The sequence below is a fragment of the Somniosus microcephalus genome, chromosome 1 (assembly GCF_052327205.1).
Source record: "Somniosus microcephalus isolate GS21.2 chromosome 1, FLI_Smic_1.0, whole genome shotgun sequence".
NCBI lineage: Eukaryota > Metazoa > Chordata > Chondrichthyes > Squaliformes > Somniosidae > Somniosus > Somniosus microcephalus.
The window spans coordinates 431,081,435-431,153,523 of record NC_140987.1 but is presented as its reverse complement, the minus strand read 5'-3'; positions in this window follow the sequence as shown (position 1 = coordinate 431,153,523).

The following is a 72,089-nucleotide window of genomic DNA, read 5'->3' as shown; positions in this document are numbered from 1 at the left end:
AGAGTAACCATGCCATTAAAAGGGTACTTAGACTGGAATGGACAAGCCTTAACTTTTTGTAGTGAGTTTAGTCTGTATCTATGATGTCAATAGAGGAACTGAAGGGCTTTCAATACATTTGACTGGAGAGCCAGATGGCAAAATTCAATTTTTGCACAATTTATGGAGCAGTGGCGCATCTCGGACAACAACTTCTGAATTTTCACGTTTAACTGCGCATGTGCGTTCACCATAAGTTGCTGTCCGATTTGCGCATATGTAACGATGAGTGCTGTTAGCCTCACAGTTATTTACACAGCAGAATCCAGCCCATTGGAAAAGTTGATTGACATGTGTAGACTTTCAATATATTACTAATAGATCTCCCGTGGCATTGCCTGAGTCAGAGGATTCGCTGTTTTAGAACAATAAGAGTGTTTAAGATAAATGGGGATAACATCTGGGGCACTAATTTACAGTGACTGAATAAGTAAAATTCCATTTTTATTTAAATGTATTCTGTGCTTTGGGAATTGAATATAACAACTCTGTCCATTATTCTGTGAAAACTGTGAATGAGTGGCCTCTATATATTTTCTTTTACATATTATGTATTTAATTTTTATTCCTAACCATTTTTAATATTAAGAATACACAGTCCCATGTTTAATGCTGAGAATACACAAGATGCACAAATTGGAGTTAGATATCTGATTCTTAGCAGTGCTGGGGAGGGGAATAGTTTTTTTATGCATTTGGGGGCAATCTTGCACTTTGGTAGCAATGGAAGCAGATCCGGGCTTTGGTAGCATTGCTGAATGGGCTTCAGCAGAACTGCTGGCATTTGGCAGCATGTGGAGAGGGAAGCTGGGTTTTGGCAGCATGTGGAGAGGGAAGCTGGGTTTTGGCAGCATGTGGAGAGGGAAGCTGGGTTTTGGCAGCATGTGGAGAGGGAAGCTGGGTTTTGGCAGCATGTGGAGAGGGAAGCTGGGTTTTGGCAGCATGTGGAGAGGGAAGCTGGGTTTTGGCAGCATGTGGAGAGGGAAGCTGGGTTTTGGCAGCGTGTGGAGAGGGAAGCTGGGTTTTGGCAGCGTGTGGAGAGGGAAGCTGGGTTTTGGCAGCATGTGGAGAGGGAAGCTGGGTTCTGGCAGAGTGTGGAGAGTAATGCTGGGTTTTGGCAGCATGTGGAGAGGGAAGCTGGGTTTTGGCAGCATGTGGAGAGGGAAGCTGGGTTTTGGCAGCATGTGGAGAGGGAAGCTGGGTTTTGGCAGCATGTGGAGAGGGAAGCTGGGTTTCTGGCAGCATGTGGAGAGGGAAGCTGGGTTTTGGCAGCATGTGGAGAGGGAAGCTGGGTTTTGGCAGCATGTGGAGAGGGAAGCTGGGTTTTGGCAGCATGTGGAGAGGGAAGCTGGGTTTTGGCAGCGTGTGGAGAGGGAAGCTGGGTTTTGGCAGCGTGTGGAGAGGGAAGCTGGGTTTTGGCAGCGTGTGGAGAGGGAAGCTGGGTTTTGGCAGCGTGTGGAGGGGGAAGCTGGGTTTTGGCAGCATGTGGAGAGGGAAGCTGGGTTTTGGCAGCGTGTGGAGAGGGAAGCTGGGTTTTGGCAGCATGTGGAGAGGGAAGCTGGGTTTTGGCAGCATGTGGAGAGGGAAGCTGGGTTTTGGCAGCATGTGGAGAGGCAAGCTGGGTTTTGGCAGCATGTGGAGGGGGAAGCTGGGTTTTGGCAGCATGTGGAGAGGGAAGCTGGGTTTTGGCAGCATGTGGAGAGGGAAGCTGTGTTTTGGCAGCATGTGGAGAGGGAAGCTGGGTTTTGGCAGCATGTGGAGAGGGAAGCTGGGTTTTGGCAGCATGTGGAGGGGGAAGCTGGGTTTTGGCAGCATGTGGAGAGGGAAGCTGGGTTTTGGCAGCATGTGGAGAGGGAAGCTGGGTTTTGGCAGCGTGTGGAGAGGGAAGCTGGGTTTTGGCAGCGTGTGGAGAGGGAAGCTGGGTTTTGGCAGCGTGTGGAGAGGGAAGCTGGGTTTTGGCAGCATGTGGAGAGGGAAGCTGGGTTTTGGCAGCGTGTGGAGAGGGAAGCTGGGTTTTGGCAGCATGTGGAAGGTGGAGCAGCAGTTTGCCACAGATGGGGATTAACTGAGATTTGGGTAACTGGTGGATTCCTGGTATCTGTCAGCAGTGAGAAGAGGGCAGGGCTGGGTGGAGAGACAGAATCCTACAAGCACTGGCTTGTGACTGCCTAAGGCAATTCTGTAAACATTGAATTTGATAATTTGTGATTGATTCTGAACATAGATCTCTGTGTCTGTCTTTTTCTTTATCTGTACATGTCGTTTGCACTCTCTCTCTATCACACACACACACACACACATATACACCATCAATGAAGGACATGATAATTAGACCTTTCAAAATGCAACTTGTGGACACAGAGGTTACAACACAGAAACAGACCATTCGGCCCAACTAGTTTGTGTCAGCAGTCGCACCTCCACACAAGCAAATAGTGAAAATAATGAATCATATTTATCCACCCTGTTCCCATATCCCTTCGGTCACATTTCCTTCATGCACATATCCAATCTAATCTTGAATGTTGGCATAGTTTCTGCCTCAACCAGCAACCCTAAAAATGAATTCCACAGCCCCACAACTCTCTGTGAAGAAGTTTATTCTGTCCTCAATTCTAAAGCTATTGCATTTAATATTGGCCCAGAAATTCGGGTCGGGGGCTTCCCGCGGGTGCAAGCCCCCGACCTGCACTTACCTAGCGCGCCGGCCGTTGAGCTGTGGGCCCGCGTGAGATTCCGATCCTGGGCCTGCTCCAACTGCAGGCGCGCAGTGCTTGCGTATCCCAGGGGCGCAGTTAGTTCGATGCCTCCCCTGGGATCACATGGGCCATGGGCAGGGAATGCTTCATTCATAAGTTTGACAGGAAGAGCTGTCAAACCTATAAATACTATAAGCCCCAAAACATCACAAAAACTTCAAATAAATTTTTTTTTATCACATTTTTAAAATAACAAGAAATTACATGAAATAACTATTTTAATCAATAATTTAAATTTTTGAAAAAATTAATTACATTTTCTAACGGGGCTAAAAATAAACTTACCTTTCTTTAAAGCATTTAAATATAATAAACCTGTGGAAAAAATGTTTTAATTTTAATTAATTCGCCACTTACCTTGTTAAAAGCAGGCCTTGCGCCTGCTTTTTAAAAGTGTAACTGCTGGAGACTTACCCTCCCGGAAAAACCTGGGAAAAAAACGTAAGTTCGATGCGCACGCGCTGCCTCTCCGGCGCACGCGTTCCACCTCTCAACCCCTTCTTTCAGGGGAACGGAAGTTCCGGTTTCCCGCGCTTGCGCAGTGCATGCACAAAACCGGCACTTTCGTTGGGCCTACGCGTGAGTACCCCGTGCGTACTCATGCGTTGGGACCCGAATTTCTGGGCCAATGTATCTACAGCCCCTTGTCTTCACCCCATAATTACTGGAAGCAGTCTGCTTCTCTACCTTGTCCCGTCCTTTCATAATTTTAAACAATTATATTATATTGCCCTGTAATCTGCAAAATTCTAATGATAAAGACTCAATTTTTCCAAGTCTTTTTGTTTGTATTTCCTCCTATCAGGCAACATCCTAGTGAATCTGTGTTCTATCCTCTCCGAAGCCTCATTATTCTTCCAACAGTGTGGAGCCCAATACTACACACAGTACTCTAACTGGGGTCTTAAGGTTTTATGTAGGCTCATCATTACCGTTTGGCTTTTATATTCTCTGCCTCTTGAGATAAATCTAGAATTCTAGAACTAGCTTTTTTCACAGCCTTTAACGTTCTGTAAACCTGTACCCTCAAGTCTCTCTGCTCTTTCACCGCACTGAGCCTACTTCCAATCAGAGTATAATTACTGCTGTTACTTTTGAACAAAATACATCACCTCCCACTTACCGACATTGAATTCCATCTGCCACTTTTTAACCCCGTCCCCCACAAAATAAATAAAGGAAGACACTGTGGGGTATACATTTGGCAGTCTGTTTTTCACTCCACTAGATTTACTTTTGAAAAGAAAAGCGGGCGGAAGGTAAAACGGGTTTCTGTTTTGCACCACTACCGAAGACAAATCTCTACCCACTGTGGCTGGCATCTGCTAGCAGTTAGAATCTTTACATTTGCTAATGGCCAACACAACACAGGTGATAATCAGATGAGCCAATTAGATGTTGTTTGCTTCAAAATTCAAATACTATTTTAAATGATCTCCATTACATTGAGGGAAGATACTGCTGCTCTGTGCGTATAATGCGTTGTGTGAAGTTTAAAGACCATAAACCAAAAGCAGATGTTTACTCCATAGCCTCTTCTTTCTCTTTCTCACACACACACATACACACAGCTTCTCTTTAAAAAAAATACTCAACATAAATTATATTTTGAAATTTATTCTCCCAATTTTCTTCAAATAATTTTTTAAAAACTTTTAAACGGAACATACTCAAACCGTGCACTCCACATTTAGCACGTGGAGTCACAGTAAATATTGGGGTGAATTTTCTCATGGTGATTTGCAGCACTGTTACACCAATGGAAAAGATTTGGCGCTGCCGCTGGTCAGGAAAAGTATTTACATGAGGATTTCCTGGGTTAGCTCGTTTGCATACCCATTATCGTAGTGATTGCCATAAATCCTGCACAAAATTAGTATAATTTGTTGGCGTGCATGAAAATTAGGGTGCAACCTTTAAAAAGACAGTTCTGGCTGAACACTTCAGCTGCAGACTGGGGACAACCAGCTTAGGAAGGGTCATCGACCTGAAACGTTAACTCTGTTTCTCTCTCCACAGATGCTGCCTGACCTGCTGAGTATTTCCAGCATTTTCTGTTTTTATTTCAGATTTCCAGCATCCGCAGTATTTTGCTTTAGGAAGTAGTGCTTGGCTCCCTCACTTGACTCAGATAACTTCACTGCATGTCTCATCAATCATTTTCTCATACTTTTCTGTAATGTCTACAGCAGGATCTGCTTGAACAAGCAGCCAAAGAAGGCAGCAGGGCATGGCACCCATGCATTGAAGACAGACCTAGAATTTTACAGACTTGGATCTCCAAGATCTCCTGGAGCAAATAGAGCCAATGAGACACTGACTGCTGGATGCCCATGCCAGCAAACCTGCCAGGAATCTTGCCTGAAAGAAGGTAGCATTGGCACGGAATGCCAAGTCTCTCACCCCCAGGACTGTAGACTGTTCCGCAAGAAGTTCAATGATCTCACGAAGGCAGGCAAGACAACACACCAGACACACTCCCTTTTCTTCCTTGCCCACCCTGGGTACCAGCACACATTTCACCCTCTTAAAGCAGCACACTGGGTAAGTGTCAGCCATGGCTCGTTGGGTAGCACTCTCACCTCTGAGTCAGAAGGTTGTGGGTTCAAGTTCCACTCCAGAGACTTGAGCTCAAAACTCTAGGCTGACACTCCAGTGCAGTGCTGAGGGAGTGCTGCACTGTTGGAGGTGCCGTCTTTCAGATGAGACGTTAAACCGAGGCCCCGTCTGCTCTCTCAGGTGGATGTAAAAGATTCCATGGCACTATTTCGAAGAAGAGCAGGGGAGTTATTCCCAGGTGTCCTGACCAATATTTATCCCTCAATTAACATCACTAAAACAGATTATCTGGCCATTATCACATTACTGTGTGTGGGACCTTGCTGTGCGCAAAATTGGCTGCTGCGTTTCCTACATTACAACAGTGACTACACTTCAAAAAGTACTTCATTGGCTGTAAAGCACTTTGAGACGTCCTGAGGTCATGAAAGGTTCTATATAAATCTAAGTTTTTTTTTCTTTTTTACTTACATGCACCCCTTCCTACACTTTAACAGTCTGATGCTCCCACATCTTACTTCACCTGTCCCATGCTACTTGGCACACATTGCTCAACTGCCAGCCTTCCCATCATTTATCCAATTTCCTTGCAGGAGAAATTGGCGCACAATGCCCATGAGAGGCAGTCCACTTAAGGGAGCAATCCCAGCTTAAAATAACTCCTGCCCTATGTAGAGAAGCCCATGGAGCTCGTTGGGAGGCACTTTGCTCTTGTTGTGGGATATTGCTGGTGCCAGGTTAGTGACTGAACACCTACACTGTTACCCTGGCGTCACTGTGAAGTCCATGTAGACACAAGTTTATACTCCCATCTCAGTCTCCTTAATCCCTAGGGTTTAATGCTCACTAATTGTAGCTTCTACCCTCCTACGCTGCAGATACACCACAGCAATGGATGCACAGGGGGAGGAAGACCAGCAAAGACACAACTACCTCCTTGTCAGCTATCATGATGATGATGAGGAGTTACACGAGCAGGATGGTGATGAAGGGGGAGATAAAGGTGGACTGCACAGACCTCCTGCTTTGTGTTCCTCAGCCCAAACCCCCTCCAACTCATCCCCTGTGCCGTATACTTCTTCATTCCCACACACCAGTTCAGATACTTTCAAGTGGGGGCAATTAGATACTGTTTTCGGGCATTTCACGGAGGAGTGGGAAGCGGGTGAAGATGTGCCTGCTCCTTAGCTTCACAGCGGAGGCTGAGGAGAAAACTGCCTGTGGCTTCAGAGCCATGGGACCCAGAACTCATGGGTACTCACCTGAAGCTTTTTCTTTGTTGCAGGAAACAATGGCATATGGCAGCTTAATTAGAATCCGCAGTAAACTTCTACCCAAGAAGTAACCACTTGGGCCTTCACCTCCACGGAAGCACAGACTGGTGGCTATAGGAGAGAGAATAGAGAGCAGCCTGCATGGTGGTCTCCAGACCATGGCAGCTGTGATGCATAATGCTGTCTCCCGGGTGTTTCAGGATCTTATAACTGCCATTAGATCAGCCATTTTGTTGATCAGTGGGGCCAGAGATCCAGAGCTCATGGAATGGCTGGAGACCACTTGCTTGATATTGCTGTCTCTCAGAGCAGCAGCTTATGCCAGGCCTCCAGCCTTCCATCTCAGAGCACCATGCCAGTGGAGCAGGGGAGGCAACACTAGGCTGTCCAGGAACAAGCTCCAGAGATGCAGTCAAACAGTGACTCCCTACCAGGAGCAGGCCGCCATGGGAAGAGGGCTACTTTAGTCCTATGACCGTTTTATAGAGCACGAGCAGCCAACCACCTCTCGCGATACAGGCTCTCAGGTTTAGCATAGGAGAAGAACTGGAATGGGTAACTCAAAGTTATATGTAGCTGTCCAAGGGAAGCCTGGTGTTAGAAAAGAGTAGGCTGGCTTCTGTGTACTTTGGACTTCATTGTAGTAAAATACAATATGCTTTGACATTGCATTTTGTTACTTATGGAAATTAGAGTCATACAAGAAAGGGTGCACTTATTTGGTGTTGACCTATTGACTCAGGCGCTGACTATTGGCATGCTCAAATAGGGATAAAGAGGGCTGATGTGGTAAGATGTGTAGTTCTGGTGTCAAAGGTAGGCTGTTACACAGAAGAGAAGACTTTAGTGATGAGATGGGCTGTGCTGCCCCTTGCAGCAGTCACTAAGGAATTCTCTGAGTGCAGGTCATCGTAATGGTCTCCTCCATGTAGCTTGGCTCCAACGTGGCCAGGGCCTCCTTGCCAGCAATGTTAAGGTCCTGCCCTTTTTGAATGGCAGAATTATGGAGGGCACAACAGACTACAACTATTTGTGACACATGGGCCCCGATTTTCTGCCAGCTGTCGGGCGGCTTTTCAGGCGGCCGGGGGCCGAAAATCGCCGAAAAAGCGGGTCGCGACCCCCCCCCCCCCGATTCCCCGCCCCGTCCGACTTTCGGACCGCCGTTTCTCCGCGACCCGCTTCAGTCCCGCCCGCCGCTGGCGGGACTGGCCATCGGAACACTAATGAGCAATTATTACCTTGTTTAAGTCGATTTTCAGGGGCCGCTGCGATTTTGGGGCTTTCCCCACATCAAACATGCCTGCGGGGAACCCCGCTGATGAAACCTGGCGTGAAGCTTGCTTGCTGTCAGCTGCAGGTCATTCGGAAAAGCTGCGATTTAAAGGGCCAGCACTTGTATGTTGAAGGACCTTGTTGCTGCAGGCTTGGGGCTACTTCTTCAAGGCTTAGGCACAGCTGTGGAAGGTTGGAGCCTCACACACTTCTCCAATGTGATCTCCTGGGAAGCCCCTCTCGCCACCCTCACTCAGCGCTTCCTCAGCGGAGGCATCTACGAGAAGCATGGGACGCCTTTTTTTCCTTCCCTTCTTGCCATTAGAGGATCTCCAGCAGCAGAGGCGGCAGCAGCAGAACCAGGAACAGCATGATGAGCACCAGGAGCACCAGGCTGCTGCTCACTCACCTGAAGCTGCACAGGCCAGAATGGGCCAGCGCTTGGAAGTGGCTTGAGAGCACCTTGCTGTGCTTTAGGGGGCCATGGGGACCCGTTTCTGCACTGGCAGTCCATAATCCCAGTTGAGATCAATTAACTCTGTGCAGACTATGGATTGAGTTTGGAATGTTCCTGGTTTTTATAGTTCAACTGATTACTGCCTAATCCACTGACCCAAGGGGGAGCCCACACTGATTGTATGTAATTATAAATTCTATAATGTTAGCCTGGATGAATCTTAATATTCTGTAATTTCTGAATATTGTACACGAGGATTAATGAAACATGGAATACTGTACTTTTATCTTCACTATTCTGGATTAATAAAAATGACAATTTTAAGTATTGCACAACATATTCTGCATTCGTACTGGTGTCTTCATAAGGATGCAAATTGGGCTATTTTTCACTTTCCTAGCCCTGCAATACTTAGGTTATTTGTAACTCCTGAGTGACAGCCCAGTTAGCTGAGCTAGAAATAAAGATTGAATCTGGGCTCTTCCTGGCCCATATGACTGAGCATCACAATATGTGGCGCGTTTAGCCATTGCTTACCAGGAATCCCGAGTAAAACTATTTTCATTTGCCATTTTCTTTTCATTTGCCAGTTGTTTCCCCTCTTCTCCTTTCCTGAAGACATTCACTCCTTGCTGGTGTACGGATCGATGAGTGCCCTTCAATCCCTTGTCTCGGTGACCATTCTTCATGTGTGAACCTTGACTGTGAGTGTTGACAGACTATTTAAGTAGGGAACATCGTAGCAAAGCAAGAAAAAAACTGTTGTGTGCATCTGCTGCCTCAGCTGAGATCAGCATAGGCTGGAGCTTGAATCTAAGAATTTTCTGTTCCATTTGGCTCAGCTACTCCCTGGATAAACTTGCTGAGTAATTGAAAGAATGTGATATTAAACCTATTTTTGATATTGGGATGTAAATATCAAAAATAGGTTTAATATTACATTCTTTCAATTACATAAATTTTATGAGTTGGAATTCAGTGTTGGATTAAGCAGGTGTACATTAGCAGAGTATGATTTTATTTTCTGGATTATTTGAAGGCCAACAAAAATAATATTTGTACTTTTTTGGCACTAAGACTTTTTAAATTAAGGATATAACCTTGGAAAGTCTATTTTAACTTTGGATATATTTATTATAAAAATAAATCTTGCATTATTTTCCCCTAAGACATAGTAATCTTTTTATTGTGCAGGATTACTCTAGAAATTGCAAAATAGATTATTGCATTATTATATTCTTTTAATTAGCAATCCTAGCTTGCCTACACTAATTAGAAGAATTGAATTCAGGTATGGGTGAGACTGGATGGCCTGATGCCTTAAAGATAAAGGTAACTTGGGGGGTAAGTCTTTGTGTGTTTGCATAAAGCAAATATCTGCCAGAGGTTGTAGAAGGAAAGAAAAAGTCCATGCTTGGTTTTGGAACATACTGACACTAACACCAATAATAAAGGGCGGATGCATTGCCTTATCTTTGCGTTTGTAACTTGCTTCTGCCCGTCGCCATTTTACCTCCCGGGTTTTGGGAGAAGTCGGAGGTGCTTGCCGCAATTAGCAAAGGCCTCACAAATACGCAAAAGTTGGGGTCCTATGACACAGTTAGAACCATGACGTCATCTTAATTTTGGATTGCACGAGTTGTACGGAGTGTCAGAGTCTCCTGTAAAACCTGTCAGCAAACAGGAGCGGGCCAGAAGAGGCCCAGAAAAGATAGTAAAATGATTTATTTCTTGGTTCCTTGTGGACTGGGAGGAATAATTGTTCTCCAAGCCCTACAAGGAAATTTTGGACTTCCCCTGTCCTGGGCTTCCCAAAATTTGAGGATGATATGAAGATTTGTGCAGGTGTTAGGACTGAGGAAGAGACTGAACAACTGCAAGTAGATTGCAATGTGTTGGAATGGGCGCGCCTTTTGCAAATAGCATTTAACTTAGAGAAGTGCAGTGTTATGCATGTGGGCAGGACCAACGCTCAGCATACTTACACCGTAGAAGGAACATAGCTGAAGCCTGTGGTGAAAGAAAATGATCTGGGTATCATAGTTCATAACTCTCTAAAGATTTGTGACCAATGGTGTGAAACTGTAGCTAAAGCAAATAGGGTTCTACATTGCAAACACAGGACTATCCATTACAAAACAAAATCCTGCGTTATGGCCAATGCTTTATGGGGCTCAAATATACTGGTATTTCTAACCTTGTAATTACAACAAATCTGCTTGTGTTATATTAATGTCGACCATATATGTTAGAACAGATTTAGGAACAGCTTCTGTCCCAGGGCTGTCATCCTACTGAACTCCACAAATAAACTCTAAAGCCTGCGCATCTGCCAATGCACTTTATTATGGTTATGTTTATGTTAATGTATTACAAGCCAAATGTATGTTGAATGTTTAAATGTCTTAATCCAAATGTACACTCTCGGGAGCCGCAAGCCTACATTTCGTTGTACTGCACTCGTGCACTAACAATGACAATAAAAGTTGATTTGATTTGATTTGATTTGAAATGGGGCCACTGCCACATGTAGTTCTGCTGAAGCTGCCAGATTTTTGGGGCACAGAATATCAAAATTTTGTATTTTTTCTGATCTGTTTTATATACCAACCTCAACAGCTGATATGCCAGCCCTGCCATAGCAGGGATACCAAGATTTAAAGATGAGCTCCAATTGTTTGTAAACAATTTGTTTAATGTGCTGAGTGAAGCAGATAAATGTCCGTCTGTTCAGCAATTTGTGAATCAGTGGCTAACTATAAGCCCCTTGGCAGTTAGTTTGCCTGTGAATGTGCCATTAAATCATAAAACTGCAGCAGGGAGATGACCAACCCAGGCTTTTTGTTTTCATTCAAATTTACTTTTCTTGCTTGATCGAGAGAGGTTTATTTCAGTTCTGCATAAAGCTATGAATGTTAAATTGGACCAGTTTCTTTTTATTTCATTTACAAAAAGATGAATAGAACAATAATCAAAGTAACTAAACTACATTGCAAAAGTTTTCTGAATTCAGTTTATTTTATAGATTATTTTATTTTACAGTTTTGGAATGCACTGCCTGAAAAGGTGGTGGAAGCAGATTCGATAGTAACATTCAAAAGGGAATTGGATATATAGCTGAAAAGAAAATTGCAGGACTATGGGGAAAGAGCAGGGGTGTGGGTCGAATTGAATCGCTCTTTCAAAGAGCTGGCACAGGCACAATGGGCCGAATGGCCTCCTTTTGTGCTGTATGATTCTATGAGATTCTTTTGTATGTGATGAAAATGTTACAGTTTGATAAATACAGTAGCACCAATAATGTAATAGTTATTGGCCAATCCCTTTAATTACCGTGTAGGTGGGTTAGCTACTTCCTGCTGAGTAATGCAGCTTTTGTCTCAGTCATTAGTCAGATGGGGAGTTGCATGTATGTACTGAAAAATCTGAACTCACATATTCAGGTATGGGCTCATCGATCTCAGGATGACACGCAGCAGACAACACCTGTGTTCTGTCTGGATTTTATTTTGTAAAATCAAGTTAACAATTTGCTATTAAATATAGATTAATGGATATCCAGGAGTGATTATAAGGCTTTAATCTAATCCAGCAGTTCAGAGGGTACCATACACACACGAGTCTACACCCTTCAGATTTTTATTACAAAAGCAAAATACTGCGGATGCTGGAAATCTGAAATAAAAACAGAAAATGTTAGAAATACTCAGCAGGTCAGGCAGCATCTGTGGAGAGAGAAACAGAGTTAATGGGCGCGATTTTCCCAATGGAGGCGGGTTTCGGTTTGGGTGGGTTCCAAACCCGCCTCCACTGAGAGGTGGGAAAAATTTGCGATTTTCCCCTAATTGGCCAGTTGATTTCAGAGGTGTGGGTTCCCCTGGGCCAATTAGTGTTTTGGGACTGAAGTCGCTTCTGCTGACATCACTTATCCAGCTTCATTTAAGGGCTGCTTGCTGCCTTGGCTCATTCCACTGGTTTTTGGTCGATGCTGCACCACCTCCAAGCTGTTATCTCCTTCAACAGTGGCCAACTCCAAGGCAAGGGCCTCCCCGAGGTTCTCCGATGAGGCGCTGGGAATGCTGGTTGAGGGGGCGAGAGCCTGCAGGGAGGTGCTCTTCCCCTCATCTGGGAGGAAGAGGCCTCTCAAAGAAACCAAGGCTGTGTGGGTACAGCTGGCAAGGGATATCATCTCCAGATCAGTGTGCAGCAGAACATGGCTGCAGTGCCATAAAAGGTTCAATGACCTTGTAAGATCAGGCAAAGTGAGTATACCTTCAGCTTGACCCTCATTCTGCTCCCCCTCTCCCCTCATCACCAGCACTCTGCATTGTCAGCCTCCTCCTCCACATCCCACTTTACCCTTACAACCCTTGCACCCTTCACCATCCCTCTCATTCTATGAACCCAATCACTTCACTATTCGACTATGCTGCCCTCACACTCCCTTTCAATGTAATGCAATGACAACGACTAACAACGCACAGCGAAGGCACTTGGACATGGAACCTCACTCCATCTTTGTCTCCTTCTAAGCATCTATGCTCTGGATTCTCTACACTCACTCCATCATTCTCACTCCAACTCCACTTGTCTCCCTCACTGCAGGAAAAGAGAGCCCACAATAGAAGGGAAAGGGCGAAGACAGGAGGAGGGCCACCTTCCATAGCCATTCTCACTCAGGCTGAAGAGGTGGCCCTGGACATCGCTGGCGCAGAGGTGGAGGTGGAAGTGGGAGATGGACAGACGGGAGAGGCAGAGCAAGCTGGTGACAGAATAGTTTTGCCTCTCATTTACACTGCTTGAGTGACTGAAATGGCTGCTGGTGTACATTATTAGAATGCCACTATTGCATGTGCATGCCACACTTCAGTCAAATGTCTAACCCATGCCTTTACTCCCCCACAGGACCATCCACAGAGCCCCACCCCACTGTCGATGAGGAAGAGGCTGAGCAGCAAGACTCCTCAGGGGAACCTGCAACCTCTGAGGATGCAGCACCAGCGCAGATACGCACATCTCGGTGGGACCTTCGGGACATAGAGTAGTGTTGTCACCTGGTGTATCACAGCTCACAGGTAAGCATCAGCAGGTGGTGGAGACAGGGACAGCAGTGGAGAGTCCTCGGCGAAGGTCGCAGGACTCTCCTAGCTCTGCTCCGCTGCATGTGAACCCTGTGCCTCTGGGTCCATCCAGAAGGAGAGTGGTGCTGGAACTCCAGGAGCAGGTGCAGGAGTCTCTGATAGGTTTTGTCTCCAGGGTCACTACGAGTGTGGAGAGGATGGAGGAGTCCAACTCTAACATGAGCAGTGCCGTTGGGGAGGCAATGGCGCATATACGCAGCACCACGGAAAGGATGGCAACCTCCGTGGAAAGGCTGGCTACGGCCATGGAGGAAATAAGTCGCTAGAGTCAGGAAAACATGGTGACTGTTCAGAATAGACTGACATCTCTGGAGGAGCGATGAGCAGCTATTGAGTAGAGAAACCAGAGCTTCATGGAAGTCCTTTTGAGTAGGACTACCAGTGCAGATACGGGTCCCCATGGCCCCCCTGATGTGCAGCAAGGTGCTCTCAAGCCACTTGCAAGCGTTGAGTTGGACCTGACCCATGAGAGGGAAGTGGGGGCTCCTCTCCAAGTGCTCACACTTCCATGCCACTGTGTAGCCCTCGGTCAGAGCCCCACCAGAGTCTGCACCCAACTGAGATGGGCATCTCAGCCCCTGCACTGCCGCAGGATGAGCAGACATTTGGTGAGCCCTCACAGGCTCGGAAGTCTAGAGGACGCCCGCCGAAGCAGGAGCAGCATCAAAGTGAGCAAGGGGCTTCCACTTCTGCTGAAGCCACAGGGGGAGCACCACGTAGGAGCATGCGTAAGAGAAAAATAAAGCCCCATTAGTCACAGGGGTAGGCACTTGGGTGATTGTTTCTGTTTATTGACAAAATGCCATCCCTGTTTGAATGCATAAAAATGAGGTGATTGCAAACTGTTGGTGTGATGGCATCTGTTATTTCACCTCAGGCAGCTCCACATTGCAGGCTCCGCAACACTTGCATGGTCAGATTGGTGGCCAGGGTGAAAGGAGGCCAGAGAGTCATGTCCATTGTCTATCATGTGTTAAGATGGTGCCAAGGACATGTGTCGAAATGGGCAACCTATGCAAATCTGGCCAGGATGAGTGCATCCCTTGCATCACGTGCAGCCATGTGCTCGCATGCTGCCGCTGCTGCTGGTCGATACGCTGCCGCTCGGTCCTCCTCCTGCTTCTCCTCCTCCTCATCTGAGGAGACTATGAACTGAGCCGCTTGCTCATCAGGAAGCTTCAAGCCATGACGCTGTGCCATGTTGTGCAGTGCACAGCAGACCATGACCATTCTGGAGACCCTGGCTGCTGAATACTGCAGGGCTCCACCTGATCTGTCAAGGCATTGGAATCGCATCTTCAGCAAGCCAATGGTATGCTCGATGATGGACCTGGTCGAAATGTGGCTGGCGTTGTAGTGCTCTTCAGCCTCATTAGCTGGCCTCCTGATCGGCATCATTAGCCACTCCTTCAGGGGCTAGCCCTTGTCACCAAGGAGCCATCTGTTAAGTTGGTTTGGCAGATTGAAGAGCGGAGGAACACTAGAGTTCCGCAGGATGAAAGAGTCATGGCAACTACCACAGAACTTGGTGCAAACATGTAAAATCTCTTTCTTGTGATTACACACCAGCTGTACGTTGAGGGAGTGGAAGCCCTTGTGGTTGACAAAGATAGCTGGGTTCTGATGGGGGTGCCCTAAGGGCCACATGTGTGCAGTCTATGATGCCCTGCACCATTGGCAAGCCTGCCATATTTGCAAAGCCAACTGAACGCGCGGTTACACTTGCTTGATCCCTTGAGAAGTGGATGTAATTGTGGGCCTTTGCAAAAAGGGCATCGGTAACCTGCGTGATGCAACTGTGGGCGGCCGACTGGGAGATGTTGCTGATGTCTGCTGATGATCCCTGGAAGGAGCCTGAGGCAATAAAGTTGAGCGCAGTGGTGACTTTGACAGCCACTGGTAAGGGGTGTCCACCCACTCCTCTGGGCTCCAGGTGTTGGTGCAGCAGTGCGCAGATGTCTCCGACAACCTCTCGCAAAAGTCTCAACCTCCTTTGGCACTGCCGCTCAGTCATGTTGAGGTAGCTCAACCTCTGTCTTTAAACCCTGAGAGGGGGGTATCTTCTGCGGCGACGTGCCTCCATGCGCTGGCGCCTTCTGCCCGCTGCAGCATCAGGTGGGTGAGCAGGAGGCTGCCTAAGAAGAAGGGGATCCTACTGCTGTTGCTGCTGAGCTGCCTGGTTCTGCTGCTGCCATGGCTGCTCCTCATCTGAATCTGAGGTCCATGGTGAAAGGAAATAAATAGTTCCCATGCTGCTGGCAGATACCTCCGTTAGGGAAGTGCTCAGTCCAAGCGGTGAGAGGGTCTTCCAAGGAGGTCCCACAGTTGAGAGATAGAAGCTGCAGCACCTCTGACTTCGGTAGGCCTGCTAAAAGTGCTGAAATACCTTTGGAACAAAAGTTCTGCCACCTGCAACTGATCCCTGATGAAAGCTTCATTTTAATGGTGGAGCTGCAGCTGTGAGGAGGCCACCCACTTGTCAACCTGCCAGGATTAGCTGGCGTGGTTTAGGAGGGTCGTGCAACACGCTGAAAATATGGTAAAATAACGAGGGCCTGTCAAAATAGGATTATAGAGGTCCTTAACTACTATTTAAGGGTCTTAACTACCTCTCTTGACTGATGGAGGCGGGACCGAATCACACCTATCAAAACCACCTCCAGCAAAATTGCGCAGAGGCGGGTTGGAGGCGGGTTCTGAACCCACCCTTAGTTTTTGCCATTTTGCCAACTGTCACGCCTCCTCGGGGCTGGGAAAATCGCCCCCTACATTTCAGGTCGATGACATTTCGTCAGAACTAGAAAAAGTTAGAGATGCAACAGGTTTTAAGCAAGTACAGGGGCTGGGAAAGGCAGGAGGAGAGGAAAGAACAAAAGGGAAGGTCTGTGATAGGGTGGAAGGCAGGAGAGATTAAATGACAAATCACAGACTTTCCCTTTTGTTCCTTCCCTGGTGCTCGAACTACTTTATGGGACCTAGCCCTTATTTGCATGTTTTTCAAGGCCCTAATGAGCTGAGTGCAGCACATGTATGTATGCTGTCAGGACCACAGATACTTCCAGGCTACATTATTACATGTGCCATGTGCAGCAAGTGTCGAACAGGCCTCAGAACCCCATGAGCACAGAGCATTACATTATCAGCCCTTACGTTGACAAGAACTTGCTAAGAAGGAATTTTGATTTTTTTAAAATTTTTAAAGAGTTAGATTAGTTCATATCACATTAATTTGTTTATTGTACAGTATTGCTGTCATGTAAAGTCATTTTGCTTCAATATAGGGGCCAATTTATCTCTGCCTATTGCCCTGTGTGTGCCCATTTCCCAGGCGAAAGTTAGAGCAAAAAGGAGCCTTGTATGTGTTTGATGTGCATTTCCGGTCATAGCTTTGGCCGGGCTGAGGACATTGCACCTGCAACACATGTTGAACATTAAACTGCATATCAAAGGGAAAGTGCCGTCAGGTGGATTTTAATCCATCTTGCCCGGCATAAACCAGGCGGGTGGGCAGTTAAAAACAAGGGGGTTAATTACCCGCTCGTAGCTCAACCCTTTCCCATCGTGTATTTCCAGCATTTTCTGTTTTTATTTTAGTTATTTACCATTTACAATTTTGCCTTGTTATTTTATTCATACATAGAGTAAAGCTATCACTGGACACCACTAATAGACCATCTTCACTCCAATCTTGGAAAAGTACCCCATTCCTATTTGAACCAATGTGACTTCTCTATTTCCTACATGAGCCAAGCTTGTAGCATCTCCAGTAGACTTGTAGGCTTTTTGCTCTGGGGTTGTGCTGGCAACTGACACTAAAAGTATATGTATTGGACTCAGTGCCATTCTGGATTTCTGTGTCCTGGCAGAGTCAAGACCACTTGAAAGCAATAGCTTCATACTGACCTGGTTGACACTGAAGGTGAGGTTTTGTCCACTCTGGACTAAAGAGTCAGTGAAATATTTGTATTCATTCATGAGATGTGGACATCTCTGGCAAGGCCAGCATTTATTACTCATCCCTAGTTGCCCTGATAGATACAACTGAGTGGCTTGCTACGCCACTTCAGAGGGCAGTTAAGAGTCAACTATATTGGTGTGGGACTGGAGTCATATATAGGCCTTCCTGAAAGGACATTAGTGAACCTGTTGGGCTTTTACGACAATCCAACAGCTTCATGGTCACATTTACTGATATAATTTATTTTTTAGTTCCAGATTTAAAAAAAAAACTGAATTCAAATTCTCAAACTGACATGGTGGATTGGAACTCACATTCTCTGGATTAGTAGTCCAGTAACTACTATACCCAAGAAAAGATTAAGAAAAAGGAATGGATAATCATAAATGAGAAGGCAGAACCATGAAACCTGTAGTGAAGAGAGAGGGGATTAAATTGGTTAGCCCCCAAAAACGGGCGCGGGGATCGCAATGTGCATCCCACTTCTCCCTCATCCCACAATCTCTTCTGACTGTGAAGCTGCTGATGATGTAAGCATGCACTTCTTACTTTCTCCTCACCCCACAATCCTACCCTTGTCCATTTTTCCTTTCAGATACCCAAGAACTGCAACCTGCCCAGGCAGTGGAGGAAGAGCAAGAAGACAGTGAAGATGAAGACACACCATCACTTGATTACACAGTCGCAACCATCGGCTCAGATATTGACACTGCGTGTAATTTAGAGGATAGGATAGAGGCGGGATCTGCACGTGGTGAGACACCGGGCACAAGTGCGCTGCAGCCAGGGCAGGGGGAAAACCTAGCGCAGGTGCCAGCTCGCCAGAGGGTGAGGTGGCACACTAGTCCCGCTACAGAGGTCTCAGATGATGACTTTAATGGGCCAGGCTACAGAACAAGGCTGATGGTTGTACACACCCAAATGCTTGGTGCACTGGAAAGCCTGCGTTCAATGTCAAGGAGCATGGAGGGATCCGGCACCAACTTGGCTTTGCGCAGAGCTTGGAGCCCATTTTTTCCAACATGGAATGGGTGGCCACCTCCAACAATACACCTGTGGAGCCAACCATGATGCAGTGTCTGATGGCCAATGTCTCAGTTTCCAGTGCAGCACAAGCAGCATCCACCCAATGTCTGAGTGCTGCAGTGGAAACTCAGACTGCTATCATGCAATCTCAACTTTCTGCCATGGACGTTCAGACTGCTACCATCATGGCTCTGGATACTAGTGTGCAAAGAGGCTTCGAGGGGATCACAGTACTCCTGCAATCTGTTGTTCCTGCTGAGAGCCCATCTCCCCCTCCTCTTCCTCCTCCCTCTTCTAGCAGCTTGTCCTGCTCTACGTGACCTCTGCTCATTCTCCCAGTCATGTTCAATCCCAAGAGAAAGTCCTACTAGGCCATCCATGTCTGGATCAACTGGTTTGTGCGTAAGTCTTTAAGTCACCAAAAAAGTACTTCAGCACCAGCCAGACCACATCCTGTAGACTATTGAAACTTTTAATAAGTATGGAAAAGCACCTAAAACGCGTAGAATTGCAGCAACAACCAGAAGAAATAATCCAGCAACTAATGTGTAAGTAGCTGATAACCCCTTTAAATAGTGCTAGTGGGGAGTTCTTCATGACGTTGAATGCGTGTTCAGCTGTGGGAGGTTAAGAGAGGACGTAGGCTGGAGCGTGGAAATGGCAGCACTGGTGTCCAATCAGCTGACGTCATGATCTGCCTGCTCTGCATGTTGTCAGTGGATGTTAGGTGCGCGCACGCTAACCCCTTTAACAGTCCGACGCACTTCGCGTCAGTAGTGTGCGCACCCTGGACGCCATTTTGGAACCTTAAGGGACCTTGTAGTGCCCCAAAAACGGGTGATACCAAGCCCAATTTTGTCCACAGAGAGTTTGATGGGTCCTTTTTTAGTTTAATTAAAAATGAGTCTAACAAATGTAGGGACTTGTTTTATAGAAAAACAGTTGGCCAGGGGTCTGAGGGCAATAGTATGTGGATGAATTTTCATCTTTAGTTCTTATTGGCCAGGCCACCAATATGTCACAAGTAACTTCCACCCCTTCCCTTTCCTGACTCCCACTGAATGTCAAAACCGTTTTAATATTACCTATATTTACTGCTTCTAAAATAAAGCAATAATTAACATGCTTTCTGGAATCCTCTTTCCAGTTCCTGGTTATAGCAACTTAAGTCAGGTGTTTAACACGTTCATTTGAATGGCCAACCTGCCCAAACATGTCCATCCTTGACCCAGACGTGTGGGCAGTCTGACCTACACTGCCCCTGTCTAAATTACTGGCATAGATTGTCGGCATATTACAAGAAAAATCAGCTTTTTTCCCTGAAATTGGAGTTGCCGGTATCAATCAATCAAATTGGTTGGATGGTAGTTGTAAAGGCTGTTGGAATTAATCAATCAGATGTTATTTTCTTCCGCTGTTAGTTGCGCATGAACTTAAGGCAGAAATGTTTTCAGATGAATTGATGGTTTCTGAGAGTTGCAATTACAGGTGTGTTTATTTAGTGTTTGTCCTTAAAAAAAGTAATCTATATATATAAATGGATCGATCTGTCTGTCTGTCTGTCTATCTGTCTGTCTGTCTGTCCTCGGGTGTGCTTCTGTCCGGCTATGCGCTCGAAAGTTATAGAGCGTACCTACGCGTGCGTTACGTCAAAAGAAAGCTTACCGTTCCAAAACGGTCGTAAGCGTATTTACGTTTCAGCCAGACAAAAATCGCGCCTGCGGTATCCAAAAATCGTTCAACATTCCACTCATTAGCATCTCATCATCCGCTCATTAGCGATAGAGTGACCTTGAGGTCGACCAATCGTACGCCGGGTTCCTGGCGCGTGCGGCCGGGCACTCCTACAGTCGAGTGACGGGACAATTGACCAATCCTACGCTTTGGCGATCTGACGGTCGACCAATCGGTGCGTGTGTGGGCGGGCCTTATCGTTCTGAACCGAGGTGAGTTGCCGCCATCTTGATTCCAAACTTTTCCTTTCTTTTTCCCGCTTTCTGCGTCTTTAAAAAAAACGTTGCTTTTAAAACACATATTGTTTTTTAAAAAAGTTAATTACTTTCTAAATCTTTTATCTAATCTCATTAATTTTCCTACCTTTCCCCGTTTTTCCAGTTAGGCCTCGAAGCCTCGGCCTCTCCTCCGCACCCACGCCCGAGCTAGGCAACTCCCGGCCCCAGTCAACAAGCGGCCCCCGATCGCCGCCATCTTTGTGAAGGCTGGAGGGGCGGGCCTCAGCCGAGCGCCGCTACCGCCGCCATCTTAGTAAAGGCGGGTGGGGCAGGAGTCAGCGCGCGCAACTTGAGTCCGGTCCGGCCCGGCCTCACGCGGTAGGTTGTGCGGCGGCGTCTCTCTCTCTCTCTGCTATTGAAGCCGGCTCGGGCGGGGGGCGGGGTCTCTCTCTCTGCTCTTGAAGCCGGCTCGGGCGGGGGGCAGGGTCTCTCTCTCTCTGCTCTTGAAGCCGGCTTGGGCGGGGGGCGGGGTCTCTCTGCTCTTGAAGCTGGCTCGGGCGGGGGGCGGGGTCTCTCTGCTCTTGAAGCCGGCTCGGGCGGGGGGCGGGGGTCTCTCTGCTCTTGAAGCCGGCTCGGGCGGGGGGCGGGGCTCCCGAGATCGGGCCACCGGAGATCGGGGGGGGGGGGCGAGCCTCGGGAGGTCGGGGGGGGGCGAGCCTCGGGAGATCGGCGGGGGGGCGAGCCTCGGGAGATCGGGGGGGGCGAGCCTCGGCAGATCAGGGGGGGCGAGCCTCGGGAGATCGGGAGGGGGGGGCGAGCCTCGGGAGATCGGGGGGGGGAGCCTCGAGAGATCGGGGGGGGGCGAGCCTCGGGAGATTGGGGGGGGCGAGCCTTGGGAGATCGGGGGGGGGGCGAGCCTTGGGAGATTGGGGGGGGCGGGGCTCGGGAGATCGGGGGGGCGGGGCTCGGGAGATCGGGGGAGCGGGGCTCGGGAGATCGGGGGGGGGCGGGGCTCGGGAGATCGGGGGGGCGGGGCTCAGGAGATCGGGGCCGGGTGGGGAGCCTCAGGAGATCGGGGGGGGGGCTCGGGGACTCCCCCCCTCCCTCTCCCTCCCCTCCCCCTTCCCCCACCCCTCCCCTCCCCCCACTCCCTCTCCCCTCCCCTCCCCTCCCCCCCACTCCCTCTCCCCTCCCCCGCCTCCTCTCCCCCTCCCCCCTCCTCCCCCTCCCCTCCTCCCCCTCCCCACCCTCCCTCCCCTCCCCCTCCCCTTCCCCCCTCCCCTCCCCCCTTCCCCCCTCCCCTCCCCCCCTCCCCTCCCCCCTCCCCCCCTCCCCTCCCCCCTCCCCTTCCCGCCCTCCCCTTCCCCCTTCCCCCCTCTTCTTCCCCCCCTCTCCCCCCAGTCGCTCTCTCTCTTCCCCCCAGTCGCTCTCTCTCTTCCCCCCAGTCGCTCTCTCTCTTTCCCCCAGTCGCTCTCTCTCTTCCCCCCAGTCGCTCTCTCTCTCTCTTCCAACAACAACATGCCCTCGAAAAAGCCTCGGCACCGCCGGGCACTCCAGCTAGTATATAATAAGTAAGCTGCTAAAATGCTCTTTTAAAAACATTTCATTTTTCTCATAGGAATTTTTTGGAGCATGCTCCAAAGTTGTCTTATGTTGTGACGATACTGTAAGAGCCATAAAAGCTTAAGAAAATACTTTAAAATAGTGGTTAAATGGCATAATAGTTAATTTACCTGACCGACTTATTGTATTAAGAAACCCCCTATGTTCTTGCTCCAGTAGTATAGTCCGAGACACCCCCTTCATTCTTGCCACAATGGAACAGTCCCTAAGCCACACGTGGGTGCAGCCATTTTACAGTTTAAACTGCACGTGGTTGAAGGAGGCAGAAGCTGTGAGGTTTGGAGCAGTACAGTTTTTGACCGTGTTCGTTTATACGTGTTTGCTTTGTAATTCCGTTTGTTAAGTGTTATAGTAAACAGTTTAAAAGACAAAGCTATGTTTGGGAACGTTTTATTTCGACACGCGTCTACTCGTTGTTAAAAACCCCACAGCTCAGTGGCTGCCTGTTTGGAAACTAAGAAGCGCCACTACATTAGTCAAAAACTTGCTCCCTAAGAAGGAAGTGATGGAATCGTCGGCGAACGTATACCCGAATGGTCACGGAGCCAGACGACAATATAAGAAAGCGAAGGTACAGTGACTGCTACTTGCTTTGTTCATTCTATTGAGAAGCTAAATAAGAGCTGCGGGTAAAATGGCCGAGGCCTTACGGAGCCAGGAGCTTCCATCAGCCAGAAAGATTGCTGGCCAAAAGAGGGAAATAAAGCTCACCCCAAAGGCAATGGAAGAGAAGTTACATAGAAGCATAGGTGCAAGGAAGGCTAAATTAGCTCAGATAACTGGAAAAATGAAGATAATCGATCGTCTCATGGAAGATAATGCTAATATTAAGAAAGCTGAAGACATGATGTATTACGATTTCTCCAAGCTGCATGAAGAATTTAATGTACTCAATGAAGATGTATTAGCACTTCTGCCTGAAGAAGAGGGAAACGCTGATCAGCACAACTGGTTTGATCTTAAATCAACCAGCATTAAGGACTATATCAAGGCCACGGAACAGTGGATGTTAAAGATTCGTCAAGACGCTGATACAGCAGAGAAAGATAAAGTTGACAATGAAGTCGGACCAGACGACAGCATTTCAGAGACTTCCGCCAGACCGAGCAAAAATCGAAAAGAAGGTAGCTCTGTTTCTGGACGCAGGTCAGTCGCTTCTACCACAAGCTCGTCGCGATGCATGAGAGCGGAGGCCGAACGGGCGGCGTTGATGGCGCGCGCAGCATCTTTGGCGGAGAAGCAAGCTCTTGAACGGGAAGAGGCCCAACTGCAGGTCCAAGAGGCCCAACTGCAGGCCCAATGGGCCCAGGTGCAGGCAAAGAAAGAACAGCTGGAGATAAAAACAGCTATCGTGGTCTCAGACGCCAGGTTGAGTGCGTACGAAGATTATGAAGGCTCACGGGATGGCGGGAGCCACTGTCAGTCAACGTCGTCACATAGAGTTGGATCCAGGGCACCTTCAAGAGTTACAACAGAGCCCGAAGGCAATCCCCTGGCATTACGGCGTGGAAGAGTGGCCTCTCCACTAACAGGAGCACGTGATGCTACCCCAGATGTCAGACGGTCTAGACTAGACCCTGCTGATGACCACCAGAGGCCTGAAGACACAGGGAGAAGCCTATACCGAGTGATGCAACGTCAGAACGAAATTACAGAGATGCTTGTAAAACAACAGAATCTGTTTCGACTCCCTCAAAGAAACATACCAGTGTTCCAAGGCGACCCACTCAAGTATAAGCCCTTCATCAGATCCTTTGAACAAGCCATTGACTCCAAAACAGAGAGCAGCAGTGATAAGTTGTACTACCTGGGACAGTACACCAGTGGTAAGCCACAAGACCTGGTCAGAAGCTGTGAACACATGAGACCGGACCGGGGATACATAGAAGCCAGGAAGTTGCTGCAGGAGCACTATGGTAACGAGCTGAAGATAGCCACTGCATATATCGAAAAGGCTACCAAGTGGCCACAGATCAGATCGGAGGACGGAGAGGCATTGAACGCATATGTTCTTTTCCTCATAGGATGTCGCAACACCATGGAGGATGTTGAATTCATGGAAGAGATGGACAATCCTACGACTATGAGAATCATCATCTCTAAGCTTCCTTACAGGATGAGAGAACAATGGAGAAGAACAGCCTTTGAGATAATGGAGAGACGGAAAGGTAGAGCCAGGTTTGCAGACTTAGTGAACTTCATAGACAAACAGGCTAAAATTGCTAGGGACCCATTGTTTGGAAACATCCAAGACGCCAGCCCGACCACCGATGGAAGAGTGAAAGCCAAGCCCGTTGAATCAAAGACTCTCAGGAAAGGTGGTTCCAGGGGAAGCAGCTTTGCAACTATCGTCACCCAGGCCGAGGAAGAAAGGCCCCAGAACTCATCTCCCAAAAAGAGCAGCACAGTGACGTCTGCTAATGCCTTTCAGAAGCCATGCTTATTCTGCCAGAAGAATCATACATTGGATTTCTGCAGCGACATCAAAGCACAGCCACATAAGGACAGAATCGAATTCCTGAAGTGCAACGGCCTATGCTTTGGATGTCTCTCTCAGGGGCACCTGAGTAGAAACTGTAAGCAAAGAACAACATGCAGAGAGTGCACTCGGAAACATCCCAGTCTGCTGCATATCCATAAAGAAGAACAAGTCTCTAAGAAGAGTGAAGAAAACAATACCGACGAGAAGGTTGTCTCAAGTGCTCTGGTGTCGCTAGAACCAGAGACTTGTGGACTCACTGGGGCCGGTGACAGTGACTGTATTCTTGCCATCGTACCAGTAAAGATCAAGGCCTAGAAATTGAGTGCCCTTAGCGCCGATTTTGCGGCGCTAGAGGGCCTAGCGCTGCATTTGGCGCCGGCGCCGAAATTGCCTGGGGCCCTTACGCCACGGTAGACCGGTAGCGCTGCGCCGGCACCGATGACGTCATCGGTGTGCGCAGCGTCCCGGTTGCCATGCCGACGGGCCCCAGCGCCGAAATTCAGTTGCGGCCGCCTCGCCCGTGACAGCCGCAACTAAGACTCTGGCAACAGAGTCTTACGAGTCTTTGCGCCGGCGCATTAAAGGCCCCACGGCGGCCGGCCGCTTTCCCGCCGGCCGCCTGGCCGCAGCTCCCTCCCCGGACTTCCCCCCCCCCCCCCCCGGAACAGAAGCAAGCCCGGCACTTGTCCGAGGTGCCGGGCTCATTTTTTAAAAGATTTTCGCGGGCCGCGATCGGGTGCAGGCAGCTCCTCCTTAAGGGAAGGAGGAGGCCTGCACTTCCCGAGCCTGCCGCACCGCATCGGGTGCCGCAGCGCCGGAATTGCGGCGCGAAACGGCAGTTAGCGCCGATTTACCGCCGCAAAGACCCTTCAGTAGCGCCGGCAGCCGTTTGGGCGCGGCCCTGCTGAATTTTTGGCGCGCGCAGGGGGACTTAGCGCCGGCACTAACTTCCGGCGCTAAAGCCCTGGCTAAGCCAAAACTCAATTTCTAGGCCCAAGTCTAAGAGGAGCGAGAAGCTTGTGGAGACTTACGCCTTCATGGATCCAGGTAGCTCAGCAACGTTCTGCACAGAATCACTCATGCGACAGCTGAACGTTAGAGGCAGAAGAACAGAAATCCTATTACGCACCATGGGTCATGAGAAGTCAATGCAAAGTTATATCCTGTCAGACCTAGAAGTGTGTGGACTTGAAGAGAAGGACTTCATAGACCTGCCTAATGTTTTCACACGGAGGGAGATTCCTGTTAGAATAGGGAACCTAGCCCTGCAGAAGGATGTGGATAGATGGCCTTACCTAGAAAAGGTGCGTCTCCCATACATTGAAGCAGAAATTGGCCTATTAATTGGAACCAGTGCCTACAAAACTATGGAGCCATGGCAGGTGATAAACAGCAAGGACGACGGACCCTACGCCGTCAGGACAGCCCTTGGATGGGTAGTCAATGGACCGGTAAGGAGAGATGATGGCCACAAGTCGAACAAGGAGGAACGACAAAACGTCACAGTTAATCGCATCTCTATCGCAAGCATTGAAGAGCTGTTGATACAGCAGTTCAATGCAGACTTCTCAGAACGCAGCTGTGAGGAAAAGACAGAGATGTCACAAGAAGACCATCAGTTCATGGGTTTGATGACAAGGTCTATACAGTTCATTGATGGCCACTATCACATTGGTTTGCCACTGAGAAGACAGACCGCGAAGATGCCGAACAATCGCTGCATAGCAGAGCAACGCGCCATCAGTCTAAAGAGAAAGCTGAACAAGAACCCCGACTTTCACGCAGACTACAAAGACTTCATGAGAAACATCATAGCGAAAGGCTATGCTGTAAAGGTGCCCGAGGAACAGTTGAACAGAGACGATGGAAGGGTCTGGTACATTCCTCATCACGGGGTGTATCACCCAAAGAAGAAAAAGATCCGTGTAGTGTTTGACTGCGCCGCCTCATTCAGAGGAACTTCACTGAATGACCAGCTGCTTCAAGGTCCTGATCTTACTAATACCCTCATTGGCGTCTTGACTAGGTTTAGACAAGAGCTCGTTGCCATGATGGCAGACATAGAATCAATGTTCTACCAAGTTAGAATCCCTGATGAAGATGCTGATCTTCTGCGCTTCCTTTGGTGGCCAGATGGCGACGTTAGTCAAGCGATGGTGGAATGTAGAATGGCCGTACACTTGTTCGGAGCCACATCATCTCCCAGCTGTGCAAGCTACGCTCTCAGAAAAACTGCAGAAGATGGCAAAGGCAAAGCACCATCAGAGGCTGTGGAGACAATCTTCAGAAACTTTTATGTCGACGACTGTCTGAAGTCCGTGTCAACAGAAGACGATGCCATCGCACTGTCAAGAGACCTTAGAACTCTGTGTTCGAATGGAGGATACCATCTGACTAAGTGGATAAGCAACAGCAGAGCAGTTCTAGCTTCTATCCCAGAAAAGGAAAGAGCCACTGAAGTCAAAGATCTGGACCTGAGCCACGATGTCCTTCCTATCGAGAGAGCTCTTGGTGTACAATGGTGCATCGAGTCAGACACGTTCAACTTCAGGATAATGGTGAACGAAAGACCATCCGCAAGACGAGGGATTCTCTCCGTGGTCAGTTCCATCTACGACCCTCTTGGATTCCTGGCACCACTCATTCTGCCGGTGAAGCTGATGCTACGAGAGCTGTGTAGAGACAAGAGAGGATGGGATGAAGATATCCCAGAAGGTCAAGCTCAGAGATGGCACAGATGGTTGACAGATTTGCAACAACTTTCTAGCTTCAACGTCAGTAGATGCATCAAGCCCGCGAGTTTCGGAGTTACAAAGACGGCTCAACTACATCATTTCTCGGACGCCAGTGAGGACGGCTATGGCACGGCTACTTACCTCTTGCTGACAAATCAACAGGGCCAGAAACATTGTGCCTTCTGTAAAGTCTGTGGGTTGTTTAGTTAATTAATACACAGACTCCAAGAGTAACTTAAAACAGGACTTTACTATTCGAAGGTCAGGGCGAATCTGCCCAATAACTCCTGGCACAACACTTATATACTGGTGTGGTCACCGTCGGTATTACCGTATACAGAAGCCAAACAAAGTAGTGCCACACCCAAAATAGTTCTCTTAAAGGTGAACGGTTACATACAATAGTTCTCTTAAAGGTAGACGGGTACATACACTACAATCCTCCCTTTTTAGCTTACAACATACTTATTCCCCATTAAACATAACATATAATCAACTTCATGTAAAACAATTCACAGATATAGGCCTAGAAATTGAGTGCCCTTAGCGCCGATTTTGCGGCGCTAGAGGGCCTAGCGCTGCATTTGGCGCCGGCGCCGAAATTGCCTGGGGCCCTTACGCTGCGGTAGACCGGTAGCGCTGCGCCGGCACCGATGACGTCATCGGTGTGCGCAGCGTCCCGGTTGCCATGCCGACGGGCCCCAGCGCCGAAATTCAGTTGCGGCCGCCTCGCCCGTGACAGCCGCAACTAAGACTCTGGCAACAGAGTCTTACGAGTCTTTGCGCCGGCGCATTAAAGGCCCCGCGGCGGCCGGCCGCTTTCCCGCCGGCCGCCTGGCCGCAGCTCCCTCCCCGGACTTCCCCCCCAACCCCCCCGGAACAGAAGCAAGCCCGGCACTTGTCCGAGGTGCCGGGCTCATTTTTTAAAAGATTTTCGCGGGCCGCGATCGGGTGCAGGCAGCTCCTCAAGGGAAGGAGGAGGCCTGCACTTCCCGAGCCTGCCGCACCACATCGGGTGCCGCAGCGCCGGAATTGCGGCGCGAAACGGCAGTTAGCGCCGATTTACCGCCGCAAAGACCCTTCAGTAGCGCCGGCAGCCGTTTGGGCGCGGCCCTGCTGAATTTTTGGCGCGCGCAGGGGGACTTAGCGCCGGCATTAACTTCCGGCGCTAAAGCCCTGGCTAAGCCAAAACTCAATTTCTAGGCCATAGTCTCTGCGGGAAACAGTTCACAGATTCAGTCTCTGCGGGAACAGTTCACAGATTCAGTCTCTGGTCTTGACTCGGTCCGAACAACATCTCTGTGGTGTAGCCGGTTCACATTTCTAGCGTGACTCATCCAATAGTCTTTCCCTTGGCTTAACAGCTTGAACTTCCGCCCTGCTGAACCAGCAGTGCTGACTTTTACAAACAGCTGGACTGCCTTGGTAATTTTTCCTACTTTCCAACTGATTTGGCCCCCTTCGTGGGGCCCACGTGCATGATCTGATAGAAGTGATAATGATTTAGATGGTTATCGTCTTCTGCTTCGTCTTTTTCTTTTCTGCTTCTTGGAGACTCTCGGGGCTCCCTTATCCGCTGCCAGCTGTAGCGCCACCATCTCCCTATGTTCCTTAGGCTTTAAGTGCTTCATCCTGATTTCTGCACTTTGGGAGTTTTCATCACAAGCTGGGCAGACCAAGTCATCGTAATATTCCGTGTCACTCAACAGGTCATGGTAATATTCGATGTCGTCCTGAGCTAGTCTAGCGAGAGGGCCTGCTACTTCTTCCGTACCCAACTGGACGTTAGCCGACTGTTGTTCCCTCCCTAGACATCTTTCCTGAAGAGACTTCTTCATGCGTTCATATTCATCCCGCTCTTCCTGGGTTTCCTGCAAATCCTTCACTAATGACCTCGTTTGTGATTTCAATACTTTCCCTTCCCTCGGGGATTGATTGATCAGGCTATTCAATCCTTCTACTGGAGCAGCTGTTTCAACATTCTGCTGTTCACATTGACGTGATTCAGCGTACTTTTGGCATCCCTGTAAAATCTGTGTTGCAACCTCAGCTATTTCCATAACTTTTGAGAGCTCCGAACTCCTTCCCTTTGAAGATTGAAGCTCGTGTTCAGATTGTTCCCATTGTAGAGTCTTGTCCTTCAGCATATGAAGGAGTTGGCTGACCGTTAACTCTTCCATGGGAACACTGTGGGTCAGAGTCTTCTCCATTTCATCCTCCTTTTCCTCCAATGCTTTCACCTTCTTTTCCTCTTGTACTTTGGCTTCCAGCGCTCGGAGAAGTTGTGCCTTGATGCTCTCTAGCTCATGTTCAGAGGCCATTCTTACAGTCTCTGTGTTTCTTACAGTTCCCTTTTCTTCCACTGAACGGATTCCCAGTTGAATCTGTTCTTCAAGTTGTTGAATCTCGGTCATTGCCGCCCCATATTTGTCTTGGGTTTCCTTTAATATTTTTATGAGTTCTTGTACATCTTGTCTTTCATGTTCTGCCATGTCTTTCACCTCTAATTTCTCATCTATGGATGGAACTTCTACCGATGAGTCTGTCTTGGCCTTGAGCTCATCAAGAATTTCCTGCAGCCTTTGGACTTCTTGCTCATGTTCAACCTTCAGTTGCTCATATGCTTCCACTGAAACTAGCTTTTCGGAGGTTGCCGAGTTAACCCCTTCCAGAATTGTAGCCTGGGCCTGTTCATACTGTTCTTTCAACTTCTCACACTCTGCTTGTAAGGAGTCGTAGAGAAGAACTGGAATAAAATCCTGGCTTCCTGAAGATTCCTCTTCATTTGCTTCTTCCTGCAAATATTCTAACTCCTGAACAGCATAAGGGAGATGTGATCGGTAATTGGTCACGATGGCTCTATGGTCGCTCTCTGCTTGAGCTAGCTGCTTCTGTTGTCTTTCCAGATTCTTCCATTCGGTGTCATAGAACTTTTTCATTGTTTTCATCTCTTGTACGAGACGGTAACTCAATTGTTCTAATTGTTGTCGTAATTTGAAATAAGTTTGAGCCCGAGCTCGGTGTTCTTCCATCATGGATATGTCCGTAACTTGAACAGGCTCAGAATTTTCTGTCAAACTAGGTTGTCGTTGTTCGGTGGAGTTCTGTTCTGAAACTTTGTTCTTCTCTGGAGCATAAGCCTTTATGCATGCCTTCGTTTTTCCAACCTTCGTCGGCAAGTCCATTTCAGCCTTGTCTTTCATATTTGGGTTGGTCTTATCGTCATCCGTTTCAGAATCTGAGCTGATTGTCTGCACCGAGTCCTCACTCGTTATGGCTTTTAGATAGTGCCACTCCATGTCTATTTTCTTGATCCACTCCCGTCCTAGAAGTGGTGGTCCTCCCTCATGTAGTACGTATAAGTTCATTCTTGGGTGTTCTTTACCCCTATCTCTCACCTTGACTCTTATCTTTCCCATGGGGTATACTTTATGCCCCGTGTATGTCTGCAATACGAACTTGGTATCTCTTAAGGGTATATGTGAGAATAGCCGGTGGTAATCCCTTCGATTTATGACTGATAGAGCTGATCCAGTGTCCAACTCCGTTTCCACTTGGATTCCAGCTATTTTTAGCATGACCCAGATAGTTTGTAGGTCAGCTTCCTTACTCACATTGTGAATTCTCAGACTACCCAGCTCCTGGCCGTTTGGGTCTGAGTCTGAATTCTGTTCGTCTGAACTCTTCTCAGCCACCTTGTGTACCTTGTTGCACTTTTCCTGTGATGGCTTCCTTTGGTTGTTGGTCCTTTGGTTGTTGGTCTTCTTCCCTGACCGGCATACCTTAGCTATGTGACCCAGTTTGCCACATTTCCTACATTCCTGATTCTTAAACCAGCATTGGTTCTGGTCGTGTGTTGTCTTCCCACAACGATAACATTTTGTTGTTGTCGAGGTAATTTGATCCACACTTAGTGCTGCTGTCTTTAGCTGCATTTCCGCAGTGCCCTTCGCTGTGGCTTCGTGTGATGCTGCAATAAGGACAGCCCTGTCAAGTGTAAGGTCGTTCTCTTCGAGTAGTCGCTTTTGCGTTCCTTCCTTTGCCAACCCGCACACGAACTTGTCTCGCAATGCCTCTGTCAGATTCCCTCCAAACTGGCAGTATTTCGCTGGTCTACGCAGTTCGACCAAGTATTCTGCGTTGCTTTCGTCTTTCCGTTGCGTTCTCGCATAGAATTTGAATCGTTCCGCCAACATCAACGGTGTGGGGTTCAAGTGATCCTTCAGAACAGCCACAATATCATCGAAAGTCTGATCCGCCGGTTTAGCTGGTGATAGTAGATGCTTCAAGAGCCCGTATGTCTTCGCGCCCATTGAGTTTAGCAAGGTTATAACTTTGTCATCTTCTTCTATTTTATTGGCCTCACAATAGATCTCGAGGCGTTCCACGTACGTGGCCCAGTCTTCTACCTCGGCATTAAAATCGTTGATGTTACCACGCTTAGGCATCTTCCTCTCTTTCTGATAACACCCTGAATTATTTGTTTAACTTATTTTTTTTTTTCCTAAGATGGCGGTTTTCCCGCGAAAATGGCGGTTTCCCGCGCTTATCTTCTCTCCCCGCCCACTTCAATGGCGGTTTCCCGCTTCTGTCTTCTTCCCCGCCTAATGGCGGCTTCCCGCGTTTCTTCCCTAGCGGGAGGGGTACTCTTTCCCCCACAGGCGACGGCCGCTGGCTTTCAGATTCACAGCCTGCGCGTCGGCTTCAGTGCTTTCCCTTTTCTCGGCAAGGCAACCGGCGCTGGGTACACCCCGTTGATGGCGAACAGGTTCAGTCGCTGGGCTGGCTCTCGCTCAGTTCCCCTTGCTCGGGCTCGGTCTCTCTCCCGCTCTCTCGGCTCCACCGGCGCTGGGTACACCCCGTTGACAGAGAACAGTTTCAGGCGCTGGACTGGCTCTCGCGCAGTCTCCCTTGGTCGGCTCTGCCTCTCCCGCTCGCTCGGCTCCCAAACGCCTCTCCCAGCCGTCTCGCAGTCCGGTGCTTCCCTCCCCGGCTGCGGCTGAGTTTTTATATCTTCCCGCGCCTATGCTCCCGGTCGCAGCGCTTCGTGGCTTCGGTCGCTGCCCGGCCTTTTTCGCTGGTCGCGGTCTAGCTGTCTCACGACGCCGTTGCGTCCCCAGCCTGTCTGTACCGCGGCTTCCTTGCTCCACGCTGCCCCAGTCTCAGCGCCTCTGGGCCCGACTTCTGTCCGGCTCCTTTCCCCCTCGACCGTGGTCGAGTGCACCGCCCTTATCCTCCGGTTATTCTTTTTACTTTTCCCTTATTCACAGTCACCGTGGCCGCCTTGCTGCTCGTGCTGATCGGCTCACTCCTCACCGTGGCAGAAGGGACAGTCAGTGCCTGTTGCTGATGGAAGTCTTTGTCTCTGAATTCTTCCTCCTTTCCAGCTCTGCAGATTCGAGTTTTCTCCCAGCAGAATGACGAGGGCGGTTGCCTCTTCTCGACGCTCGTTAACTGCTTCGGAATTATTGTTGCCGCAGGGTACGATCGGACTCGTCGCCACTGTAAAGTCTGTGGGTTGTTTAGTTAATTAATACACAGACTCCAAGAGTAACTTAAAACAGGACTTTACTATTCGAAGGTCAGGGCGAATCTGCCCAATAACTCCTGGCACAACACTTATATACTGGTGTGGTCACCGTCGGTATTACCGTATACAGAAGCCAAACAAAGTAGTGCCACACCTAAAATTGTTCTCTTAAAGGTGAACGGTTACATACAATAGTTCTCTTAAAGGTAGACGGGTACATACACTACACCTTCCTCATGGGGAAATCCAGGGTGGCTCCGCTGAAGCAGGTCACCATCCCGAGACTGGAATTGACGGCAGCGGTTGTTGCAGTTAAAGTTGACCAGGTGATGCGGAAAGAGTTACAGCTCCCATTAGGAGAATCTGTCTTCTGGACGGATAGCACGACGGTGCTGAAGTATATAGAGAATGAGAAGATACGCTTCAAGACCTTCGTAGCAAACAGAATCTCATCCATTAGAGAAGCTACACAACCATCTCAATGGAGGTACGTAAACACCTCATTAAACCCAGCAGATCAAGCCTCACGAGGATTGAAGGCTGAAAACTTCATGAGGAGTGAAACTTGGATACAAGGCCCAAGTTATCTGCTGGAAACAGAGAGATCATGGCCAGAAAGACCAGATATGCCAAGTCAGATTGCTGAAGACGACGTCGAAGTCAAGAGATCAGTCACAGTAAATCTCATAAATACGAAAGAGAACTTTGACACAGTGAACAAGCTTGTTAACCATTTCTCAGGATGGCACCAGTTGAGGAAAGCAGTTGCATGGTTTCTAAGGTTGAAAGAGTTGCTGCTACACCTGAGCGGTAAGAGAAAAGAGTACCGAGCTACTATCAGTCAGTCTGAAAGTAACCCTGATAAGCAGAGAATGCTTCTACAGCAGTATACGCATCATCACAAGACCACATTGGGCAAGAATTCATTGACTGTGGAGGATTTGGCCAAGGCTGAGGAGGAGATAGTTCGCTTCAGTCAAAGACAAAGATACCCAGAAGAAATCGAAGCTCTACAGCGAAATACTCCAATCAAGAAAGGTAGTCATATCTACAAGCTGGACCCTACACTGCAAGATGGAGTACTGAGGGTGGGAGGGAGACTAAACAAATCTGCTATGCCAGAGGAGGCCAAGCATCCTGCTATCCTTTCTAAGGACCTCCGGGTTGCTACCCTCATTCTTCAGCATATACACCAGAGTATTGGACACAGTGGGAGGAATCACGTGCTTGCGAAGCTAAGACAAAGATACTGGATTCCAGGAGCTAATTCCGTAATAAGAAAAATACTCTCTGAATGCATTGTTTGCAGACGGTTACACGCTAGAGCTGGGGAGCAGAAAATGGCAGACCTGCCTGAAGACCGTTTGTTACCAGACAAGCCCCCATTTACAAACGTAGGGGTGGACTATTTCGGGCCTTTCGAGGTAAAGCGAGGACGGAGCCTCGTCAAGAGATATGGTGTGCTTTTCACTTGTTTGACCATCAGAGCTGTTCATATTGAGGTGGCACACACGCTTGACACTGATTCCTGTATTAACGCCTTGCGGCGCTTTGTCTGTAGAAGAGGACAGGTGTCCATTATGCGTTCTGATAATGGCACTAATTTCGTCGGAGCGGAGAGAGAACTACGGGAAGCTATTGAAGGTTGGAATCAGCTTAAAATACAGGAAGCCATGATGCAAACAGGAATTAAGTGGATCTTCAATCCTCCGGCTGCATCCCACCACGGAGGTGTCTGGGAAAGACAGATACGCACCGTAAGAAAACTACTCAGTTCTGTACTGAAGCAGCAAGCGCTTGACGACGAGGGACTCCAAACCGTTCTGTGCGAGGTCGAAGCCATCATTAATGACCGACCGATAACTAAGACATCAGATGATCCCAATGACCTCGAAGCCCTGACTCCGAACCACCTGTTGTTGTTGAAAACACAGCCAGCCATGCCCCCGGGAGTCTTCAAAAAGGAAGATCTGTATGCCCGTCGGAAGTGGAGGCAAGTTCAGTATATGTCAGACCTTTTCTGGACCAGATGGACAAGAGAATACTTACCTCTGCTACAGGAGCGTCAAAAATGGTCCAAAATAAAGAGGAACTTCATTGTCGGAGACATTGTCTTAATCGTGGATGATTCAGCCCCTAGAAATTCTTGGTTGATGGGAAAAATAATTAAGACCATGCCAGACTCCAGAGGCGTCGTTCGTCGCGTTTGTTTGCAAACCAAGACCAGTACCCTGGAAAGACCGATCACAAAGCTCTGCCTGCTACAAGAAGCAGCGTGAAAGGTTCCCGAATGAAAAAAGTGGACACTTATATTGTAAATATGTTGAACTCATTAGTTTATGACTCTTAATGTTTGAGTAATTGATATGCTTCATGTGCCTAGTCAATTAGGGGCCGGAATGTAAGAGCCATAAAAGCTTAAGAAAATACTTTAAAATAGTGGTTAAATGGCATAATACAGTTAATTTACCTGACCGACTTATTGTATTAAGAAATCCCCTATGTTCTTGCTCCAGTAGTATAGTCCGAGACACCCCCTTCATTCTTGCCACAATGGAACAGTCCCTAAGCCACACATGGGTGCAGCCATTTTACAGTTTAAACTGCACGTGGTTGAAGGAGGCAGAAGCTGTGAGGTTTGGAGCAGTACAGTTTTTGACCGTGTTCGTTTATACGTGCTTGCTTTGTAATTCCGTTTGTTAAGTGTTATAGTAAACAGTTTAAAAGACAAAGCTACGTTTGGGAACGTTTTATTTCGACACGCGTCTACTCGTTGTTAAAAACCCCACAGCTCAGTGGCTGCCTGTTTGGAAACTAAGAAGCGCCACTACAGATACCACCGGGTGTCCCTTACTTATAATGTACATAATTCACTTTAACTTAACTATGTATGTATATAACTTACCTGTTCGGGCCGTTGCCCCTTTAAGAACGCACTGATGTCACGTCGCGCATCACATGACTCACCCAGATGTGAGCCGGCCCAGCGCGGCCTTCCACTCCCGCGACGGTCGCCAGCACAACTCGGCCTCCCACTCCTGCGGTGGCCACCGGCCCGGTTCGGCCTCCCGCACCCGCGATGGCTGTCGGCCCGGTTCGGCCTCCCGCTCTCGCGACTTCGGCCGCAACGGCCAGCTTCAGTGCTGGGTAAACGCGCCGATGTATCGACGCGGGTCACGAGACCATACAAGCGTGGGAAAACGCGGCCGAGCGTGATGACATCATCACGCAATCCACAGGACTGCGGACTCAGTCCTCGTGGTGTCCTCGCTGGGGAAAGACCTACACCACGGCTCTCCTGTATACATCTCTCTTACCTGCTGTATTTCATCTGTTCCTGCATTAAAGAACTTCTTGATTGTTTATCCTGAAGTCGAACTCGATTATTTAGTAGGCATTTGTCCGATACCTACCTAGGTGAACCCGAATACCTACAATGTCTTTTTCTTTGAGACTAGTTGCAGATACTTTTGTTTGAGCTAAAGAGGTTGTTCCTGCTGTGAATATATTAACTGGCATTATTTGAGTATTCCTGTCGCTGCACACAGAATTATAGAATCATTTACGGCACAGAAGGAGGCCATTTGGCCAATCATGTCTGTGCCGGCTGAAAAAGAGCTATCCAGCCTAATCCCACTTTCCAGCTCTTGGTCCGTAGCCTTGTAGGTTACGGCATTTCAAGTGCATATCCAAGTACATTTAAATGTGATGAGGGTGTCTGCCTCTACCACCCTTTCAGGCAGTGAGTTCTAGACCCCCAACGGCCTCTGGGTGAAAAAGGTTCTCCTCAACTCCCCTCTAAACCTTCTACTTTAAATCTATGCCCCTGGTTATTGACCTCTCTGCTAAGGGAAATTGGTCCTTCCTATCCACTCTATCTAGGCCCCTCATAATGTTATACACCTCAGTTAAGTCTCAGTCTCCTCTGTTCCAAAGAAAACAACTCTAGCCTATCCAATCTTTCCTCATAGCTAAAATTCCCCAGTCTTGGCAACATCCTCGTAAATCTCCTCTGTACCCTCTCTAATCTAGTGCAATTATATCTTTCCTGTAATGTGGTGACCAGAACTGTATGCAGTACTCTAGCTGGCCTAACTAGTGTTTTATACAGTTTAAGCATAATCTTACTGCTCTTATATTCTATACCTCGGCTAATAAAGGAAAGTATCCCGTATGCCTTCTTAACCACCTTATCTACCTGTCCTGCTACCTTCAGGGATCTGTGGACATTCACTCCAAGGTGTCTCTGTTCCTCTACGCTTCTCAGTATCCTGTGTATTCCTTTGCCTTGTTAGCCCTCCCCAAAAGCATTACCTCAAACTTCTCCGGATTGAATTCCATTTGCCACTGTTCTGCCCACCTGACCAGTCCATTGATATCTTCCTGCAGTCTACAGCTTTCTTCTTCACTTTCAACCACACGGCCAATTTTTGTATCTTCTGCAAACTCCTTAATCATGCCCCCTATATTGAAGTCTAAATCATTGATATATACCACAAAAAGCAAGGGACCTAGTACTGAGCCCTGTGGAACCCCAATGGAAATGGCCTTAGAATTGCCAGTTTGAAAATAAAATAGGGAATGGGGTTGAAATTGTGTTGAGTTTTACTTAATTTTAAAGACTCAGGTAACCTGTTTTTAATATTTTACTATAGGAGCTCAAATGTTAATCAGATCATAAAACATTGCAGGCAGTTTGATCTGATGTGTGGTAGTGTTTGGTGCACAGCTGTAATCTGATTGGTTGCTGTTACTGCCAGTTCACATTTAACACTATGGGCTCGATTTTGCCAGGCCCGAGGAGACGGGATTGGAGGCGTGTGAGGTGGTAAAATCGCAAAAAATGACGGGCGGGCCTGATCCCGCCTCCATCCCGCCTCTGAGCAATTTTTCCAAATGCGTGTTTTCTGACCCAGTTTCCATCCCGCCTCCAAGAGGCGGGATAGGCCCTTAAGGCCCTTAACAACCAGTTAAGTGCCTCTATAATCCCATTTTGAGAGGCCTTTCTGAATTTACCACTTTTCCCATGTCCTGCACGTCTCCTCTGGAACACGCCAGTGAATCCTGGCGGCCTCACAAGCTCCACCATTAAAAAGGAGTTTTTAGCAATCATCATTTGCAGGTGGCAGAACTTTGTTGTCTCAGGTCTGGGGGAACTTTTAGCGGGCATACCCATTGTTGTGGAAGTTTGGAGCCTGACACCCATCTCCAGTGTGACCTCCTGGGAAACTCCTCTCGCCACCTTGACTGAGCGCTTCCTCAACTGAGGCATATACCAGAAGCATGGGAACCATTTATTTCCTTTCCTCCTGGACATCAGATTCAGATGAAGACCAGCCGTGGCAGCAGCAGAACCATGAACAACAGCACCACCAACAGTAGCAGCAACAGCAGGAGCGCCAAGCTGCTGCTCACCAACCTGAAGCTGCACAGGCCACATTGCTGCCCGGGATGCAAGGGACGCACTCATCTTGGCCAGATTTGCTTAGCCTGCACAATCAAACACTTTCTTATCAGACCATCGACAATTAATTGGCCAAGAACCTGCGGATTCCTATCACTCTGACCACCATACTGACAATTGCAAGTCGCCCTAAGCCCTCAATGTGGAAGTCCCATTAGCGAAATGACACATGCCACAACTGCAACAGTTTGCCATCAGAATTTTTTATGGCAATAAGCAACTGATGGCTTTTCAAAATTAAACACATTACACCCAAGTGACTACCCTTGTGACTACTTGTGCATTATCTTCCTCTTATGCGTGCTCCTACGTGGTGCTTCCCCTGTGGCTTCAGCAGATGTGGAAGCCTGTTGCTCACTTTCTTGCTGCTCCTGTCTCGACACCTTTGGCGGGCATCCTCTGGGGTTGCGAACCTGTGAGGGCTCGGCAACAGTCTGCTGCTCCTGCGGCTGTGCAGGGGTTGAGACGCCGACCTCAGTTGGGTGGGGACTCTGGTGGGGCTCTAACCGAGGGCTCTGCAGTGGCATGGTCGTGTGAGTGCTTGGAGAGGAGCCCCCACTTCCTTGTTGTATGCCACCAATATCCCTCTCATGGGCCAGCCCCACTTCAGAGCTAGCAAGTGGTTGGACAGCAGGGGGGCCATGAGGACCCGTTTCTGCACTGAAAGCCCTACTCCAGAGAACTTGCATGAAGGTCTGGTTTGTTTGCTCAATAGCTGACCATCGCTCCTCAAGAGATGTCAATCTATTCTGAACAATTACCATGTTTTCCATACCCTGGCGACTAAGCTCCTCCATGGACATAGCCATCCTTTCCTCTATGGTAACCAGCCTTACCATGGAGGTAGCCATCCTTTCCAAGGAGGTTGCCATCCTTTCCATGGTGATGCGTTCATGCGCCAACGCCTCCACAAAGGCTCTGCTCATATTAGCGATGGACTCCTCCATTCGCTCCACACTCGCAGCGACCCTGGAGACAAAACCTGCCAGAGAATCCTGCACCTGTTCCTGGAGTTCCAGCACCGCTCTCCTTCTGGATGGACCCGGAGGCACAGGGTCAACATGCAGCAGAGCCGAGCTGGGAGCGTCCTCTCCACTGTGACGAGGACTGCCCACTGCTGTCCCTGTCTCCACCATCTGCTGATGCTCACTTGTGAGTTGTGATACACCAGGTGACAACACTATTCTGTGTCCCGAAGGTCCCACCGAGGTGTGAGTGTCTGCGCTGGTGTAGGGTGCGCTTAATTCTGCTGACGGAGCACCCTCAGAGGTTGCAGCTTCCTCTGAGGAGTCTGGAAGCTCAGGCTGTTCCTCCTGGACAGTGGGGACGGGGGCTCTCGATGGTCCTGTGGGGGAGTAAAGGAAAGAGTTAGAGATGTGAGGTAAAGGTTGCATGCACATTGAATTGTGCAGATGATCATAAGTCAATCTGTTAGAGCATCAGAATCATTATCAGTGACTCATGCAATGTCAATGAGAGAGTTGCCAAACTATTCTGTCACCAGCTTGCTGTGATGTGCCCGTCTGTCCGTCCCCCACTTGAGAATCCTCCTTGATCCTGGCAATTTCCAGGGCCGCCTCCTCCTAGGTGGTAAGCTGGGCTACTGAGGGTGGCCCTTCTCCTGTCCTCGCTCTTTCCCTCTTATTGTGGGCTCTCTTTTCCTGCAATGAGGGACACAAGTGGAGTTTGAGTGAGAATGAAGGAGTGAGTATAGAGAATCCATAGCATAGATGCTTAGAAGGAGACAAAGGGCCCTCCCTGTGTGTTGTAAGTTGTTGTCATTGCGTCACAGTGATAGAGAGTGTGAGGGCTGCATGGTCGAATAGTTAAGTGAATGTGACCATAGAGAGAGAGGGAATGGGTAAGGGTGCAGGGATGTCAGTGTCAAGTGGGATGTGGAGGAAGAGGTTGGCAAAGCAGAGTGCTGGTGAGGAGAGGCAATGGGGATGAGATTGAGGGTGATGAGAAAGTTGGCACCCTGAACGTTGGCAAGACTAAGGAGCTCATCGTGGACTTCAGAAGCCACCGAGGGAGCCACCGCTCCATCAGCATAGACGGGACACCAGTGGAAGTCATCAGTTGCTTCCGATTCCTGGGACTGCAGATCTCCAATGACCTGGCCTGGAATCACAACACTGAGGCCCTGCTGAAGAAGGCACACCAGCGCCTCTGCCCTCTACAGTGCCTGAGGAAATGCGGCATAAGCACACAGTGGCTTGTGAACTTTTACCGCGGTACCATAGAGAGCGTCCTGACGGGTGGTGTCAATGTGTGGTATGGTAACACCACTGCACAGGACAGGAAAGCCATCCAGAGGGTTGTGAGGACGGCAGAAAAGATCATCGGGTGTGCACTTCCGTCCATCGAGGAGATCTTTCAGACCAGGTGTCGGAACAAGGCCCGCTCCATCATCCAGGACCCCAATCACCCTGGGCACGAACTGTTCTCCCTCCTGTGGTCCGGTCGTCGGTACCGCAGTATTCGAACCAGGACCAGCAGGTTCAAGAACAGTTTCTACCCATAGGCAGTGCACCAACTGAACTGCTAACCGCACTGCCCCACATACCATAGTCACATTCTCCCACCCTGGAACTGTATATCACTTGAACCATAAGCGCACAAGAACATTCTTGATCACTGGACTGTGTGCACATAGGACTCTTGTACCTCAACCTTAACTTATCTATCTATATAAAACAGTATGCCTCTCTGTCTGTCTCTCTGTCTCTCTGTCTGTCTCTCTGTCTGTCTGTCTGTCTCTCTGTCTGTCTGTCTCTCTGTCTGTCTGTCCGGCTATACAATCAAAAGTTATAGAGCGTACCTGCACATATGTTATATCAAAAGAAAGCTCATCATTAGGGGACTCTTGTAGGTGTATTTACTTTTTGGTCGGACAAAAATTGTGCTGACGGTATCCAAAAAACGTTCAAAATTCCGCTCATTATCCGCTCATTAGCATTGAGTGGGGGCGGGTTCATTTTGTGTGCGGGCGGGCCATCCTAGAGTTGAGTGACGTGATGATTGACGAATCCTACAGTTCAGTGACCTGACAGTTGACCAATCGGTGCGTGTGTGGGCGGGCCTTATCATTCTGAACTGAAGTGAGTGTCAGCCATCTTGATTCGTCAGTTTATTTTTTTTCCCCACTTTCTGCGTGTTTCTTTTCAAATCTAGATTTCCAGTAAAAAAAAAAGTTGCATTTAAAACACAAATTGTTTTCAAAAAAAGTTAATTAATTTGTTAATAATTTTTCTACCTTTCACCGTTTTTGCAGGCCTGGAAGCCTGGGCCTCTGTTGCCCAGCCACGCCTGAGCTAGGCACCGCCCCTCCCGCTGGGCCCGCCCCGTGATCGCCGCCATCTTTGTAAAGGCTGGCGGCGCGGGACTGGGCTGAGCGTAGCCATCGCCGCCATTTTGGTAAAGGCTGGCGGGGCGGGAGGGAGCCTAGCGGGAGGTGAGTTGCAGTCACCGTGGGGCTCGGGCTCAGCTGATCGGGCGCTCATCAGGGGTCGGCCCGCAACACATCGACCAGAGGAGCGGCGGCTCTCTCTCTCCTTCCCCGCGCGGCGCACAGGCCCAGCCGCAATCGGCGGTCTTGAAGCCGCGGCTCGGGAGGGCGTGGGGCGGGGCTCGAGAGGGTGTGGAGCGGGGCTCGGGAGGGCGGGGGCGGGGCTCGAGCTGACCGGGGCGCTGCGCTCGGCTAGGCCATGTCAGTGCGTGGGGCGGCACGGAGCTCCGCGGAGCCATCGCCGGCAGAGGGGAGAGGGTCTGCTGGCTCCCCCTCTCCCTTTCTCCCCCCCACCCCCTCCTTCCCACCCCCACACCCTTCCCACCCCGCCTTCCACCCCTCCCACACACCCCCTCCCCCCCACCCCCCTCCTCCCCGTCGCTCTCTCTCTTCCCCCCAGTCGCTCTCTCTCTTCCCCCCAGTCGCTCTCTCTCTTCCCCCCAGTCGCTCTCTCTTCCCCCCAGTCGCTCTCTCTCTTCCCCCCAGTCGCTCTCTCTCTTCCCCCCAGTCGCTCTCTCTCTTCCCCCCAGTCGCTCTCTCTCTTCCCCCCCCGCTCTCTCTCTTCCCCCAGCCGCTCTCTCTCTTCCCCCCAGTCGCTCTCTCTCTTCCCCCCAGTCGCTCTCTTTCTTCCCCCCAGTCTCTCTCTCTCTTCCCCCCAGTCGCTCTCTCTCTTCCCCCCAGTCGCTCTCTCTCTCTCTTCCAACAACAACATGCCCTCAAAAATGCCTCGGCACCGCCGGGCACTCCAGCTAGTCTATATATATAAAACAGTATGTCTGTCTGTCTGTCTGTCTCTCTGTCTGTCTGTCTCTCTGTCTCTCTGTCTGTCTGTCTGGCTATACAATCAAAGGTTATAGAGCGTACCTACACATATGTTATATCAAAAGAAAGCCCTTCATTAGGGGACTCTTATAGGTGTATTTACTTTTTGGTCGGACAAAAATTGTGCCGACGGTATCCAAAAAACGTTCAAAATTCCGCTCATTATCCGCTCATTAGCATCGAGTGGGGGCGGGTTCATTGTGTGTGCAGGCGGGCCATCCTAGAGTTGAGTGAGGTGATGATTGACCAATCCTACAGTTCAGTGACCTGACGGTTGACCACTCGGTGCGTGTGTGGGCGGGCCTTATCATTCTGAACTGAGGTGAGTGTCAGCCGTCTTGATTCGTAAGTTTATTTTTTCCCCCCACTTTCTGCGTGTTTCTTTTCAAATCTAGATTTCCAGCAAAAAAAAAGTTCCTTTTAAAACACAAATTGTTTTTAAAAAAAGTGAATTAATTTGTAAATCTTTTCTCTAACCTCTATAATTTTCCTACCTTTCACCGTTTTTGCAGGCCTGGAAGCCTGGGCCTCTGTTGCCCAGCCACACCCGAGCTAGGCACCGCCCCGCGGTCGCCGTCATCTTTGTAAAGGCTGGCGGCGCGGGACTGGGCCGAGCGTAGCCATCGCCGCCATTTTGGTAAAGGCTGGCGGGGCGGGAGGGAGCCTAGTGGGAGGTCAATTGCGGTCACCACGGGGCTCGGGCTCAGCTGATCGGGCGCTCATCAGGGGTTGGCCCGCAACACATCGACCGGAGGAGCGGCGGCTCTCTCTCTCCTTCCCCCCGCGGCTCGGGCGGGGGGCCGGGGCTCGGGAGGGCAGGGCTCGGGTGGCCGGTGCTCGGGAGAGTGGGAAGGGGGGGGAAGGGTTACCCCGGCAACCGTACCCGGCCCTCCCTCACAGCCTCAAGCTGGCTCACGCCCGTTCCCGCGGTTTCGCTCCAGCCGCAATCGCCGGTCTTGAAGCCGGGGCTCGGGCTGACCGGGGCGCTGCGCTCGGCTGGGCCATGTCAGTGCGTGGGGCGGCACGGAGCTCCGCGGAGCCATCGCCGGCAGAGGGGAGAGGGTCTGCTGGCTCCCCCCCTCCCTTTCTCCCCCCCTCCCCCCTCCTTTCCCCCCCACACCTTCCCCCACCCTTCCCCCCCACACCCTTCCCATCCCCCCCACACACCCCCTCCCCGCTCCACCTCCCCACCTCCCTTCCCCTCCACCCCCCCTTCTTCCCCTCCCCCTTCCCCCCTTCCCCTCCTCCACCCTCCCCTCTCCCCCAGTCGCCCTCTCTCTTACCCCCAGTCGCTCTCTCTCTTACCCCCACTCGCTCTCTCTGTTCCCCCCAGTCGCTCTCTCTCTTCCCCCCAGTCGCTCTCTCTCTTCACCCCAGTCGCTCTCTCTCTTCCCCCCAGTCGCTCTCTCTCTTCCCCCCAGTCGCTCTCTCTCTCTTCCAACAACAACATGCCCTCAAAAAAGCCTCGGCACCGCCGGGCACTCCAGCTAGTAACTTATATAACTTATAACTCATTTGTACATTGCACACTGCATTTTAACTTATACTTATTTATTATACTTATACTACCATATACTTATCATATTACATTACTATTACTTCCAGTGGCAATAGAGGCTTTTTGCACTATTCATCATATCCTGCAACTTGGACTGTCATTGCTATACTTATTTGCTTATTTGCTTATTGTTTCTATATTTATACTTGTTTTTACTTTTGCTTTTTATATTTATACTTATATTGTGGGAGTGAGTGGGGAGCAAGTATTCCATTGTACCAGTTACATATGGCAATAAAATAATCTTGAATCTTGTAGTACTTAGACTCATTTTTTTCATATTAGTCCTTCCTGTTCCTGGGACTAGGGACAGGATCACTGGCAAGGCTTGGAAGCTAAGCAGAGCCAGGCCTGGCTAGTACCTGGAGGGGTGACTATCAGGGAAGACCAGGTGCAGAAGGTCACGGAAGGAGCCCCGAGGAGGGGCAGTTGGTGAGAAGGTCACGGAAGGAGCCCCGGGAGGGGCGGCTGGTGAGCAGGCCCGGGCATTGGGCTGAAGATTGTCGGACAGGAGGAATGGTGGAAATGGAATGGCGGCGCGCACAGACGCAGCGGCTTTGCTTCTCCCAGGACGGTGCTATTTATGTTTAATGTTAATGTTATTTGTACTGGACTCATGGGAGCTTGCAAGATCACATTTCGTTGTGCATTGTACAAAGACAATAAAGTTGAATTATTATTATTATTATTATTAAGAAAGTACTGGGAGTTACAAAACTATACTGGATATCATTAACAATGGTTGACTTGGCCTTCCACAGTTGCATAGTGGGTTACCAACTGGAATCCAGTTCACACAAACATAAGAAACTTAGTAACAAACTAACCCAATTCAGTGAAAGTAACATAGGAACAGGAGCAGTCCATTCAGCCCCTTGAGCCTGTTCCGCCATTCAATGAGATCATGGCTGATCTGTATCGTAACTCCATCCACCTGCCTTGGCTCCATATCCTTTTATAACCTTGTCTAGCAAAAATCTGTCAATCTCCGATTTAAAATTATTAATTGAGCTAGCACCTACTGCTTTTTGTGGGAAAGAATGCCACACTTCTACCACCAGTTGTGTGTACTCAACATTCATTCATTCATTCATATATGTGCCAACCGAGAAAAATGATAAAAGCTGCTTGACAATTTCAAAAAAGCAAACATGGTTCCAAAAAAACTGACAGAAAAAAACTTAGGCCTGATGACATGTGAAAATGACAAATTAATCTGAGCGCAGTGAGACACTGATTTGTCATAACTTAAGCTACGGGTATGCACAACATTCCATCACTTTTATTGCAGAGGAAAAAAATCTAAAGTACAGTTTGCAGCAGTGCTGTATTTAGAACTTACTGAAGGGAGATTTGAGTGCTGAAGGCATGAGATTTATTTTATAGGGGAACCTGGGGGCATCCCCAGAAAATTTAGATTTTGACACTTTCTGACATTTTGGACTCTACTGTATTTTGCCTTTCAAACCAAACGTAATTTTAAATATGCAAATAAAATTAGTTGTATGTACTTTAACATAACTTTAACAGGATCCAATAAATCTGACCCCAAATACATCATGTTAATTTGTGCTACTATATGCTTCCAGCATATTGGGTGTTGACACGAGGAATCCTCTGCATGTTGTGAAACACAACCTGTACATTGAGGAAGTGGAGGCCCTTCCTGTTGTGGTAGTTGAGGAGGTTCTCCGTGGGCGCCCATAAAGCAACATCAATGTTATCCATTGCACCTTGTACCCTGGGGAAGCCAGCGATGCCGTGAAAGTAGGTGGCCTTATCTCACTGGTGCCTTGCACTGATGCCAAAGGTGATGAATTCACCAGCTCTCCTGTGATCTGAAAAATGCATACTCATACTGCAGTCAGGTTGACACTACAGAAATCAGCCATGGCTGCCTGAAATGAGCCAATGCCATATATGGTGAATGCGATGGACATCTTCATAGACATAGAGAGAGCAGTGTGGGCAGATAACTGTGGCTGCAGGTCATCATGCAGTAGGTGACAGAGCTGCCCTATTGGCATCTTGGTAAAGTACACTCTTGTTTCATCTCCTCAGTAAGGTCCTCATAAAACGTGTGCTGTCCGTATAATGCTATGGAGGGGCATAATATCTGGTGGGCTGCATCCTCCTTTAATGCCACAAAAGTTTCCTTTGTTCCATTCTGTGCTGCTGTTCCTCACCCGCCATAACAATGGCATGCAAGGGTATGCCCATAAGGAATGTCATGCCTGCCCCTGAGAAGCCCTCACTGTGGCTATGGTGTTGGAGGTGGTGGGGGGATACTCAAATCTGCTGGTGGTCTGACCCTGTGAGAAGCAAGAATGGCAAAACAAAATTTTCTACAAAAAGCATTTCCCAGCTGCAGAAATTGCCAATGAAACGCTCCAGACTCTTCTGTCACAAAAACTCTTTACTTCTGCCTGTTATCAGCTGATCCTGGCAGCAGCTGCACCTTAAAAATCTGTCTAAGTTACCCCGAATGCATTAGGAGTGTAAAAGCAAGAAACTCAGAGCTGCAGCGCCCCGAGGCCTCATTATAATAATGTTAATGAGGTCAGTCGGGATTCAGCAGGCAGATCATGGAAAGGGACAAAAAGCACAAGGAAAATTGGGGGAAGCATTTTAAATGCCAGAAAAAAAATTCTGTGCTGTTTGCCAAAAACAGCATTTTGGTAGCATGAAGAACTGCTCACTCTCATAGAGGCACAGTCATTGCTTCAACAATCCTGGCCTTTCAACTGTACATGTCAACTTGGCTCTCTTGCACTGTCGAGCTCAAAAACTCCACCCAGCCAGTTTCTCTGATGATGTCATTAGCAGTTGCCGTATAAACAAAATTTGAATAAAAAAACCCCACAGCAATCGACATAAAAAAGATGATTTTTTTTTAATACTAATTTTTAAAATTAGTACTGATGGTGGCGCACGCTCTTTGTATGAACGATCATCCAGTGTCTTACTATAATGTCACAGGAATCTAATGGACCAGGATATTTGATAGTGTTCATTCTTTTTAAGGATTCTGTATAAGTAGTGATTTCTTTTTTGCTTTGCTTTGCTGCACAGAACAACACATACACTTAGAATGTTATGTAAAAGTGTCATACCACAATATCAATTGTCTTGATATTTGCTGCTGCAGTGCTGGCAAAATGATAACAGAATCCTTAATTATCTCCCTTTTTAAAGACTTTGCTGTAATATATGTAAGCTTTTGTGCAATTTCCAAAGGGTGCCATCAAAATGCCTCAGTCTTCATTTTTTTATGTTGAACTCTATTACTTTCATGTTATCCCACAGTAAGAATTTGTTTTGGCTCATTCTATTGCTTCATATATATTGGCCTAGAACTTCAGTAGCGTCCATTTTCGGGCACCTTACCCGCAGAGTGCAAACAGCCCGCTCTCAAATGTGGAGCCCGGAGAAGTGTCGGATTTTGGGTCCTCGGACCTCATTACCGTGTAGATGGCGCTGCAGTAGGAGCCCAAGTAGGTTGAAGCTCCAATTCCCAGGTAAGTGATTGGGTTGCATAGCGTGGGTCTGCAGGAGGAACATGTGGGCCTCAGAGCCCGTGATCAGAGGGCTGTCGGGGGTCAGGTAAGACGATCGTGAGGGGGCGCCTGCAGTATTGTTGGGGGGGGGGGCTCGCCATTGCTGTCAGGGGTAGGCTAGGAAGTTGGGGTCGGAGTAAGGTCGGGGGGGGGGCCTGCAGTATTATTGGGGGATCGGCAGTGATGTCGGGGAGGGCTAGGAGGCTGGGCTGGCATTGGAGGAAGATCGGGGAGTCGGCAGTATTGTGGGGTTGGCAGTGATATCAGCCGGGGAGGGGGGTGCGAGGAGGTTGGGGCCAGGGTTGGAAGAAGTTCGAGGGCGAGCTGCAGTATTGTTGGGGGTTCGGTAGTGATGTTAGGAGAGGGCTAGAAGGCCGGGGTGGGGGTCAGCGGGAGATCGGGGGTGCTTGGAGGCCGGAGTCAGGAGTGGTTGCCTCAGATGCAAACCAAATTTGCAAGAGCGAGCAGAAACATGCATTAGGCCCCTTATTTTAATGTGTTAATGGCCTAACACCTGCTTCAGACGTCTCTTGTTTGGCCCTTACCAAAATGGCATCTGGCGCAGCCTGCACCAGAATTGTGCGTGTGTAGTGCGGACGCCATTTTGGACACAAAGCTGCACCTATAGTGCTGAAAAATCGGACACTATGGAGCCGAATTTCTAGGCCAAGTTGATACAAACAATATGGCCCAGTAATTCGGGTCCAAATGCGTGAGTACGGTCTGGGTACTCACGCATCTGGCCGGATGAAATGCCGGCGTTCAGGAAACACCGTGCATGCGGAGAACGCCGGCATTTCCGGTCCTCTGAACGAAGGGGTTCAGAGGCACAGCGCGTGCGACTGCACAGGCAGCGCGTGCGCAGTGAACTTCGTCGATTTCATTCATGGATTCAGTGAGGGTAAGTCCTTAAAAGTTACACTTGAAAAAAGCATGTGTAAAGTTGTTTCAAGGCTGCGGAGGAAGATATATTTTATCGTGGAGCTTTTGAAAGGCAATATTTTTGTTTGGGAAAGTGAGGAAGGTTATTTTAAGAAATGCTGAGGTTAGTTTTAAAGTTTAAATTTTTTTTTAAATGAGTTTTCAGTACGGTAGGTAGAAGGAGCAATTGCGGCTGTGTGAATTGAATGTGAGAATGAGTGTTCTAAAATGAGTAATGTAACATTTCCAACACTTTTAAGAAAGAAACTTTTCATCAGTAATAAGTAATTATGTATGTATGTCCGCATATATTCCTTTACGTATATGTATGTATGTTTTATATTCCTTTACTTATGTGTATGAATGTATGTTTTTAATTATGATTTTCCAATAAGTTACTTTCTCTGAAAGTCATAATTAAATACATACATTCATACACATAAGTAAAGGAATATATACATACACGCAAAGGAATATATACAGACATACATACATAATTACTTAAAAGAATATATTACTGATGAAAAGTTTCTTTCTTAAAAATGTTGGAGTCATTTTCACATTTAATAAACACAGCAAATTCAATTCACATAGCCACAATTGATCCTTCTACCTACAGTACTGAAAACCCGTTTTAAAAAACAAAAATAAACTTTAAAACTTACCTCAGCATTTCTTAAAATAACTTTCATCCCTTTCCCAAACAACCGCAGCCTCTGGAGCAACTGTACTCATGCTTTTTTCATGTGTAAGTTGTAAGGACTTGACCTCACTGAAAGCATGAATGAAAGCGGCGAATTTTACTGCGCACGCGCTGCCTGTACAGTCGCACGCGTTCTGCCTCTGAACCCCTTCGTTCAGAGGACAGGAAATGCCGGTTTTCCCCGCATGCGCTGTGCATGCTGAAAACCGGCATTTCCTCCGGACAGACGCGTAAGTACCCCGACCGTACTCGCGCGTTTGGAAGGGAATTACTGGGCCAACATTTTACATGTCAATAAAATGAAAAATTTAACAATTGCACGATTTGCCCCCTCGCATCTGTGACTGAGGGTCCAAGGAGGTGCATTGCGCAACAGGTCATCGTCGTACGTATCCTCACACTGTTCCCTTTCGGGAACGGTATGAAGTGGTGGAAGGATTTCTGGCTATGTTAACACTCCTTCCGTGACCATAACCATCTTCATACCAGCCATTAGGGTGGTTAGTCCTATGGTGAGGGTTTTACGGGCTCCCACAACCCATCTGAGGGGGGGGGCGCCACCCACACCCGCGGACGCAAGTATCCCGCTGGATGTCCACCCAGAATTTATAGTTGGAGCTCCGACTCCACTTGCCGGGACTGTCTGGAGCGGGGTTCGAAACCCTACTCCTTCTGGCCCAGCGGCAGGGATGCTTACCGCTACGCAAAAGGCCCACTCCGCGCAAAAGGTGACACCCATATGTTTCCTGCGCCTTTTCCCTCCCCCGTGACTGGAGCCCTATGCTGCCACTTGAAAGACCAAGCTATCATCTGTCCTTTTTGCGGCGCCTTTGACTTCTCATTACCAATGATGAGCAGGCGCTGCGCCTCCACCTCGTTGAGGAGATTGCTGAGGTCATCATCAGTTCAATTGTGAGTTCTTTTAATGCCGTGAATTGTGCTCATTCCAGCCATTTCACGTTGCTAATCGGATTGGGCCTTTGGCGTAGCGGTAGGATCCCCGCCGCTGGGCCAGACGGGGTAGGGTTTCGATCCCTGCTCCAGACAGTCCCGGCAAGTGGAGTCGGAGCTCCGGCTCTAAATTCTGGGTTGACATCCAGTGGGATATTTGCGTCCGTGGGTGTGGGTGGCCCCCCCTCCTTGTATAGCTTGTGGGAGCCCGTAAAACCCTCCCGCCATAGGACTAACCCCCCTCATGGCTGGTTCAAAGATGGTTACGGTCACGGAATGAGTGTTAATCACGGCCATAAATCCTTCCACCACTTCATACAGTTCGCCAAAGGGAACAGTGTGAAGACACGTATGACGACGACATTGGTAAATAAATAAATGGAATAAAAAAAATTATTTTAGGGCTTTTAAAAGTCTTTAAATTGCTTTAAATCTGTTTAAAACTATTTCAGATTCTTCAAAATAATGTAAACGTTTTTAAAAGTTTATCAAAGTTACCAAAAGCTTCATAAAAATACCAAAAACCTATTTAAAATGCTGCTTTGCATGTAAAAATGCTTAGCAGCTTGTGAGAAACATTGGGGGCGTGTCCTATTAAACTGAGACCTCAAGGGGCGTGTCTCACTTGCACAGCGCGCTCCAGGCTTCGCGCTGGCTGCACTCCTGGGCGGCGTGACGTCAGACGCTGCCCGGGATTCTTCTTTTTCAAACTCGAATTGCAGGCGTCCCTGGAGGTGAAATGTCAGCGCGTCGGGTAAGTGCATATACGGGGCTTGCACGCGCAGCAAGCCCCGGACCCGAATTACTGGGCCTATGTGTTGCAAAGTTTGTAACAATATCTTACCTGGACTTTACTGAGTTATTGTATGCACGTTTAATGTACTCCTATCAAATTCTTCTCCATTATTTTAACAGAAGTGTTAACCTGTTTGACCTGCTCGTCAAAGTCTTCCGCCGCAAAATTCGGCACCTTAGCAGTTAAGGCCAGTTTGGAGAGAAAAATGGTGGCCACATCACTTCCATGTACTTCCGGCGCAGCCGCGCTGGTCGCCATCTTGGTGAGGGCGATAGAGTGGGCAGGACTTGTGTGCGCCGGCAGTATGCAAAGTAGGCAGTTTGTGCCATTGGTCAACGTGTACTCTTTTGAGCAACCCAGAAACAAATAGACTGTAACTAATAAAACATTGGCCCAGAAATTCGGGTCCCAATGCGTGAGTACGCACGGGGTGCTCACGCGTAGGCCCAACGAAAGTGCCAGTTTCGTGCATGCACTGCGCATGCGCGGGAAACCGGCACTTCCATTCCCCTGAAAGAAGGGGTTCAGAATTCAATAGATTGGGAAAAGGGGAAGTGTAACGAGACCTGGGTGTCCTTGTGCACCAGTCGCTGAAGGTAAGCATGCAGGTGCAGCAGGCGGTTAAGAAGGCAAATGGTATGTTGGCCTTCATAGCGAGAGGATTCGAGTACAGGAGCAAGGATGTCTTGCTGCAGTTGTACAGGGCCTTGGTGAGACCACACCTTGTGTATTGTATGCAGTTTTGGTCGCCTTATCTGAGGAGGGATGTTCTTGCCATGGAGAGAGTGCAGCGAAGATTCACCAGACTGATACCTGGGATGGCAGGAATGATGTATGAGGAGAGATTGGGTCGATTAGACTTATATTCGCTAGAGTTTAGAAGACTGAGAGGGGGTCTCATTGAAACTTATAAAATTCTAACAGGGCTAAACAGACTAGATGCAGGAAAGATGTTCCCGATGGCGGGGGAGTCCAGAACCAGGGGTCACAGTCTAAGGATAAGGGGTAAGCCATTTAGGACTGAGATGAGGAGGAATTTCTTCACCCAGAGAGTGGTGAACCTGTGGAATTCTCTGCCACACAGGGCAGTTGAGGCCAATTCACTAAATATATTCAAGAAGGAGTTGGATATATTTCTTGAGGCTAAAGGGATCAAGGGATATGGGGAGAAAGCAGGGACAGGGTACTGAATTTGGATGATCTGCCATGATCTCATTAAATGGCGGAGCGGGCTCGAGGGGCCGAATGGCCTACTCATGCTCCTACCTTCTATGTTTCTATGTTTCTCGTGCTGCATCACGACAGGAAGATGGAGCAGAGGCAGCAACGAAGACAAGCTGCTCACCGAGGTAGGAGGAGGGGGAAGAGGGCTTTCAGCAGCAGGTCTTACCCACCTAGACATTCAAGGAGCACTGCTCCTACCTGCACTTAAGCCAGGTGCAGTGTGTTCGGCGGCTTTGCTTCACCAAGGAGGTGGTCACAGAACTCTGCCATCTCTTGGAACCAGACCTGCAAGCTTAGAGCAGGGCGACAACCGCTCTGCCAGTGGCCCTCAGGATGACTGGCCCTGAATTTTTTCACCAGCGGATCCTTCCAGGCTGGAGCAGGTGACATAGCAAACATCTCGCAATTCACTGTTCATTGCTGCATAAGAGAGGTCATAGAGGCTCTGTACTCTAGGAGGAGGGACTTCATTGTCTTCTCTCTAAACAGAGAGAAGCAGGAGGAGCGCGCATGTGGCTTTGTGGGCGCCGCATATTAATGCTAAGATGTACCGTATCCGCAAAGGCTACCACTCACTTAACGTGCAGTTGGTGGGCGACCACACCCAGCACATCATGATGGTGAATGCCCTGTATCCTGCCTCATCCTGCGCCAGTCTGCTGTGCCAGTAATCTTCCAGCCACCATGTCGAACCTGAGGGTGGCTGCTCGGTAACAAGGGCTATCCGCTCTACGCCTGGCTGATGGCTACCCTCTGAAACCCCACCATTCGTGGCCAGCAATCATATAATGACATACACGCTGCCACGAAGAACCTCATCAAACAGACCACCGGGGTGCTCAAGCAACAGTTCCTCTGCCTTTACCTATCAGGAGGAGCTCTCTGGTACTCATCAGAGCAGGGGCACCAATTCGTGATCGTCTGCTGCATCCTCCACAACTTGGCTATCATGAGGGCGCAGCCCTTGCCACCACGGGTTCCGGGACCACCTCAGGAGGAGGAAGAGGAAGAGAGGAGGCAGCCTGCAAATACCCATTCTGGATGGGCTGTCCGTGAGCGCATCATCAGACTCCAGTTCCCCTGAATGAAACCCCAGATCCCCATTGCTCAACACTTCCCCACATTACCCTCCCTCTGTCCTCTTGGGCACAATGCTGAAATGAAAGCCACCACAAAACAAACACTCCAAATATATAATTTATAAATGATTAATTCCAATATTATATTACAAAGTCAATTAATCACACTTCTGCATTCCCTTAGTGTCTGTCGTTTGTGTGCCTTTACTTATTCTAATGCTCCTGGGGGAAAGACTAGTGGCACCGACTGTTTCAGCCATCTCCCACTGCCTTCGTACTGTGTGACAGGAAGGCCTCCTGGCCCCCTTTGGGTAGAGGACTTGTCTCCTCCTCTCGACCCCCCTGCACCAAGGCCTCCAGTGCTGCATCCGAAACTGAGGTGCCCTTTCTCTGCCCTGTTGTGACATTTCTAACTTTCCCTTTGCTTAGCCCCAGTCAGAATGAGGCACTTCTTTCACAAAGCACCTCCCCTTTGAGAAGTGCAGACAGCTTTTCACTCTGCAGGCAACCTTTAAATACAGAGCAGACTTCCCATGATATTGGGCTCGCTGTTGAGCACTGAGCCAACCAGCAGAGCATTTAGCGCTGGGCTCAGCACTCAATCACGTTAATGAGGAGGCAGCACGAATTTCGGATGCTGCCTGCATTACTTTCAACGGGCGCGGGCAGATCACTCATCGCGATCCCCGTTTTCGGGCCTTTTCCAATTTAGCCCCAACCATATCAAACAGTAGGCCAGCGGTGGGAAATACTTTTTATTAAATATATAAAAAATGAGGATTGGAAAAGAAGGGGAGGTTCCACTTAAAGATAAAGGTCATGGATAGGAGGAGAGCTGGGGACAGAAAACAAGGATTAAGGATAAATATATGGTTTCCAGATTGGCAGCATGTGGTTTAGTGGTGTATCCGATGAATCGTTCTTTGGACTATTTTTTTTGTTTTCCATTTACAGTATATCAATGATTTTGGACATAGGTGCAAGTGGAATGATATTGAAGTTTCTGATGATACCAAATTATGATACACTCTTGGTTTTGGAACAGCTCACAAATTAAAAGTGGTAGGAAAATCCAGCAGCTCCGCCGCAGAGTCCAGCTGGCACAGATAAGTTAAAAGCTTGGGGGAGATGCAATCTTGAGGGAGGCCTGTAGAGAATCGGGCAGCGAGGGGCTGATTTTTTGGTGCGGTCTCTCCCCACAAAAATCATTTATTAATCCGTTTTTTAACTTTTTTAGAGCGGCCTGCAGTGACACCTTTAAGGACCACTGGTTAGGCCACTCAAGACCAAGTAAACAATGGGCAGAGCGTGCGCAGCGCACATTTCACCTACTGGTACTTCAAAATTACATTGGGATCCTATTGGCATCATAGCAATCCAATTTGACTGGACTAATGGGGCTAGCACCTGGTTCTGGTGGCCGCTTGAGCCGCCTATTGCAAGGCCTCAACCAAAATGGTAGCAACCCAGATGTTGGTACTGCCTCATTCCCACCTGGCTGGAGGGAGTGAAAATTAGCACCTATTTGATTACATATTCAGGCATAAACTGTTGAATTAGGTGGCTGGATTTTCATCCAGCAAAGCCTAGATTTTTCGATTGGTGTTATTTTATTGCCATTAACCCACTTAAAATGAATGGATTAACACTGATAACGCTGGTCAGAAAATCTAAGCTCTACTGTCAGGATTTATTGTTTAAGACTTCACATCATTCAAGAATTCTGGTTTGCATACTTTTATCATAGTCATAGAAGTTTACGGCACAGAAAGAGGCCATTCAACCCATCGTGTCTGTGCTGGCTGAAAAAGAGCTGTACAGCCTAATCGCACTTTCCAGCTCTTGGTCTGTAGCCTTGTAGGTTACGGCACTTCAAGTGCATATCCAAGTACCTTTTAAATGCAATGAGGGTTTCCGCCTCTACTACCCTTTCAGGTAGTGAGTTCCAGATCCCCACCACCCTCTGGGTGAAAAAAATTCTCCTCAACTCCCCTCTAATCGTTCTACCAGGGAAATAGGTCCTTCCTATCCACTCTATCTAGGCCTTTCATAATTTTATACATGTCAATTATATCTCCCCTCAGCCTCTTCCGTTCCAAAGAAAACAACCCCAGCCAATCCAATCTTAGCTCCTTGCTAAAATTCTCCAGTCGTTTCCTCAAAGCTAAAATTCCCAAGTCACCTCATATTATTAACACCGAAGCTGTTCATTGAGTTTCCAGCAGTCTTTATAAGCAAGATGTTTTTAAAGAATTAAAAAAGCAGGATCTTAATATAAAAGATTTATTTTTAATGTCGGCTTCACTCGATCATTTTTGAGTATCAGGTTAGTGTGCTTAACAAATGCCCTGATTTGGGTGGTAGAGTCTTAACTCATGCTAATGAAACTGTGTCTCATGAAAGTGTAGGCTGAAGCTAGTGATCCATATATGCCAATACTCCCACTTTTACACACACACTAACACCTCCTACACCCTTGAGCTCTTTATCCCACTTAAGAAGCATAAACTACAATTCCTATGTCAATCAGTTATGCACAATGACTTAGATGGATAGAATGATTTACAAAATTCTGTATCATCGTAGAAATGATAGTTTATAAGGTTTGAACACAGAAACATAAAATTAGAGTAGGACATTTGACCCAGCAAGTCTGTCCTGCCATTTTATTAATTGTGGCAGCTCTATCTTTATAATCCCAATTCCCTGCCCCTTCTCCATATTCCTTAATACCCTTAATTCCCAAGTAAATATCTGCATCCCTTTTACCTTCTTCTCACATCCCACTTCCCCCTCATCAGTCTCTTCTCACTTACAAGTTTCTGGCTGAACGAGGAGAGAAGCATTGCTGGATCTGGTTCTGGGGAATGAGGTGGGTCAAGTGGAGCAAGTGTCAGTAAGGGAATATTTAGGGAACGGTGATCATAGTATCATAAGGTTTAGATTAGCTATGGAAAAGGACAGGGAGCAATCTAGAGTAAAAATACTTCATTGGAGGAAGCAAATTTCAGTGGGATGAGAACAGATCTGGCCCGGGTAAATTGGAATCAAAGATTGGCAGACAAAACTGTAATCAAACAATGGGCTGCCTTTAAAGAGGAAATAGTTTGGGTACAGTCGAGGTACATTCCCACGAGGGGGAAAGGCAGGGCAACTAAAATCAGAGCTCCCTGGATGACGAGAGAGATAGAGAGTAAGATGAAAGAGGAGGTAGTGGAGATACTGGATGAGATAAAAATTGGTAAAGAGGAGGTACTAGAAAGGCTATCTGTACTTAAAGTTGATAAGTCACCAGGATGGGATGCATCCTAGGATGCTGAGGGAATTAAGGAGGAAATCGCGGAGGTACTGGCCATAATCTTCCAATCCTCCTTAGACACGGGGTTGGTGCCAGAGGACTGGAGAATTGCAAATGTACACCCTTGTTCAAAAAAGGGTGTAAGGATAAACCCAGCAACTACAGGCCAGTCAGTTTAGCCTCAGTACTGGGGAAGATTTTAGAAATGATAATCAGGGACAAAGTTAACAGTCACTTGGACAAGTGTGGATTAATTAAGGAAAGCTAGCACAAATTTGTTAAAGGCAAATTGTGTTTAACTAACTTGTTCGAGTTTTTTGATGAGATAACAGAAAGGGTTGATGAGGGCAATGCGGTTGACGTGGTGTACATGGACTTCCAAAAGGCGTTTGATAAAGTGCCACATAATAGGCTTGCCAGCAAAGTTGAAGCCCATGGAATTAAAGGGACAGTGGCAGCATGGATATGAAATTGGCTAAGTGACAGGAAACAGAGAGTAGTGGTGAACGGTTGTTTTTCGGACTAGAGGAAGGTATACAGTGGTGTTCCCCAGGGGTTGGTACTAGGACCACTGCTTTTCTTGATATATATTAATGACTTGGACTTGGATGTACAGGGCACAATTTCAAAATTTGCAGATGACACAAAACTTGGAAGTATAGTGAACAGTGAGGAGGATTGTGAAAGACTTCAAGAAAACATAGACAGGCTGGTGAAATGGGCGGACTTGTGGTAAATGAAATTTAACCCAGCAAAGTGCGAAGTGATACATTTTGGTAGGAAGAACGAGGAGAGGCAATATCTTCTCTTCTTCTTAGGCAGTCCCTTGGAACCGAGGATGACTTGCTTCCACACTAAAAATGAGTTCTCGGGTGACTGATGAGTCCAATGCGGGACCTACAGTCTCTGTCACAGGTGGGGCAGATGATGGTTGAAGGGGCGGGTGGGTGGGGTGCTTGGGTTGACATGCGCTCCTTCCGCTGTTTGTGCTTGGCTTCTGCTTGCTTCCGGCGAAGAGACTCGAGATGTTCGGCGCTTTCCCGGATGCTTCTCCTCCACTTTGTGCGGTCTTGGGCCAGGGAATCCCAGGTGTCGGTGGGGATGTTGCACTTTTTCAAGGAGGCTTTGAGGGTGTCCTTGAAGCATTTCCTCTGCCCACCTGGGGCTCTCTTGCCGTGTCGGAGCTCCGAGAAGAGTGCTTGTTTTGGGAGTCTCGTGTCGGGCATGCGGATGACGTGGCCCGTCCATCGGAGCTGATCGAGCGCGGTCAAAGCTTTGATACTGGGGATGTTGGCCTGAGCCCACAGCTGATCGAGGTCATCCTACAAGGCCATCTGCAGTGTTCCCCACAGAATGTCAGCAGCCTTCCACCAGCCATGCTGCAGCCACTGGGGTAGCACTTCATTGGAACACTAGAATAGGCAAAGGCTCACGAAAGACGCACTGAGGATATGCACAAGGCTGATTAGTTGACTTTGTAATATAATATTGGAATTAATCATTTATAAATTGATGTAATAAAACTCACTACGCACTTGGTTTGAGTATAAAGCAAGGCTTTAATCAACTTGTTTCAGAACATGGAGGTCTAGTTGTACTTCACTAGTTCCTGTCTTACGAAATGTCCCTGGGCAAGCTGGGCCCACGCCCGAGTATTTATACTCCTTGGATGGTGCCACCGGCTGGCCGTCCAGTGTTATTTCATGAGTAGTTTCTTTATGATGATGAGATTTATAACATAAATTATGTTTGGAATGTTTGTTTTGAGGTGGATTTCATTTCAACATTGTGCCCAAGAGAATACTGTGATGTTCCGTGGCAGAGGGATGGCAAGGTGGGGAAGTGTTGAGCAACGAGGATCTGGGGTTTCATTCAGAAAAGGAAGAAAGAAAGATTTGCATTTATATAGCGCCTTTCACAACCACCGGACATCTCAAAGCGCTTTACAGCCAATGAAATACTTTTGGTGTGTAGTAACTGTTATAATGCAGGAAACGTGGCAGCCAATTTGTGCACAGAAAACTCCCACAAACAGCAATATGATAATGGCCAGATAATCTGTTTTTGTTACGTTGATTGAGGGATAAATATTGGCCTGGATACCGAGGATAACTCTCCTGCTCTTCTTTGAAATGGTGCCATGGGATCTTTTATGTCCACCTGAGAGAGCAGACGGGGCCTCAGTTTAATGTCTCATCTGAAAGACAGCACCTCCGACAGTGCAGCGCTCCCTCAGCACTGCACTGGAGTGTCAGCCTAGATTTTTGTGCTCATGTCCCTGGAGTGGGACTTGAACCTTCTGACTCAGAGGCGGCTCCCATCGTGTCAATTGCAGATAAGGCCATCTCTGACCATTTCCTCATATCTCCACCCACATCCCCTTTCCACCATCCACCCCCCCCCCAATCTTACTTCCTTCTGTGTCCGTCCCTGGAAAAAACTCTCTCCCAACTCTCTTACAACAGCACTTATGAAATCCCAACTGTTCAGCCTTTGGCCCTCCATTCACCATGACATTTCTGCAGCTACCGATCTGCTCAACCGCACCCTCACCACCACCTTTGATGCCCTAGTCCCTACTAAAACAATTACCCTCTCTCACCCTGGCTGTTCCCCCTGGTACGGCTCTCATCTTTGCTCCCTTAAGTCCAAGGGACGCAGACTTGAACGGATATGGCGGACAACTGGTTCAGCCAGATCTGGCTGGACCACATAAAACATTATCGGGCCCTGCTCTCATCTGCCAAAATTGCTCACTATTCCAGAATCATTCTGGAATGCAAAGATAAACCCCAGCTCCTATTCTCTACTGCCAACCATCTTCTTAAACCCCTCTCCCCTGTCTTCTCCACCTTTACCTCCGATAACAAGTGTGAGGAGCTCATAGACTTCTTTGTCTCTAAGATTGAGACCATCCGTTCAGCTGCCTCTGCTACTTCCCTTCCTTCCCCTAGCCCACTGGGCCAAACTTTATCTAAGGTTCCCCCCAGCCCTCGCCTTGAACTTATATCTTTCTCCAGTTTATCTCAGATCTCCCCTCATGACCTCTCTGCGTTCATCTTGAGACCCACCTCCTGCTCCCTTGACCCTATTCCCACCAAACTGCTGACCACCCAACTTCCTTTTCTGGCTCCCATGTTAGCTGATATTGTTAATGGTTCTCTCTCCTCAGGTACTGTCCCCCTTTCCCTCAATTCTGCCATCATCACATCTCTCCTCAAAAAACCAACCCTTGATCCCTCTGTCCTTGCAAACTACCGCCCCATCTCCAACTTCCCTTTCCTCTCCAAAGTCCTTGAACGTGTTGTTGCCTCACAAATCTGTGCCCATCTTTCCCGCAACTCCATGTTTGAATCCCTCCAATCAGGTTTCCGTCTTTGCCACAGTACCGAAAAAGCTCTCATCAAAGTTGTAATGTTATCTTATATCGTAGTATTAAAAGGCTTACGAGTAGATATTGTTGAGTACTCTTTATTAGGTCTTGAGTCAGTGCCAGCTCGTGTAGTACTGCCGCATGGCCAAGATGGCTTCCTATTTATCCGACTGCCGTCAAGCAGCTGTCTTTACTACAGCTACCGTCAAGCAGCTGTCTTTACTACAGCTACAGTTATCTGTACATCTTTCCCCCTCAACGATGACATAAACAGTAAACACCATAACATAACATAACACATAGAACACATATTAACAACATATAAAAACAGTCAGTGTAACTACTATTAATTACTATTAACAACATGTAAAAACTGTCAGTGTAACTATACCTTGCAATAACTGCCGGTACATATAAACACTACCCACACCCAGAAGTCCATTAGCTGTTTACAGTCTTTCCCTTGTCTACAGGTCGAGCCTAACGACAGGCTTTCTGGTGCGCTGTGACCTGCGTAGCTGAGCGGGTATTTGCTGGGCCAACCCAGTTGTGTCCATTAAGTTCATGTCTGTACCACACGGATCCCTTGTCTCATTGTCACCCCTGTGTACTTCATCACTTTGTGGCATTGCCCTCGTCTCCTCGTCACTCTGTCGGATTTCCATCATCAGCTCATCCTCTCTGTCCTCCTGCGGCTGATAGGTCGTGGTGGTTTTCAGTAGGTGCCTCCTGTTTCTGCGATACACATTGCCATTTTCTGTCATGACACTGTATGACCTGGGGGCAACCTGTTGTAGAACGGTGGCTCTTTGATTCCATGACCCAGGCCCTTCAATGCAAACTATATCCTTCTCCTGTAGAGGCACTAGTGCAGTGGCTGTGCGGTCATGGAGCGTTTTTTGTTTCCGCTGAAGTTTCCGGGCCTTGTCTGCCCATACCTCATCTCAAGTCGAGTACGGATTTTGTGACCCAGTAAGAGCTCAGCTGGAGACTTGCCACTTTCCAGCGGGGCCGCCCTGTACGACATCATGGCCAGATATGGGTCAGTGTTGCTGTGTGCTGCTTTCTTTAATAGTCTTTTCACAATCTGTACCCCCTTCTCCGCTTTTCCATTGGCTTGAGGGTAGAGCGGGCTGGAGGTTACATGCTTAAACTCATACTCTGTAGCAAACGACTGAAACTCATGACTGGCATAGGGAGAGCCATTATCAGAGACCAGAGTTAGAGGGATGCCCTGCCTGGATAAGATTGACTTCAGGTGAGTTATCACAGCTCTTGACATGGTGCTGGGTAGGAGAGCAATCTCAGGATAATTAGAGTAATAATCAATAACTAACAAATAGTCTTTTCCTTCGCAGTGAAAAATATCAGTTCCTACCTTTTCCCAAGGTTGTGATGGGAGCTCTGTGGTAATGAGGGGCTCTTTTGTTTGCTTGTAGTGATACTCCTGACATGTAGCACACTCACTGATCATCTGGTCAATATCAGAGTTCATGTTTGGCCAGTAGACTGCCTCACGTGCTCTCCTTTTTGACTTTTCCACATCCAGGTGCCCTTCATGTATCCTGTTAAGCATTTCTCGTCGCATAGAGATGGGCACTACAATCCTGCCACACTTAAGCAGTAGTCCATTGACCACAGAAAGCTCAGACTGAATATGATGATATTGTTTACATGACCCTTTCTTCCAACCCTCTTGAAGATTTCTCATCACTTTCCTCAGAACAGGGTCCTTTGATGTCTCTGTGGCTATCTTTGATAGTTGTTCCTGTGAGGCGGGCAATGCTGCATAGACCATATCCACATGAAGGGCCACATCCTCTTCTGTTTCACTGTTTTGTGTGGCACGAGGCGCAGCCCTGGATAATGTATCTGCAATGAACATTTGTGCCCCTGGCACATATGTGAGCTCAAAATCACAACATTGTAGTCTCATCATTAGGCGCTGTATCCGTGATGACATGTCACACAGATTCTTTTTTGCGATCCCTAGCAGTGGCTTATGGTCAGTTTCTAGGATAACCTTGGGAAGTCCATAGATGTAGGTATGAAATTTTTCACACCCAAATGCCAAGCCCAGGCACTCCTTCTCTATTTGCGCATACCGGCACTCTGTAGCCGTCATGGAGCGTGACGCATATGCCACTGGTCGCCATTCTCCTTCATCTTCCTGTAGAAGGACAGCCCCTAATCCATCCTTAGAGGCATCTGTGGACACTTTTGTCCTCTTTTCAGGGCAGAAGAACTTCAGTAGGGGTTCACTTGCTAGAATGTGTAGCAGCCCCATCCATTCATTCTCATGTTCATGTCCCCATTGGAACTCTGTCTCTTGGTGCAACAGTTTTCTCAAGTGAGCGGTTTTCACTGCCAGATTTGGAATGAATTTCCCTAGGTAATTAACCATGCCAAGGGCCCGCTGAACCCCTTTCTTCTCCTTCGGTTTTTCCATGTCATGTATGGCCTTTACCTTTGACTTGTCTGGCTGAATCCCTTCTGCAGAAATCTTGTCCCCGAGGAATGTGATTTCATTGACGCTGAACTGACATTTGTCTTTATTTAGTTTGAGTCCATACTGCTGTATCCTCTGAAGTGTTTTTTCCAGTCTGGTGTCGTGCTCTCCGTGAGTGGAGCCCCATATTACCAGATCATCCACGTACGCCCGCACACCATCCAGGCCCTCGATGATTTGCTCCATTGCTCTGTGGAAGATTTCTGGGGCGGAGCTAATGCCGAGGGGCAGGCGCTGGTAAGAGTATCGACCAAACGGGGTGTTAAAGGTGCACAGCTTAGTACTCTCTTCATCAAGTTTCAGCTGCCAGGATCCATGCGAGGCGTCCATCTTGGAGAAGAATTTTGCTCCTGTCATTTCGCTGACTATTTCCTCTCTCTTTGGGATTTGATAGTGCTCTCTTTTTATATTAGCGTTAAGGTCCTTGGGATCCATGCAGACACGCAATGTATCAGTCTTTTTTGAATGAACTCAAACCATGGAATTTACCCAGTCAGTCGGTTCCTCAGTCTTCTTTATGACACCTAGTCCCTCCATGCGGTCTAGCTCTTTCCGCAGTTTCTCACGGAGGGCCACCGGAACTCTCCTGGGTGCGTGAATCACAGGTTGTGTGTCATCTCTCAGTTTGATGGAGTATGTAAAGGGCAGTGCTCCGAAACCCTGAAATACATCTGCGTACTTGTGTGTTATAGCATCATGCTTTATATTTGTACTGTCTTGGGGGGCACTCTGCACACAGTTCAGTTCATTAATAGTATAGACTCGTTTTACCAAGCCCAAATCCACACATGCCTTATCCCCCAACAGTGACTCATGTCCTTCAGGCACTATAACAAACGTCAATGGGTGAATGCGATTTTTTACCTTAACATTCAGCCTACATGTTCCTTTTGTTTCAATACTTTGTCCATTGTACGCCTTCAAAGCCACTGTCTTGTTCAGTAGTTTTGGTCTCACTTTGAGATTCCATGCATCACTCCAGCTTATGAGGTTTGCCTTAGCACCTGTATCTAGCTTGAAGGGAACAATGGTGCCATTTACCAGCAAGGGGGCTATCCAAACTTCAGTCTTTAGTCCTACGGAATGTACTTCCTTTTCCATATCTTTACCCTGTTTTAAGTCATTTTGCACCATTCCAACATACAAAGTCTCCAATTCCGTGTCTTCAGTCTCAATAGCATGCACTGTCTTTTTACCTTCGGTTTTCTCTTCCCAAAAGCACATTTTACAAAGTGATTCCTGCCTTTACATTTTGCGCAATTCTTCCCATAAGCCAGACACTGTCTTGCCACGTGTCTATTGCCGCACTGTCTGCAATCATATGGCGTCATAGTCCTGAACTCTGTGCGCCCTCTTGTGTCCCTTCTGTGTACTACATCCACTGGTAGGTTGTCCAGTCCCAGTGCTCTCACGCCCGTTGCTGTAGTTCTCCCATCGAATTTTTGCGTGTGCATGGCTGAGAGTTCACTAGCATGACATATTTTTACTGCAGCATCCAAAGTTAAGTCATTGTACCTAAGCATTCTCTCCCTCACCTTCTTGTCAAGTATTCCGAAAACGACCTGATCGCGTATCATCGATTCCTTCAAGTCTCCAAAGTTACATGTTTGTGCTTTTGTTTTTAAGCCCGTCAGAAAAACATCAAAGGATTCTCCTTGCTTTTGCCCGCGGGAGCAAAAAACAAATCTCTCGAACGTTTCATTCTTTTTAGGTGTGCAGTATTTATCGAACCAATCTATCACCTTGTCCAGATCATTTTTGTCACCTTCAGCTGCGAACATAAATGTATTATACAGCTCAATTGCCTGCGAGCCAGCCACTGTTAGCAACAAAGCTACCTTACGTGTTCCAGAGCTAGTCGTGGCGTCGATCGCTGTGAGGTAGAGAAGAAAGCGTGGTTTGAATTCGCGCCAATTTTCGTCCAGATTTCCTTCAAGTTGCAGGCTAGTCGGTGGTTTTATCCCTTCCATTGTTGTGGTATGCCCGTATCGTGCGTTCTATAACTCCTGGTACCATGTAATGTTATCTTATATCGTAGTATTAAGAGGCTTACGAGTAGATATCATTGAGTACTCTTTATTAGGTCTTGAGTCAGTGCCAGCTCGTGTAGTACTGCCGCATGGCCAAGATGGCTTCCTATTTATCCGACTGCCATCAAGTAGCTGTCTTTACTACAGCTACCATCAAGCAGCTGTCTTTACTACAGCTACAGTTATCTGTGCAAAAGTCACAAATGACATCCTTTGTGACTGTGACAAAGGTAAACTATCCCTCCTCGTCCTTCTTGACTAGTCTGCAGCCTTTGACATGGTTGACCACGCCATCCTTCTCCAACGCCACTCCACCATCGTCCAGCTGGGTGGGACTGCACTCGCCTGGTTCCATTCTTATCTATCTAATTGTACCCAGAGAATCACCTGCAATGGCTTCTCTTCCCGCTCCCACATCGTTACCTCTGGTGCCCCTCAAGGATCTATCCTTGGCCCCCTCCTATTTCTCATCTACATGTTGCCCCTTGGCAACATCATCCGAAAACACAGCATCAGTTTCCACATGTACGCTGACGACACCCAGCTCTACCTCACTACCTCTTCTTTCGACCCCTCCACGGTGTCTAAATTGTCAGACTGCTTGTCCGACATCCAGTTCTGGATGAGCAGAAATGTTCTCCAATTAAATATTGGGAAGACCGAAGCCATTGTTTTCGGTCCCCGCCACAAACTCCGTTCCCTAGCCACTGACTCCATCCCTCTCCCTAACATCTGTCTGAGGCTGAACCACACTGTTCGCAACCTTGGTGTCATATTTGACCCTGAAATGAGCTTCCGACCACATATCCGCAGCATAACAAAGACCGCCTATTTCCACCTCCGTAACATCGCCCGTCTCCGCCCTTGCCTCAGTTCATCCACTGCTGAAACCCTCATCCATGCCTTTGTTACCTCTAGACTAGACTATTCCAACACACTCCAGGCTGGCCTCCCACATTCCACCTTATGTAAACTTGAGGTCATCCAGAACTTGGCTGCCTGTGTCCTAACTCGCACCAAGTCCTGTTCACCCATCTCCCCTGTGCTCACTGACCTACATTGGCTCCCGGTTAAGCAGCACCTCGTTTTCAAAATTCTCATCCTTGTTTTCAAATCCCTCCATGGCCTCGCCCCTTCCTATCTCTGTAATCTCCTTCAGCCCCACAACCCCCCGAGGTATCTGTGCTCCTCTAACTCTGCCCTCTTGAGCATCCCTGATTATAATCGCTCAACCTTTGGTGGCCGTGCCTTCTGTTGCCTAGGCCCTAAGCTCTGGAATTCCCTCCCTAAACCTCTCCGCCTCTCAACCTCGCTCTCCTCCTTTAAGACGCTCCTTAAAATGTACCTCTTTGACCAAGCTTTTGGTCACCTGCCCTAATTGATCCTTATATGGCTCGGTGTCAAATTTTTTGTCTTAAAATACTCCTGTGCAGCACCGTGGGACTTTTTACCATGTTAAAGGCACTATATAAATACAAATCATTGTTGTTGTTGAGAGTGCTACCCACTGAGCCATAGCTGACACTCAGGGGAACTGGAGTCTGATGATACGCTCACGGACAGCCCGTCCGGAATGGGTATTTGCAGACTGCCTCCTTCTTTCCTCCCTTTCTCTTCCTCCTCCTCTTTTTCCTCCTCCTTCTTTTCCTCATCTTCCTCTTCCTCCTCCTCCTCTTCATGAGATGGTCACAGAACCCATGGCGGCAAGGGCTACGCCCTCATGATGGCCAAGTTGTGGAGGATGCAGCAGACCACCATGAATCGGGACACCCACTCCGGTGATTACTGGAGAACTCTTTCTGAACGGTCAAGGCAGCGGAACCCTTGCTTGAACACCTCGATGGTCTACTCAATAGCCTCACCATACCCCCTTGGAGGAGATGGTGCTGGCCATTCTTGGCAGGCACATGGCTGAGCCCTTGGTCAGCGATGGGGCTGAAAGGATACAAGATGCTGGTATCCTCATACTTTATCCTCCTTCTCGCATGCACCTCTTGCTTTCCCGTCCTCCCCTCACCACAACTCCACCCTTGTGCCTTCCTCATTTCACACACCCAAGAAATGCAGTCTGCCCAGCCTGTGGTTGACCAAGAAGAGGGAGAGGAGAGTGAAGAAGAAAAAGAAACATCATCACTCGATTTCACACTCCCAGCCACCAGCTCCTCAAGGTCGACCAGCAAGGCCATTTGCAGTATCCCCCACTGAAAGTCAACAGCCTTCCACCAGCCATGCTGTAGCCACTGGGGTAGCAGTGCATGACATCAGTAGGATAGGTAAAGGCACACACAAGACAGTCACTAAGGAAATGCATAAGGGTGATGAGTTGATTTCTTGATGTCATATTGGATGGATAGATGTATAAAGTTGGATTGGACAGTTAGGGCTTCCTTCTACATCTTCCTCGTCTAAATCTTCCTCGTCTGCGTCTTCCTCATCTACTTCCTCCTCTTCTGCGTCTTCCTCTTCTGCGTCTTCCTTTTCCCTCTGCGAGCGGATGCTGTAAATCTGAAATAAAAGCATAAAATGCTGGAAACACTCAGCAGGTCAGGCAGCATCTCGACCTGAGACTTGAACTCTCTTTCTCTTTCCACGGATGCTGCCTGACCTGCTGAGTGTTTCCAGCATTTTCTGTCTTCTCAGAGGCCTTCCTTTACCATCCGAGGCCTTGCAAGCGTCGAGCAGCACTCCCTGCACACTTAAAAAAACTTTTTAACATGTATTGCACCAAGCCACTACAAGAAACTTCGCGATATCCGGGACCGGCGTGATGCTGATCTATGAAAACTTCCGGACGGACCAGCGCTAATGTTGAAGGATACGGAGGTTTTCATCTCCGTATCTGACAACAAACACTGTTGCTTAGCAACAGCTTGTAAACAGTCGGCCCGTACCTTGGAAGCGTCTCTGTAGCTTAGCAACAGCTTCAGAGAGGCTTGCCAGAGACTGACTGTTTAAAAAAATGCTAGGAGAAGAAAAAAAAAGAAAAAAACCCTAACAAAACGGCTGCTGATTTCTGCCATTAGATCGAGGTTTCCGGCCATACAACCTCCGGATAAACCAAAGTTTCCTGTACTTCAATAAAATTTTAAAAATCCAGTCCAAAAGCTTAAATGCAAACTTATCTGTAAGATGTGTGTGTTTCCCTTTTTAAGAAGTGCTGACAGCACCTCTGCCAGTCTGCTGAACGCTCGCTTTTCAGAGCGAGCTTAGGACCCAGTGCTGAACTCAGCGCTATGGTCGAAGTTCGCACGCCGACTGATGTCACCCACTTTTCATTTACCTCTCCAGGGCCAGCGCTTGCTATCGGCAATGCTAAGGTCCTCAACAAAATGGCGGCAGCCAAGTCCCGCGCCAGAGAATGGCGTTAGAGTGGTGACTGCCATTTTTCACCACGATTCCAGTGCTACCGGGTGGCACTGAGGCAAGGAATTTCTAGGCCATGATTTTCTGATATCTAATTTGAATGCACATCTTCAAACCATTTCACTAGGCTACCACTAACACCCTTGTTTCTTGAAGGGCAAGCTCGCAAACAATAGTAGAGAGGAGTTGAGGACAAGAGGAGGGCGAATGTCCATTCAATTCCTCTCTCCTTTTGAGGGGGACGTCATACAGATTGTGGGGATGGGTCACGTCAGGGATAAGGCATGTGGTGTAGCTGGAGAAGGCATCCTGTAAGGTTTATTGCTATCTTGCACTCTGTCACTTCTCACTGAAATCTCACCCTCACACACTATGCATGATGAAGTGCAGCAACTCATCTATCTCTACTTATTATTACTTCTTTGCTCTTGTACAAATTTATTATTACTTGGCCTAGAAATTCAGTCGCGTTTGCGCCCACTTAGGGGCGAAAGAGTGGGATGTGCCGGAAGTTTTTTAGTGCCCGAAATTAAGTTGGTCCCCAACAGCGGCGTTAGCCGGTAGCGCTGCGCCGGCACCGATGATGTCATCGGTGTGCGCAGCGCCCCGGTTCCAACGCGATTCCGTGCCGAAGGCCAAATTCAGTTGCGGCCGCCTCGCCCGCAGCGGCCGCAAACAACGTTTGAAAAACGGGGCCTTGCAGCTCCGAGAGGCCGGCGCATAAAGGTGGAGGGGCGGCCGGCCGCTTTCCCGGCGGCCGCATGGCCGCACCTCCCTCCCCGGACTCCTGCACCACCCCCCCGCGGCATTGCTGTCTGACTCCCGCGAGCCTGGCACTTCTCCGTGGTGCCGGGCTCATTTGCCGGGGGAATCCAGCGGCGATCTCACAGCTGCAGGCAGCTCCTCCTTAAGAGAAGGAGGAAGCCTGCAGTACCCCAGCCTGCCGCACCGCATCGGGTGGCGCAGCGGCAGCTGGACGCCTGAAATAGACTTTCATCGCCCCAAGCGAGGCGGCCAAACCCTGCAATAGCGCCCGCCTCCGTCTTGGCCCGTTGCAACTGAATTTCAGGCGGGCGCTACGGGAATCCGGGCGAGCGCTACATTTCGGGCGCTAAAGACCTGGCGGGGCCTTACTGAATTTCTAGGCCATATGCCCCTAATTATAAACCCAAAAGCTATTGCCTTTTTATTGCCTTATCTATCTGCACTCGCACTTTCAGAGAAATATGTATTTGAACCATATCCTTCAACATCTTTGCATTGAGTGTATAGGCCAATTCCTTGCTTTTCTTCCTAAAATGTATTACCTCATACTTGTACATTACATTGCATCTTCCATCTGTCTGCCCATTCCTCCCACCTTTTGTGTCATCAGCAACTTTTGAGATTGTGCTCCCTATTCCCAAGACAAAATTATCTATATATACCTAGAACAAAAGTGGTCCCAGTACTGACCCCTGGAATACAACAGTTCCAATCCAAAGAACATAGCTTAAAGCTTTATTTTCTGTCTGTCAGCCAGCTTTTTGTCCATAATGTTACATTTCCTCTTATACCATACACCTGAATTCTCCTAACAAGACTCTTGTGAGACACCTTATTGCACACCTTCTGAAAATCCATGTACACAACTACTGCATTCTCCTTATCTAACCAGTCACTTCTTCAAAAAACACACTTAAATTTGTCAAACACAAGTTACCTTTAACAAGTGCATACTTGCTGTCCTTGATTAACCGATGCATTTCTAAATGCTCACTAATTTTAACTTGAATTTCAGTTATCGGCTGGATTTTACCGTCTTTATGGTGATATTTTCCGAGACTTTTTGAGTTTGTCTGAGGCGCATAGATGTAAAATTCCACTTTTCTCCTGGATTGCTAGCAGCAGTTCCCAGGAGAGCAACTCTCTATTCCAAGAGACTCCTGGGCAATTGGGAGGGTTGGCAACACTATTTGAAACAGGCATGCACTTTGGGCATCCAGCAGTAGGCTTCTTTCAAAATGGTGCTAGCTGCACCATTGGGGTTAACGTGGTGGTAAGGCTACTGACCCTATTTTGAGGTTGTTACCCTCCCCCCCCCCACCCAACCCCATGAAAACCAGACAAAAGAAGTTAAATCCAACCCCAGTGAGGGAAAATTACATATTGCAGCCAAACAGGCCTGAATTTTAGCATCAAAGGTTTGGGAGCAAGTGGGTAGTTAAAAGCACTGAAATTGACAATGCATTGGGAAGCTGGCTTCAATCCACTGGCTTCTGTATTTAACTCAAGCATGTTCGGTTATGAGCGAGAAACTCTCTCGGGAGAGGCGGGTTACATATTTAAAGAAATTAACAGCTAGTTAAGAGGCTATTAAGAACCTTTTTTACCTGTGGTTTGAACTTTTACTGGGTGTCCACGAGATTCCCGGGCTCACTGAACCTCGCCAGTGAAAGTAAGGCGACAGCAGAGTGGCAATTGAGGGAGCTGAACAAATGACAGTTAAAAAATCCCACAAATACTGAGACCTCACACCTGCTTCCTTGCCTAAGGGAAAGGCTTTTGCTCACACCACTTGTTCTAAGAGTTTGCTTTCAGGAGTTTGCAGGCGATTTCTACAAATTTGGAGATCACTCTCAGTACACTGGAGGTCACTCTCACTACATTGGAGGATTGCGTGTCTGATCTCCACTTTACATCTGTCATAGATCAGCATGCGTGCCGCTTATGCTGTTTCACCTTGGATCTCAGATGAGGACCAAGATGAGCACCAGCAGCAACAATACCAGCAGCACCAGCAGGAGCAGCAGCAGTCTTCTCCTCACTGACCTGCTGCTCCACAGGAGAGAGTGGATGAGCGCAGGGGTGCACCTCGCAGGAGGCGATACCCTCAACACAGGGTGTATAGGCAGAGGATGAGCTTCCTAGACATGACTGAACACCAGTGGCTCAGGAGGCTCAGGGTATTGTGTCAGGTCGTGGCAGACATTTGTAGCCTGCTGGAAGAACACCTGCTGCCAAGTGGACCAGGTGGACACACTTTACCAGTAGCTGTCAAAGTGACCACCGCCCTCAACTTCTTTGCCTCAGGCCCCTTCCAGGGATCTGCAGGAGATATTGGCAGGATCTCGCAGTCGGCCACCCACAAATGTATCACCCAGGTGACCGATGCCATGTTTGCCAGGGCAGACAGTTATGTACACTTTGCCACCGATGAAGCCAGTCAGAATGAGCGGGTGCTCGGCTTTGCAGCTCTGGCTGGCTTCCCACAGGTGCAAGATGTCATTGACTGCACACATGCGGCCATCAAGGCACCCCCAGATCACCCAGGAATGTTTATGAACCAGAAGGGCTTCCACTCCCTCAATGTGCAGCTCGTCTGCAACCACAAAAAGGTCATCATGCAGGTGTGTGCCAGATTCCCAGGGAGCTGTCATGATTCATTCATCCTGCGCCAGTCCACCCTCCCGCAGCTCTTCACACCTCCAAGGCTGGCTACTTGGAGGCAAGAGCTACCCACTGAAGATGTGGCTGATGACATCCTTGAGGAGACCAAGCAATGAGGCCGAAGAGCACTACAATCAAAGCCAAATGATAACGAGATGTGTAATAAAGCAAGCAATCGGGATGCTGAAGATGCAATTCAGATGCCTGGATAGATTTGGAGGATCACTTCAATATGCACCAGCCAGGGTCTCCAGAGTGATTGTGTTGTGCTGCGCTCTGCACAACAGTGCAGCAGTGAGGATTGGAGCTGCTGGAGGAGCAAGGCGCAGAGCTTTTTCAGAGGAGGAGGAACTTGATGTGGACAAGGCACCAGCAACAGTGCACATTGCTGCCCGGGATGGCCTCATAATGGCACGGTTTAGTTAGGTTGCACCAGTGCTACCATCTGGCACCCAGATGCTGAACCAACCTTCTCCCCCCATAACCACAAAGCAGTCCTGAAATGACCAAACCATTCCTGTCACACACACCCATTGCTCGCAGTTAAGTCATGTCTTACTATTCATTACAACTGACAAGGCCACTTGTAGCAGACAAAAATGGGCAAGATGGGAAAGTGGTGCAAAGAAATAATTTTATGTGCCTCCAAATAACGTAACCTTAACAGTGAAACATTGCCTAACACAGCCCTCAT